This window comes from Garra rufa, chromosome 7 (genome assembly GCF_049309525.1).
Source record: "Garra rufa chromosome 7, GarRuf1.0, whole genome shotgun sequence".
Classification (NCBI taxonomy): domain Eukaryota; kingdom Metazoa; phylum Chordata; class Actinopteri; order Cypriniformes; family Cyprinidae; genus Garra; species Garra rufa.
The window spans coordinates 51,419,295-51,481,210 of record NC_133367.1 but is presented as its reverse complement, the minus strand read 5'-3'; the positions used below and the strand labels follow the sequence as shown (position 1 = coordinate 51,481,210).

Here is a 61,916-nt window from a genome sequence, read left to right as displayed (position 1 = left end):
TGGAAAACAGACAAAACAGAAAAGGTAAAAGGCATTATTTGAGACAAGAGCATATTAATATAATACAGGTCCTTTTAAAAAAATTAACATATTGTGATAAAGTTCATTATTTTCTGTAATGTACTGATAAACATTAGACTTTAATATATTTTAGATTCATTACAACATAACTGAAGTAGTTCTAGCCTTTTATAGTTTTAATATTGATGATTTTGGCATACAGCTCATGAAAACCCCAAATCTAAAAAAATTAGCATATTTCATCCGACCAATAAAAGAACAGTGTTTTTAATACAAAAAAAGTCAACCTTCAAATAATTATTTTCAGTTTAGCACTCAATACTTGGTCGGGAATCCTTTTGCAGAAATGACCGCTTCAATGCGGCGTGGCATGGAGGCAATCATCTGTGGCACTGCTGAGGTGTTATGGAGGCCCAGGATGCTTCGATAGCGGCCTTAAGCTCATCCAGAGTGTTGGGTCTTGCGTGTCTCAACTTTCTCTTCACAATATCCCACAGATTCTCCATGGGGTTCAGGTCAGGAGAGTTGAGCACAGTAATACCATGGTCAGTAAACCATTTACCAGTGGTTTTGTCACTGTGAGCAGGTGCCAGGTCGAGCTGAAAAATGAAATCTTCATCTCCATAAAGCTTTTCAGCAGATGGAAGCATGAAGTGCTCCAAAATCTCCTGATAGCTAGCTGCATTGACCCTGCCCTTGATAAAACATAAAATTTTATTTTATTGGTCGGATGAAATATGCTAATTTTTTGAGATAGGAATTTGGGGTTTTCATGAGCTGTATGCCAAAATCATCAATATTTAAACAATAAAAGGCTTGAACTACTTTCAAATGTGTGTAATGAATCTAAAATATATGAAAGTGTAATGTTCATTAGTACATTACAGAAAATAATGAACTTTATCACAATATGCTAATTTTTTGGAAAGGACCTGCACTGTAAAAAGCATTCAAGGGTGTTGTTCATAGGAATTTATTTTAAAAAGTATATTTCTCCCAATAAATTGATTTCTTTTTGAATTCATTTAAGTTTTACAAAAGTAAAAAGTGTGATTGTTTTTGTAACTTATTCCCTATCAAAAAATAGTTTTTTACTGACCTTCACAATAAAATGCTTCTACAAAACTCTATTTAAGTGTTATTATCTAAAGTATAACGTCACGACCGGCCCACATGCAGAACACCAACATCGTTGCTCGTTGTCACCTGAACCGGACCAGTTTCGGATTTCTGTGGAGTTTTTGAGAGCTTTATACAACGTGCAACACATGTAAGTAACTATTTACATTGCATAAAGTTAGGTTGTAGCCGAATGAGCATGCATTTATTGCACTAACATGTAAAAGCGTCGGCAGGTTGCAGATAGTAACGGTAAGTTTGTCAGTTTTGCAGGCGCCATGCGGGTTTACCGAAGGTCTTGAAATTAACATTAATCTTAACAACTATTGCTAACGTTAACGTAGTATAGGTATATATGAGATGCATTGCCAAATTATGTTTCTACTTAGTTTGGTTACTTAAAAAATCATCGTCATTTTGTTTATTTATGGAGTCTAATAATGTTAGCATCGGTATTATGTCTCAAATCATTTGTCTTAAATGTTCTGCCTCTTTCCGAATTAGCTAGCAAAACAGTAACATGGTCTCTCATCCTCGTTGTGTCAGTTAAAAGTTACGTTAGCTGCTAGGTTTGTTGTAACAGTTGTTCCCTGCATGATTGAAAAAGATGGGGACATTTTTTGGCGCCTCTTTCTGCAATGCATCACACAAATTCTTAAACTTAATCTTTTTATATATTTGTTTGAAATATTTTACATTGTCTTAAACCATTTGTTCAATTAAAAAGATTAAATATGTATTTTGCATTGCAATAACTTGATCCTTATATTTTCCTAAACTCTTCTTTCATTTAAGTTGCTTTTTTAGGAGACCATCAGATCTACTGGAAGGAGCAGTTCATGGAGTAGGTAAGCTCTTTAGAAGGTGCAATTGAGGTAAATGTTTCAAAGGTTTGTCCATTTAGAGGAATTAAGGTACCCAAAAGTCAGTTATTGAGAGTTGGAAAAAAGGGGAAAAAAACTAAATTTGCATCCCTTTCTATTTTTAATGACAGATGGGATGGCCTTGTAAATTATACAGCGCTGTTGTACCAGGAAAGAATGATAATCTAAAACATTATAGACTGCATCATGGGACCTTTGGACACAGCCATGCCTTGCCTTGTACTCATATAGATTGTATAGTATACTACAGTATAGTATAGCACTGGTTCTCAGTCCTGGTCCTGGGGGCCCCCTGCTCTGCATATTTTGCATGTCTCTCTTATATAACAAACCTGATTGAGATCATCAGCTCATTAGGAGAGAGACCCATGAACTGAACTGACGAGGTGATGATCTCAGTCAGGTGTGTTAAATAAGGGAGACGTGCATAATGTGCAGAGCAGGGGTCCCCCAGGACCAGGATTGAGAACCACTGATGTATAGTAAAGAATACAGTGTGGTTCTGTATAGTACAGATTACAGAACCACACTGATAATGACATTGTATGTTTGTAGTTATATTGCCTGCAATATTCAGTTTTCCTTTATTCACTACCAACTATAGGATCCAAGTACCTCGTGAAGAAGAGACACGTGACTCTGAGATGCCTCATTCAATACATGGGAAACAGTGGGCAAGAATCATCTCTGACTACTATGTAAGTATTGTTTAAAAAGCATAGTTTGACTCTTTTGGGAAAAGCACTTATTCCTCAGATATCAATCTTATGTCTGTCTGAGTTATAGTCCGGCGCTGGAGTTGGGGATTGGTTAGCTTGTCTTAGACAAATACTGTAATTGGTTGGCAATGGCTAGTCTGGCTCTGTCAAAAGTTCAAAAACACACCTACAAACACCCAAATGTATGTGTAGGAACCAGGGTCCCATTTTTGTCTTTCAGTTGCTTGTGGACATGATTTAAAAAAAATAAAAAAATAATTTTTTTTTTTTTTTTTTTACTGCAGTTTCACAAAAGTAAAATCCTTGTTTTACATTAATGCAGGAGTCGTAATCATCTGATGATAAACTGTAAGAGTGGCATTTTCAGAACTTTTACTAAACCACACCTTTTGAAGATTGTTCTCTGTTGCAACTTATTGTTCTGTTTATTCTCATACAGGGACAAACGGAGAGCAGCGTCCATGAGGATTTGAACATGTGCAGATATATGTCTGTCGTGAACCAGTGGGCATCATCATTGAGGGAAACCCAGTGCTTACTGATCTTGGAAATTTGGCCAGGGCATGTTGCCTGCTTCCGGGAATGACATTTGCTCCGAACCTGCAGTTTCCACCACAACTCTGCAAAACATTTGAGGTTTTCCAAAGACTTTTTGTGGGATTTGACACACTGCGCCCAAAGCCTTCCTCCCGTTTACGTCATTTGTAACGATTATGTAATTTTTAATGTTAAAATGTCTACAACATTAACATTAAAATTGCTAACAGAAACTTAGTGCACCCAATTGTATGTACATGGCAGCTGTTAATAAACGTTGGAAACGAATACCTCTCTTTCCTTATTAAAGTTATGGCAATACTAACTAATTATTTCAAGTGGATTAAATAAATAATTTGTCTAAATTAAGAGTAATAGAGTAAATTAATTATTTAAAATCAAAAAGTTAAATTTTTTATTTTAAATGTTACTAATTTGGTCCCATTTTATATTAAGTGTCCCTAATACCTGTGAACTTACATGTGTAACTAGATGTGTACGTAGCATGTAACTACAGTGTATGTACACATTGGTATATTGTATCTGTAGCTCTAATACTGGTATAATTACACACATGTAACAACTCACTGAATAGCATTTGTAAGTACAAATGTGTAACAGGACATTGGTAACAACAATTTTTTCACTTCTGGAAGTACACATGTAACAAGAAATATGTAACTACATTTTGTAACAACATTATGTACTCACAAAAGTTTTAAATATATGATCTATAGAGTTCTCCATGGTCACATACTTTGATATGTCAGCTCAATAAAACAGGCAATGTGCCAAAGATGGGGGTAGCTGTGAGTGAATAAATTAATATTTAGGCTATGAGAAAATAATAAATTGTATTTCTCACGCAGGTTGTCGAATTTATGCCTACAGAAGTAAGCCCTGTCTATAGGCTCTGCCCAGTACGGGCTATTATTTGTTATTCTGGTAAACATGTCTCAAAATAAATATCTATTTTTATTTTCCACAGAAGAAAGTCGTACTGTTTTGAAATGACTTAAAGAGAAGTAAAGTGACAACAGAATTTTCTTTTTTTGGCTGTATTTTCACACAGTTTTTGTGTTCAATAATATAATAACACTCACCATAGTGTCTCCAGTTTACAGTGTGGATCCTCCAGTAGAGCAGACAACAGCTTCACTCCTGAGTCTCCTGGTTTATTATAGCTCAGATCCAGTAGTCTCAGGTGTGAGGGGTTTGATCTCAGAGCTGAAATCAGAGCAGCACAGCCTTCCTCTCCAATACTGCAGCTATTCAGCCTGCAGAGAGTGAAGAACATGAATGATCTCTGAGATTGTGTTTAATCTTTAGGGTGAGAGTGTGTTTGTGTGAGCACTACTTTTTCTGTACACCAGGATCAGTGCTAGAGAGATTTTGACTTGCCATCAGCTAAAACATCAATTTAAATGCACTCTACCCACATGATTCCTGATTGTGATGCTCAACTTGTTGATACTATATAGGTATAAACAATATAGGTGTTCTCCAACAACTGTCTGTCATGTGCTTTGATTTAGGACTAGAGCAGCTTGCTTTCACAGTGTTTGTGATGAATATAACATGCTGCACTTTGGTAGTTTACAACAAAAAAAAAATCATCTAGTTAATAAATATCTCTAGTTTTAATAATTTAAACAGGTATTTTAAGTTTGGCCAATAACTCGCCGCAGTGATGTGTTTTCATGTAGTTGATTCTGTGCAAACTCATATTTGATTTTTTTTTTATGTTGTAGATTTAAGAAGCAAATGAGAATCACTAAAATTATTGAATATATTTTGAGACAAAGGTCGTCTTAATGATTCCTATTTTGGTTTAAGATAATTAAAGCAACAGTTTTTCAATAACGAAAGAATATGTAAAAGTATGGTGTTTGGGGTAAAAATCGCCCTGCTGTTGGGGCTAAAGGCACAATAATTAACAAAATAATGAATAGATGACTGACTTTTCCATTTGTTGACATGACTCAGATGGTAAATATCATATATTATGTTGGATGTGTATCTTAGAGATCATCACCATGTTTATAATGAAACAATCATATTTAAAACATATTAAACATATAAAACATATCATTTGTTGTTACTACTGTAAATCCATATTAAATTATTATGGGATCTACTTCAATGCTTTCAGAATCTTCTCTTTTTAAAATGATTTTGTCTCTGTTTTAAATGTTTTATTTAACATATTTTAATGACAGTAGCCTATATTTATTCATTGGTTATTTTATTTAACAAAATAAGCAGAAAATAGTATAACTTAGCTAAAGTGATAGTTTTGAACAAGTATTAAAGTATTAAATAATAATAATAAAAAAACATTAGCTAAAGTATTTATGTGCATTTGCCCCATGCTGGTTAGCCTTATAGCATGTGATTGTGAAACACGAAACTTACTTAAATAATTTTATGGTGAAATTGTTATTTTTCATGTTAATCAGGTCAATTCTGATCAAGAACAATGCACTGTGGCTTTAATCCAGCGTAAGCAGCGCAGAAGAAAATGAGACAGGGGTAACTGCAGCCTGGAGCAATAGGAGCCGAAAGGTTTCTGATTGGTGAAAGGAGTTTTACTGTATTGGCCAATCAGAGTAAACTTTTGTTCCACACTCCAGTCCAGCAGGTGGCGGTAAAACACTCATCAGTTGATTTGCAAACCACCAAACAAACTTTAAGAAGAAGAAGGCCAATTCGCCTTATTCACCTGGTGGCCATTTTGAAACTCGAACACCGCTGAGGGGAACACAAACCCGGAAGTTTGACTGACACATACAATCTTCAGAAACTGTGTGTCTTTTTTGTCTGCCCGAATTAACGATACAAAATGTGGAGCATTATTTAACACTTAACATGTATTTAATCGACAGACACTTCTTTGTCTGATAACAAAGTGCTTTACGAGATAAAACACTTATTAAATATATTAAAATCTTCACACACCCAAGTGTTATATGATTATTATAATAATAATAATAATAATAGTACAATTTATTTTTAAAGTGCCTTTCATGACACCCAAGGTTGCTAATAATCATACTTTCCATGTCGTTACAAGCCAGTAGAAACTGAGGTAATTTAGCGTCCATTCATACCTTCAATGTCGTGGATAAAACCTTCGATCCAGTTACTATTTCCCTTAATTAATACTGGCCCACTGCTCCACATTTTGTATTGTTAATTCGGGCAGACAGGAAAGATTGGTGGTCCACACTGTAGTTTCCATTGCAGCTGAATCTCTGAAGATTGTATGTGTCAGTCAAACTTCCGGGTTTGTGTACCCCTCAACGGCGTTCGAGTTTCAAAATGGCCACCAGGTGAGTAAGGCGAATAAGCATTAAACATATTTAATAATAATTAGTAATTTCCTTTTAGGCAAGAGAAGATGGCGGTGGTAAGATCAGTGTTGGGTAAGTTACTTTAAAAAAGTAATTAATTACTAATTACTAATTACTTCATCAATGTTGTATTTAAAATACTTATCTAATTACTGTGTCTAAAAAGTAACTTAAATACTCAATAAGTAATTTAACTAAATACTTCTTAAAATCCCTATAAACCTTGAGTGGACAAAAAATAGAAATTAAATAAAACATGAGTCAAACATTAAATAGTTTAGCATTTTAGCTTTTTTAATAATCTATATTACATTCTATGAAAACATTCTATAATAATAAACTTTTTTGTAAGAAATGTAACCTTCTTTCGGTAAGAAACACAATTCCAGAATAACAAAAAATATATATAATTCTTAAGAAACTTAAGAAAAGTTAAACATGACATGTATCAACCTGTAAACGTGAAACTTAATTTAAAACAATGAGTTCAATAAATGTTTTACTTTATTTAAACAAATCTAAAATGTTATTTAGAATTTCAAGGAGCTTTTATAATACTATCCAATATTTTAATATTTAAAAAATTTTAATGACCATTTTTGTAATCATGTCATGTGTTTCCACAAAGTGAACTGTAACCTTGCTCATTCAGACACTTTTCTGCGCTACCGAAGTAAAATCAAGTTTTGCCTGTTTAGCAGGAGTTGCCGCAGTTTTATCCGTCGAATATGAAGGATCACACAGAAGTGTTCGTCTATGCTGCCGTGTCAGGTGCTTGAGTACTCGTGCTATTGACAGCGCAGCGGCCGATAGTTTTTTTCTCCCCAGGACATAGCTTACATATTACTGTAATGTTCTTGTCTGCTTGTTTCAGAAAACTGAAGTAATGGGCATATTTCCATTTCGCAAAACAGCCACTCACTTCAGCCGAGTCCAACATCCCCTTTAAGAATACCATAGGAGTATGCAGCAAACTTGCGCGAAATCACGTGCACCTGCACTTCAACGATTCTAAAGCGGCAGAGTTTACTTTCACATTTAGAAGATTAATTAATCAAATTAAATAATGATATTCAGCGAGTTTAATTATTTTACAGTGTAACGCAAGTACATTAAACGTAACTGTAATTAAAATACTTAAAAATGAACAGTAATCAGTTACTCTACTTTTACTTAGTAATGCGTTACACCCAACACTGGGTAAGATATGGAGTAACTTATATATGTTTACCTATGATTTATATAACATAATTATGAATATTACAATAGATTATTCTAAAGCAAATTACTTTGTGTTATATCTTGCAGCATTTAGTAATCAGTTTAACGTTACTGTTGTTGACAGACACATGTTACAGTGAGAAAAACTGGCTGGGCAGTATATATTTACCTATTTTATTAACTAAACAAGGTTTTTAAAAATAAATAAAAAGTTTATTGCATTAATTCAGAATTTTTATTTATTTATTTATTTACTTGTGTAGGTATCGTTGACTGTAAATCTGTCAGTCCAGAAGTGAGGGAAGAATACAGAGGAGTTTGAGCTCAAGGTGCTCTTGCTGTGGATACATCTACAAAAACACATTTTTTTGTGAATAAAGCTGTGTCTGTTTGTTAAATTGTTTGTCATTTAGCAGAAAGTTACTAAACACTTGTCTAATTTTTCAATTCTGTGGTGTTTTATTAACTAGTTTTCTCTATCAAGCAAAACTTTGTTTTCAGGGTAACATACTACAATCGGTTTTGTTTGTTAAAATTAATGTATGAACTAACATTAACTGTGAACAATACATTTGTTACAGTATTTTTTAAAGCTTTGTTAATATTAGTTAATAAAAATACAGCTGTTCATCGTTGTTTGTTCACTTCACAGTGCTTTAATGTTAACAAATACAACTTTTAATTTACTTTAACCTAAGAACAGCTAGTGACTGTGTTAAGAGGCTTTTGCTTCCTAAATATAGTTGTAGTTTGTTTTTGATTACTATATTTACTGTATATTATAGGTTTTGTAAACTTTTTTTATTATTGTAAAAGACTACAATATGTAAAAATGAGAATATACAATAAAATGTTGAAACAAAATAATAGTAATAAGAGACAGAAAAAAAGAGAAAGGAAAAAATATATATACATATATAGTAGTTGTAGTATGTATTTCTATAAGAGACTGTCGATTTTTTACTATTAGACCTATATGTTTTTTTTTAATTATTAAATATGTATGTCATCTTTAATGTTCAATTGTAATGTAAAATTCAGTTATTTTAGATAAATATGACACTATAGGCGGGTTAATAAATCAGTATCAGCCAAAGTCATCTTTGCACAGGTGTATTTATGGGTTAATGTTGATCAGAAGGCAGTAAATGCATTTACACACCACAGTTGTAGAACATAATGTGATTAATGTTTTAAACATAACATTTTGACTAGAGAAATTTGAAATGAATTACAGAATGAAATGATTCTTGGAATATAAAAGGATTATCGCTAGAAGGTGGCAGTAAATCATTGAGTTTATGAAGAAGACATCCAACAGATTCGTTCAAAACTCTGATTCATTCTGGTAGTGTTGTCAAAAATATCGATATTTCGATAAATATCGATACTGAAATATCTGAAGGATACCAATACTAATTTCCCGAAGTATCGATACTAGCCGAGATGTCACTTTCACTTCTACAGCACACGTGACCGCAGTATCTGTCTCGTCTCATTCAAGAGAAGCGAACAGAAAGGCGAGTGCGGCACCCTGCGACCGACTTTGTTTGATAAAGAACACAGCAGGAGTGCTATCTGGAAATATTTCAGACATGAAACAAATGAACATGGAAAGCCGAAGCCAATATGCAAGAGTTGTTACAGAGCAGTGCTATCAAAAGGCGCTAACACCACTAACTTCGCAAAATGTATTTATTTTTTAAATCACACTATTCCACATTCTGAATGCTATGAAAACACAGTGCTTAACAATTTACAACAATTCACCTTTCGTAATAAAGAGAAAAGACAAATATCTGAAGAAAAACACACTAACAAGCATAAAATCCACTGTTTCTGCTATTTATTCTGCCGTGGAGGTGTTTAGTGTCCCGCCAACAGCAGCAGCAGCATCAGCGAGCGCAAGTCTCTTCAGCAGAGGTCCACGTTCAGATGCACGCAGTAAAGGCTAAACTGGTGAGCAAAGCCACAGCTAAAGTAATTACCATGAATGTGGCACGGAAAAAGTAAGGAGATATTAAAATGATTTATTAATAAACTAGTATTTTCTGAGTCAGTGTGGCAAAGATGAAATTGCCGATCCTAACTCACCCTCTGCTCACTGGACGCGCTTTTAAAGCCTAAATGTATCTTTATGGATTAGGCCTATAGCTAATAAAAGAGTTTTGTTTTAGATTTGAATTATTTCGTTTTACAGTAGTGAAGTAATAATTTAAAGTAAATTTATTACTCTTACATTTATGAGCAAAAATGAAGTTTCACATGGCGCTTGCTAGCGGTGCAACAGATCGCAGATGATCACTCCACGGTTCGGTACGCATGTGGTTCGCGGATTAACTGTTAAATTTAACCATCATAGAGTAAAAGTGTATAATTTGCACATGTTTTGTCTTGCCAATTTACCCATTCAAACTAGTTAAACTGCTGCAGCAAAAGAGAACACGCGCGCTCTTTCTTTTTTTTTTTTTTTTTACCGCTGCAGCTCATAGGCTACCTGAAGCGAGCACACGCACAGAGAGAGAGAGACAGAGAGAGACAGAGAGAGACGCGCGGTTCAGACTGCGTGATTCACAGATTGATTCCTCTTTAAAACTTATCTTAACATGCATACATACAAAGTTATGTTTAATACCCTTTTTGGTATTCTGGTAAACACAGTCGGTTATGTCTTCAGTGAACCAAAACAGCTGAGAACGATGCGTGCCAGTATTAGAGACATGCATTAGGCCAGGGCTGCTCAACCCTGTTCCTGGAGATCTACTATCCTACAGAGTTCAGCTCCAACCCTAAACAAATACACCTGAACCCGCTAATTAACCTCTTAAGTAGCACTTGATAATTACAGACAGCTGTGTTGGAGCAGGGCTGGAACAAAAGTCTGCAGGTAGGTAGATCTCCAGGAGCAGGGTTGAGCAGCCCTGCATTAGGCCTTAAAGAGACAGCGTCCTATAAATACCTGCAGTGAGAAGCACTAGTTATTTTACCATTAAATATTACATTTCTGCACCTGAATACTAGTGTTATTGATTTAATTAGTAACTTTATGTTGTATTCATCTACACTTGTCATTTTAGTAATTGACTTTAATAGTTCAGCTAGTAGTTTTTGCTGTGGATTAGAAGTACTTAAAGTTAGCATTTAGTAATAATAATAAAAAAAGAACTTTTTTTGTTTTGTTTGTTTTTGCTGATCCGAAAAATTATCCGATCCGTGACTCCAAATCCGTGATATGATCCGAACCGTGAGTTTTGTGATCCGTTGCACCACTAGCGCTTGCACCTCCATGTCCTGCAAAGCTTTGACTCTCCGCACAAACGATTGGATATGCGCCTATTTGTACACATTTATCTAAGTTAAACGATTAAACTAATATTGTGATATGCTTTCAGTTTTTTTTTTTATATATATATCTAAGGATTTTAATTTAAATCGTGATGATTTGAGAAGGCTAAATTGATCTGTCTGCCGCTGGCCGCTTCTTCGTTATTTAAAAAAACAAAAACTTGAATTTCAAAAATAAAACGTGTTCCAAATATATTTCTAAATTAACTTTATAAACTAAAGAAATGAAAATAAATGTAATTAATGTTTGTTTAATAGCCCATTTAACTCTTATTTAGGCTTCTTTCTTATTTAAATGTATTATTTTGTTGATTTATTTTAGCGTTATGTAGGCTGCTTGTTCACCGACGGAACTGTTAACCACGCACGTTGGTGAATAATGTTTGAGCCTAATTTTTTTTAATATATAAACACCGCACCACCGCTGTAGTAAAAATCTGCCACCGTCACAGCCATACAGATCCTACCCTTCATAAATACGTGCACTACATGTTGTATTTAAATCTAAATTTAACAATCAAAGACTGACATGAATGTTTTTGCGCTGACTGAGTATTTATTGTCTACCTGTATGTGTTCTTGTCTGACGCTCATTCAGTAAAGATTTTAACTGAACACAGACCGCCAGAATGGACTTCTAGGCATAAATGGAAATGCTCGTGTGAATTTGTGACATTTACAGATAAGGATAGCGCCTCACAGGGCAAGTCATTACGCTATCAGCTTCAAAATAGAGATAGTTAAAAATAAGTAATCCTCATGTTTTGGGCAGCTTGGATCAGTAACTCTCCTGCAGCATCTCAGTCTGTTTCCTCCACTATTCTCAGATGCATTGTGTCTATAAATAAATCATTCAGTGCTGTAATTTGAAGCTGTAAATGCACTGTGGGCGGACCCCATTAATCCATAATGAGAATTGTTGTCGACGGATTTCATTATCGATAATAATCGATTTTATCGACTGGTTGTTGCAGCCCTAGTTTAAATGAACTTTAACTACTAACTTTAACTAAGATTAATAAATATTTTGGAAGTATTTTTCATTGTTTATTCATGTTAACTAATGTTAACAAATATCTTTTACCATTAACTTAAGTTCTAAGATTAGTTAGATAGTTAAGTTTTTTTTTTTTTTTAAAGTGTGGTCTAAAAAAAAAAAAAAAAAATTTACGACCTACAATACCAGTTGTATTTAAACAGCAAATAAAGTATGAAGCTAAAACACAAATGAAGTTAAGAAGCTGAACAGAGCTGTAGCAGTGTACATATGCATATACCTCATTTTCATGTTCTAGACTGTATTTATTTAAAAAAAAAAAAATCCTCAATATTGTGGTAGTTTTTATCTCTGTGGTATCGAAAATCATATCGAATATCGATATTTTTCAAGGTATCGTATCGAAGTTAGAAATTCCAGTATCGTGACAACACTACATTCTGGAATAAGAATCAAAAGTCTTTCTCTACTATTGGGTCATTATAAATCACTCACTCAACAGATGCATTCAAAGAGTCATATTCATTCAGGAACGAAGCACCATTCTGTGCGTTATGCTGGAGTCAGTTGCAAAGCGGTTCTGTGTCTTTACTTAAAATGTTTATTTGGCAGAAAAATAAAACACCATTTTGTGAGACATCAGTTAATACTGAATATTAATGAAATAAAATAATCATATTGTTTAAAACAAAAGGTATGACTGTTGCTTATTTACACCTAATGGATAGTGGTCTGCAAAATGCAGTGTCCAGTGTGCCGCATGCACTGATCTATAGAGTTCTCCATGGTCACATACTTTGATATGTCAGCTCAATAAAACAGGCAATGTGCCAAAGATGGGGGTAGCTGTGAGTGAATAAATTAATATTTAGGCTATAAGATAATAATTAATTGTATTTCTCACACAGGTTGTCGAATTTATGCCTACAGAAGTAAGCCCTGTCTATAGGCTCTGCCCAGTACGGGCTATTATTTGTTATTCTGGTAAACATGTCTCAAAATAAATATCTATTTTTATTTTCCACAGAAGAAAGTCGTACTGTTTTGAAATGACTAAAAGATAAGTAAAGTGACAACAGAATTTTCATTTTTTTGGCAGTATTTTCACAGTTTTTGTGTTCAATAATATAATAACACTCACCATAGTTTCTCCAGTTTACAGTGTGGATCCTCCAGTAGAGCAGACAACAGCTTCACTCCTGAGTCTCCTGGTTTATTATAGCTCAGATCCAGTTCTCTCAGGTGTGAGGGGTTTGATCTCAGAGCTGAAATCAGAGCAGCACAGCCTTCCTCTCCAATACTGCAGTCAAACAGCCTGTAGAGAGTGAAGAACATGAATGATCTCTGAGATTGTGTTTAATCTTTAGGGTGAGAGTGTGTTTGTTTGTGTGTTTGTATGAGCACTACTTTTTCTATACACCAGGATTGGCACTATGGAGATTTCAACTTGCCAGAACAAGCACAAGCTAAGAAACTAATTGAAATGCACTTTACCACATGATTCCTGATACTAGTTCATCATTTTTGTTCTTCAAACCATTTGTAGTGTTATGTAGACAATAATATTAAAATATTAAGAGTAACATTATAGCAGAGATATTCACAAGTCTTTAACCTGAAGTCCGAGTCGTATCTTAAGTCTTTGGTCACGAGTCAGAATCGAGTCTCGAGTCATTTAATGGCTTGCTAAAAAAATCCATTCAAAATCCTCATGTATTGAAATCTTCCTATTTATGAAGCTGTTAGACAAAATTTATAGACAAAATGTATGATCTGGGATCTGCTTATTTTAATTTTGATCTTGCTTTTTTTAAGAGGTGTTGAGTTGTAAGGTTAATGTACATCCAGCCTGTTACTTATGTTTTAATCCATTACTATGTTCAAAACAGTTTTTCTGTTATCAAATTCTATAAGAGTCCTATCGATCATGACACATAAGGAAATATTTGACACAGGCCTCTATATTTTCTTCCAAGCAGAGGTCCAGACAAAAAAACAAAAATTTTGACATGTACACTGTAACACAATTCTGTAGTTTTCACAGCATTATTACTGTAAAATGAACAAATCCATACTGTAGATTATGAAAGATCATAAAATACTTTTTTCTTTGTGTTTATTTGATTCCTGTTCAAGACACTTCGATAAGAATGGCTGTATATTATTAATATAGGCTACAGAATTACATTTTTTTACAGTTTCGATTGTTGGTGTGCCTTGTGATTTTTCTTCAATTAAAAATGTACCTTGGCTCAAAAAAGGTTGAAAAACAATACTGTAGATTATGTATACAGTATGTTGCTGTAAATCTGCAAAGCATCATGGGTAAAACTACAACAGTGGGAAATTTTACAGTAAAATTGTATTTTCCTGTGAATCATAGTACAGTATAGTTTTGAGCTGCATTTTCTCTCAGCTGTATTAACCGACGTAATGGACGTATTTTTTTTTGCAATTTAACCTCAGAAAGGTAAAGTTACTCATTATTTCAACATTTTTGTTATTATTGTTATATTTACAGTTTTCACTCGTGAAGTTATGTGTCTTTAACTTTCAGAGAGCGTGAGAGAGAAAGTTGACCATGAGAGCGTGAGAGGAAGAGGTGGAAGCGGGCGGACATCCACATTAACCGGTAAGTGTTCGCGTATTATTCCAAAAAGAGCATGACATTTTTATATATTTTGATACATGGCAACATTTTATTGCTAACGTCATTATTTCAGTAAAGGACTGACACGACTGTATCAAATTTAATCTGGAATTGCGTCTGTGTGTGTTTGTGGATTAGCCGTTTGAAGCTACGTATGTTTGTCTCTTGCTAGATACCGCGTGATGGATATTGCTTTAAAACGAAAAGAAAATGCAGCAACAGGTAAGACTTTAAAACTGCACAACATTTTTCATAGGACTATGTGTTTTGTACTTGAGCGTCAGTCGTCGGATATCAGTTAAAATAGCATCGCGCCACAGACTAAACGCCATCAATTCTCAGCAAAACTGCGTCACTCAAGGCTAAAGGAGAAACTGTGTCCGACCAAAAGACATAAGATCTCGCAAGCCTCCGTCAGTCAAATGATTAATGTTTGTTATTTAATGCTTACATGTTAGTAACATATCCGTTGTCACAATGCATCAATTGTCTTTCGGTTATTATAATACAATACAATACAGTTTTTAAATATACTTTAAAACGTGGTGCATTTCTGCTATACATTACTGCGTCTTAAATAATACTTCTATCACTGATGGAAATTATTTTGTATTACATTAAAATAAAGACAAAGTTAATCAGCATATTCTCCTTATGTTTGTATGTGAAGTCGAAATCAACCCCAACTTTGCTTTAAAATGCATCGCAAAAGCTCCTAACTGAAGATCACATGATCACTAACCAAAATCACTTCCGTGAAGAGACCATGAACTGTTCCCTTCGCCCACAGACTTCTGGAAGGGCCTTTCGTGAAGAGATTAAGCTCACTTTCATTTGGAACATCCCTACAAATGGCGCCCCCTTTCCAAAAAAAGCCGTTTGTAATCGGCCCTAATGCTATCAGAATAGCCTGTCCTTGTATGTTTGGTGTGGCATCATAAGGGTGTCCCTTGTTTTGTCTGTTAAATTTTTTGTGACCTATTTTTAATTTGTTGAATGTGCTGTATTTTCTCACATATTGCATGTTTGTACTTTTATTATTTGTGTTAATTTATTTCTAAACTGCTCTTAGCTGTAAAAATACTCTGCTCTGCACATTTTGTATGTAAGTCTTATCTGACACAGTCTGGCCAATCCAACTTGTACTGTATATTGTCATCAAGCTGTCAGTTTTGCTTGTTAACTTTTACATTAATAACAATTTTTTTTATTTACAGCAGAGAAGAAGACTCCAGCCCAGCAAGATGATGCCAGCTCATGTCCATCTCAGGAAAGAAAAAAAGGATTCATGCTGAACGTCACACGCAGAAACCAGAATTAATGCATCCCGTTTAGGTCTTCTGTATGCACTCGTTACATATAGAGCTGTTTTACATAAAATTATTTGAAGAAAAGACACCAAAAGATAAGCTAAATTGATGTTTGTAATATATGAAGATTGATATATATATATATTGGTGGCCAAAATTACTTGAACATTAGTATTTTTACCAGCTAAAATGGTTTTAGGTCAGTTATTTCTATCTTTCGCTGTAGTGTGTAAGCAGAGGTGGGTAGAGTACCCAAAATCTGTACTCAAGTAAAAGTACAAGTACTTATGGAAATATTTACTCAAGTATGAGTAAAAGTAACAATCTTAATAGTTACTTGAGTAAGAGTAAAAAGTATCCGATGGAAAAAGTACTCAAGTAGCCAGTTACTAGTTACTTCTGATCTGATTGATATGAAGCGAAGACCCTGAATTTCAAACTGTTTCCATAGTAACAGCTGTATACACAGCAGTATTAACGCAGTTTTATCAGACATGAAATGAAAATTCCAACGACACGTTTCTGAGGACAGTAACGGAGGAATGCCATCAAATGTAGCGAAGTAAAAGTAAAGTTTTTTCACTATAAATGTACTTGAGTACGAGTAAAAGTACCTATCTTTACATATACTCTAAAAGTACTAGTTACCCCAAAAATCTACTCAAGTAAATGTAACGGAGTAAATGTAATTCGTTACTACCCACCTCTGTGTGTAAGTAGGAAATATCAGTTTACATTTCCTAACATTCATTTTGCCATTAATTGAAATAATCCAGTGAGATTTCTGTGAGATTTCAGCTGGTGAAAATACTAGTGTTCGAATCATTTTGGCCACCACTGTATAAATGTTCATTATTTTTATTCTCACTGATATTAAAAATGATATTGAAAACACTTTTCTAAGTTAGCTTTTAACTCAAAATAAAATCAATAGATATCAGTGTTATTTTATAATGCTGTTAACACTTTCTCTGACAAGCAGCAGTCATGAAAACTGGTTTGTCATGTAATGTTTGACATATACCCTGTACTGGAACTAAAGATTTTATAGTTAAAATCTACACATTTTTAGGTTTATGCAAAATAAAAAATGTTTACAGACTGAAAAATACAAAATTGAAATGTATTGTATGATATTTTTAAATGTATTTTCACATTTTAAAGTCAATAAATGTTATTTTTGTGAAAAACAAACAAACAGTGCCTTCATTTAAGACTACACACAATTTTTGAAATTGGGGTGGATTTCCCTTTTACGTGACTCTGGGAGGGAGGATTTTTTTTATTATTATTTAAGCGGTTGAGGGGGGCTTTTTTTCAAAATGTTATTAAATGTTTGATCATGCTGTGTACTTTAGTTTTTACAATAGGGCAATTATTGAGTGAGCATGAGCACACCGTCTCTGGAGAGCGCAGAAGTGCTGAATGGTTTAAATACTGGCCAAACTTGAAAAGAAATGCAAATTATAAACTTTAGTGACGATGTAAACTGTGACAATTCCTGTTTCAACCGTGCAGTGTGCAGCTCGCTTATAGTGCAGACGCGATGTGGTCATTTAAAGACAGAGAGCTTGCGGAGATTCACTCGTGCTGTTTGTAAAATAACTCCTCACAGAAAGATTTCTAATTATTTTGTAAGTTATTTAATAAAGAAATATGAATTGTACCTCAACGCAATTGAACACCCTACTGTGAATATCAGAATTTAAGGATAAAAGACTCGAGTTGCTTTTAACATATTCACAAGTCCTTCTCCTGGAGTCGGGTCAAAAGTAATCGTCAAGTCAAGTCTGAAGACTATAAAAATGCAACTCAAGTGCGACTGAGGCCAGAGTTAATTTATCTCTCCCGGGAGTTTATTTGAGTTTACTCTCAAGAGTGTAAATTAACACTGAAGCAGAGTTTATGACATTAAAGTTAATGAGATAATTAGTGATTAATTAAGTGATGATTGATCATTATTGAAGACACCTGATGTTAACAAGCAGAATCACCAAAGGAGAAAATCACATTTTGTAAGCAACCTTTAAAGTGGTCAATGTTTGCATTAGTTGATCTCTTGACCCTTACATTTTTAACTATTTAATTTGACATATTACTCTGCTGTTTTTAAGATTGTGAAGTGGTTTAGAGGGCAGGGAAATTTAGAAAATGAACATCACTGTATTTTTTTTCTCACACTGAATTAGAGAAAGTAGTATTTATGAATGATGTTCTCTCTTATATAAATACTCTTCAAACTGATTAAAATATTCAAGTCTTGGTGCCACTGAGTATTTGCAAATCTGTTATTCATGAACAGGAAAAAGATTTGTCAATTTGTATTTTTGTAATTATTTACCTGTATTGGCTGTATTTTATTGTCAATGAACAGACTGCGTTGTCCAGTTAGTAGCCTAATGCTTAACTGCCAGAGGCGCCGACAGCATCACTTGATTTATTCCTCCCTTATAAATGTGGAAACAACTTTACTCAACAATAGGCTACTCCTTCTGTGGTATTTTAAGAGTAAGACATTTTTCAAAACTATTCTAAATATTTATTATATTTGTGTAGGCTATATTCACAATAAAAACAACACTTTTTTTTAATGACGGAAACAAACAGGATGCCACTGTGAGCGCATCACAAAAATGAAACTAAATTCTGCATATAGGCTGCTACTTGTTGCACAGTTTATTTCAAAATTTTTCATTCATCCAATTAAAAAAAAATGTAGGGTAATGGTTCACATCTATATCTTGAAAAATAAAAAATGAAAAATAAAAAACTTAAAATAACAATATTTCTATAAAAACTGTTCTATAAACCTGGCACAGAGTATAGTTTTCTTGTTGAAGAAAGTCAATTAAATTCTAGTTTTGATCTGAAGATATAAATTTAATCAAAACAAAAATTCTCATTTAAGAAATATAAAAAATTATTTATAATTACTACAACTGACTTTCAGTCACAGCCTTAGATGAAATCAACTGAAATAAAACATTAAATCTCTGAAGATCTCAGCAGAGGAGGATTAAACAACTCCACAAACAGCAGCACCAGCTTCACGCATTACTAACCGCTTTGACTTCATTTCTGTCATATGTCTAACAAAAAAGTTATTATTGAGAACAGAGGTTTAGATGTTGAATGGTTTGTTTAAAGTCAACATTAATGTGGTCAGTGTTTCCTTTAGTTGGCCTCAAAAAAGCCAAAAGAAAACATGATCAGGTGGTGTTGGCTGGTTATTAACAATGACATAATTGTCGTGTAATGGCCTGATACACTGATCTCATCCAGAGTCTAAATGTGTGATTGCTAAATTAATTTTATATTGTTGTTAAAGTTATGTTTTAATCTGGTAATATGATGCTTCCCAAAACACTTTGCACATATGACCTGTTCACACACATTCATTAAGAATCAGCAAATGAACCTCAATAATGGTGACAGTAAACAAAATAAGCAAAATGCTTTATGCTGCAGTGCATTCTGGGAGCACCAATCAAAAGTCATCCATGCCTCCCAAAATGCACTGCAATATGAATAAATGAATTGTCTTAGTATTTTCTTTTATACTAACTATTTGCTTTAGTTTTTGCTATTTGTGTTGTGATTTTTTAGTAGCTTGTTTCGTGATGTTCAAAGATCTGTATATCTGAATTTTTCTTTGTTATGATAATGTGCTTTAAAAAACAATGTTATAAAGACAATGACCTAGTGACCAACTAAAGCAAACACTATTCAAAAAATGGTAACCTTCAAATGAAATTCACTAAAACTATGAAAATAAACCTCTGTTAATTCTCAGTGTGAACTTCTGTGTGACAAATAAAGTCAAACTGGGGTGCGTTTCCCAAAAGCATCATTAGCCAACTATGGTCACAACTTCTGTTGAACTCTGTTGGTAACGACTGAACTTGTGACCAAAGTTGGTTTTGGGAAACGCAGCCCTGGTTAGTAATGTGTGAAGCTGGTAATGCTGTGTGTGGAGCTGTTTAATCCTCCTCTGCTTTTATTTCAGTTGATTTCATCTGAGGCTGTGACTGGAAGTCAGTTGTAGTAATTATAACTCATTTGTAATATTATTTCTTAAATGGGAATTCTTGCTTTGATTAAATCTATATCTTTTTGTTTAGATCAAAACTAAAATTTAAATTCATTGACTTTCTTCAACAAGAAAAATATACTTTCGTGCCAGATTTTATAAAATAGTTTTCATAGAAATATTGTTTAGTGCAAGTCATTTATTTTTCTTTGGCTCAAGTTATAAAATATCGATGTGAACCATTAAATGTGAACCTGGACAAATCTGTTTTACATTCAGCACTTGTTTTTTCACAGTCTTGACTGCAAATGTTTGTGATTTGTTTGCATATTATTTTATTTGTTATGTACTATAGATTCTGACAATTCAAACAAAAATCAGGCTCCTGTATTCATGAAATCAATTACTGTCTTTGGTCAAAAATGCAAGTAAATTAAAATGTTATTTGTGTGCTATACTTTTCATATTTTTAGTAGCTATATACAGCAAAACTACAGCGCTTCCATTAGACTATTTTTTATGAAGCTGTCAACACTGTAAACTCTGACGACATGCAATCAGTTGATGAACACCCATTCATATGTAGACTATTGTTATTAAATTATATATATATAACATTTTTATTTAATTTACAAGTTTTGTGTTTTTCCTGTTTTATTCGTTCAATATTAAGAAATAGGTTTTCAAAAATTGTTTTTCAAGAAAGAATTCAACGCCCCAAAATGTAGTTTGTCTATGTAACAATATGAGGTAACTGTCGCTGTGATATTAAAGACAAACACTAAAGTGCTGGTGTTGAAAAAAAGGCTCCAGCAAAGTATTGCAATTAATAAGAAGCAAATTAAATGATTATTTATTAATTTTTACATGTATTTTAAAATGGTTTGAACTGAGGGCGAGAGGGCAGCGAACAAAACCACTTCTACAAAAAACTTTTTTTTTTTTTTTACTTTTTACTCCAAACCTTGTAGTTACTGATATGTGATGAGACTCACCATAGTGTCTCCAGTTTACAGTGTGGATCCTCCAGTAGAGCAGACAACAGCTTCACTCCTGAGTCTCCTGGTTTATTATAGCTCAGACTCAGTTGTCTCAGGTGTGAGGGGTTTGATCTCAGAGCTGAAATCAGAGCAGCACAGCCTTCCTCTCCAATACTGCAGTTAATCAGCCTGTAGAGAGTGAAGAACATGAATGATCTCTGAGATTGTGTTTAATCTTTAGGGTGAGAGTGTGTTTGTTTGTGTGTTTGTATGAGCACTACTTTTCCTATACACCAGGATTGGCACTATGGAGATTTCAACTTGACAGAACAAGCACAAGCTAAGAAACTAATTGAAATGCACTTTACCACATGATTCCTGACACTGAACTAGTTCATCATTTTCGTTCATCAAACCATTTGTAGTACTATATAGACAATAATATTAAAATATGAATAGTAACATTATAGTATAACATATTACTCTGGTGTTTTTGAGATTGTGAGGTGGTTGAGAGGGCAGGGAAATTTGTAAAATAGACATCACTCTATTAAAGTAGCATTTATGAATGCTGTTTCCTCTTAAATAAGTACTCTTCAAACAGATTAAAATATTCAAGTCTTGGTGCCACTGAGTATTTGTAGATCTGTTATTCATGAAATTGATAAATATTTGTCAATTTGTATTTTTGTAATTATTTATCTATACGTTTTATTTTGGATTATGTTATATCATATTATATTTGGACTCGTGTGGTAGTTTACAATGGGGCTAAAGATGCACAGACACATTTAAAATTATTACAGACTTATGTAGCAAATGAGAATCATTAAAATTACAGGCTTATATTTTGAAACAAAGGTCTTGTTTATGTTTTCAGCTTTAACTGGAGCGTTTAAAAAAGATGGTATTTGGTGTTAAAAAAAAGAAATAATCACCATATTTTTAATGCAACATCATATTTAGAAATATGATATCACTCACAAGATCTATATTTCTATATTTTCCCTTTGGAAGTTGCATTTAATATTCATTTGTCTGATAACTCTGAGGAGACACGTGTCTTTGGCCCGATTGTACTCTAATACTGGTGTGCAGTAATGAAAGAAGCACTTCTAGATTCTAGCAGTCACTGTAGCTGTGATATTAAAGACAAACACTAAAGGCTTCATCAAAATATTGCAATTAATAAGATGTCAATTTAATTACTTTTATTTATTAATTATTTATACATTTATTTTAAAAGGGTTTGAACTGAGGGTGAAAGGGCAGCAAACAAAACCACTGCTACAGAAAACACATCTGAGTTTTTACTTTTTACTCCAAACCTTATAGTTACTGAGATGTGATGAGACTCACAGTAGCTTAACCGGAATTTTGGATTTGTTATAATTGCACATCAACAAAAATGTAATACCTCCAACAAAGGAAAATGCTTGCTGTGGAAAGATATACCAAACTGAATTTTGATTTTTCAAATACTGATTTAGCCAATTTATTTTAAAAGCATAATTTAAAGAATTGAAATCTATAAAATTTAGGCCACCTTTGTTATAGCCTATGGATTTAGTATAACAGACTTTTTCAATAAGACTTTTTTTTGTTTTTTTAATAAACAAATTGAGAAATTGCATTGCAATTAAAAACAAATAAGGAGATACAGGGCATCCCTGCCTAACCCCACAGTTTAAAAAAAAACCTTGGAGAGGTACCACAGCTTTATTTAATTGAGCTATTTGCATTTTTATACGGCATTTTAACCATATTACAAAATATATCACCAAAACCAATTTCTTTAAGGGCCTGAAATAAAAAACCATGTTCTAAAGTGTCAAAGGCTTTATAATAATCCAAGAAAAAGATGAAACTGTCTTCATTAATTATGTCAGAATAATCCAAAATGTCTAATGTTAATCTTATATTATTCGATATGTGTCTATTTTGCATAAAGCCCGATTGCGTTTCATCAATGACAGAATGTAATATACCTTTTAATCTTTTAGCTAATACTATAGCAATTATTTTGTAATCATTGTTTAACAACGTTATAGGACGGTAATTATCTAATAAATTTGGATTTTTATTTGGCTCGGGAATTAAAGTAATCAAACCTTGGCATAAAGTGGGTGGAAGAAAAGATTTATTTACACTTTCCTTTTAAACATTTAACAAGAAGGGAGCTATTTTTTTTATTAAACATATGATAAAATTCTGATGTGAGGCCATCTGTGCCGGGTGATTTGTTTAATTTTAATGATTTAATTGTTCCTCCACTTCTTTTAAAGTAATTGGAGCCTCACAAAAGGCTTGATCCGCATTACTCAATTTATTTATGTCTGATAAAGATTCAAAAAAATCGAGAGCATGTTGTTTGTGAAAATTAGATGTATACAAATCATTATAAAATTTGGCACAAAAATTAGCGATAACTTTCTGGTCTTCACAGAGTGTTTCATCAATTATAAGCTTTTCAATCAATTGTTGCTTTTCCAATCTAAAAAAATAAGAATTTTGTTCACCTTCTTCCAACCGTTTTTTCCGTGATCTAACAAAAGCTCCCTCAGCTATTTGTTTATAATACTCATCTAACATATTTTGATAATGGGTAAGTTCAACCTTTTCAGCATCAGATAAAACAGACTTAGACAAAAGATCTGAAACTTTATAAATTATAAAATTTTCATCATTTCTTTTCTTTTTCGCCAATTTACTACTAAATGTTCGTAAAAATTTACCAATTTCATATTTTGCTAACTCCCAATTACTACCAAAATTATTTTCTTTATTTGCTTTTTCCCAATAACTGCAAATTATAACATTGTTTTTTTCCTTTACTTCTTTATAACTAAGCAATGTAACATTTAATTTCCAATAGGAAGTAGTTCTTTGCAAATTAGCAGCATTTGAAAAGGGAATAAATAAAGAGATGCATTTGTGATCAGAAAGTGGTGATGGAATAATGTCAGATCTAGTATTATTTAAATCTCTAGAGATAAGCCACAAATCGATTCGAGACTGTTTTGAAAGAGAATTATTGCACCATGTAAAACATTTTTGAGAAGGATGAGTCTCTCTCCAACTGTCAACTAAAGAAAATCGTTCCATGAACGTCTTTAAATAAAGATTTGAATTATCTGCTGCTTTTGGAGGACATCTGTCTAAGATTCCATCCAAAGCAACATTAAAGTCGCCTCCAAAAATTAAAAATGAATTTGGGTATTTGGTTAGTAAATTCAAAACGTGTTCTTCCACTTGATCAATAAGTTTTTCGTTGTCTTTGTGTTGATTAAACCCATAAATATGAACAATAATACACATTACATTTGAAGTTTCTATTACAAGGCAAGTATAACGGCCATTTGGGTCACAATTAGAATGTATAATCTTTCCATTAAACTGATTCTTAAGGATATAAAACCCTAGCTGAATTACTTGTTCCATGAGCCATCCATAAATCTAAACCCCATTGAGATCTCCAAAAATTACAATCCTCTTTGGTGGAATGACATTCTTGCAAAAAACAAAAGTCAGTTTTAAATGTTTTAAGATATAAAAATATTGCTTCCCTTTTTGTAAGGTTTCTTAACCCTCTTGTATTAAAAGAAATTAAAGATAGTGACATGAAAGAGAAATCTCTAATATAAAGGCAGATAAAACAGATATTTGCAATAGGTTTAGCAAAAATATACTCAGAATGATGAGAACAGCAAACTCTAAACCAACATAAATGAAGTAGTGCAAATCAAAGTGCACATCTCTACGTTACAGAACAGCAATTCCTCAGAACACAATCAACTTTTCTATAATGCAAGTTCAATTAACAAAGTAATAGCATTATCCAACTGACCTTCAATCCTCCATAGGCAACAATATTACCAAAGAAACAACTTTTTTTTTTTCCTTAAAGCAACAGGCATTACAAAAATAAAATGTTTCAAGTATCAAAATGTCAAAAAAGGTCTAAATAAAAATATGGTGGCATTCATTTGTATTTAGTTTACCTCATAATACCCGTTAAATTCCTTAAGATTAAATTTAGAAACAGAATGAAACTTACAAAAAATAATTTAATTCAAATTTCAATATCCCAAAACACCACCGGCCTCTTAATTAAACAGACTCTTGTTAACCTCCTGTCTCAGTACAAAAAAAAAAAAAAAAACTCTAATTGCTTATCTGGAGTATAATGTTTCATGCTGGAGGGAATATTTCGATTCCTTCAACAAAGGCCCTACCTCCAATAAAGTAGGCACGTTTGTTATCTTTTCTTGCTTTTTCCACTGCTGGCCATAGTTTATTTCTTCTTTCTTTATCCGCAAGAGACAAGTCCTCTGACATTTTCATGTTATTTTCCAGCAGAAATGTAGACTCCTTTGCTGCACGCCACACAGCATCACGGTAGAAACGGGAAACAAACTGCAGAATAATTCCTCTGGTCTTATTCGGCTGTTTGCGACCTAGCCGGTGTACTGTGTCAATGGCATTGGAAAGTTTGTCCTTGTCTTCTGGTAAGAGATGTTGACAAACCTCAATTACCTTTCCACGCACATCCTCTCTTTCTCTTTCTGGAATAGCATACAGTCGTAGATTCCACCGTCGTGAGTAACTTTCCAGCTGTGACAGCCTTCTGTCTTGCTCCATGGTATTCTGCTCCATTTTGCCCAGCGTAGATTTCACCACTCCGTACTTGGCCTTCAGACTGGTAACTTCAGCACTCATAAATCCGACAGCTTCCTTCACATTTGTAATTTGTCTGGTATTTTCAGTGATTATCTCCTTCATGGAAGTAATCGCTCTTATATTTTCACCGATCATATTTTCCAAAGTATCTGACCGAGTGTTTATTAGTTGCGAAAGAGCTCCGATTTGAGAGAGAATGTCAGCAACATCCGAACATTGCGTTTTACGCTGTTGAGACTTGCATGGAGTGTCGGGACGTGCAGGGAATTCCTCCTCACATAACATAAATTCGTCAGAGTCCATGTCTATTTTGGCATAATCATGTAAATTTTCAGTCACTAAACTTGAAGACTCAGAAACTTGCGGCATTGCAGTATTTGCTTCACTAGCCGGATTAGCTTTCACCTGAGACGCACTCCTGTTCTTCCTTTTTTCGGATTTGCCCATTGTGTCACGTTCACTTCAAGGGCAGTTATTGTCTAAATACTCTTCTAGGTTAAACAAAGTAAAAAAGCCGGTTTCAAAACGCACCACAAGCTATTTTTAACTATTCAAGTTTGCGGAGCTCACCCATTCACTTGTTGCAAGAGCGCCATCTTGAACCCCCTCAACGTTACTGTTGTTGATCATTATAGAGTCTGGGAACGTGACGTCAGCAACGCAATGCATGTTGGGAATTTAGGTAACGGAGCTGCGGTAGACACTATTTGTTAATTGCCACAATCGCACTCACGACCGGCATGTACGCCGACTGTCAAATGTTCGATTTTTCAGCTTTCAAGCTTGGACAAATCAACTTGGATCCCAAGTGTCCACAAAACGGCGTCGCATGGCGTGGGTAGCAGATTAATATATGCCCCAGCGTTGTTATGAAACCATAAAGTAAGAAATTAATGCTGTCAAATCAGTTGCTCTCAAGGAATGTCATCCAACGTAAACTTTTCCGTGTAAATATGTTCATGTATTGTGTGTATTTATAAGTATATATTATGTATGTAAACATAATGTAAAACATAAAATCATGTCTTAGGACAACTTTTACTTTTTTGATCCACTTTAAATGTTGACTACTAATATATACATACACTGTAGATATAGATATAACGCGTGTAAAATATACACATGTATATACACATATACTCAATGCTTTACAGCCTTCAGTTATGCCGTGTTTCAGGCAACCCGTTACTCGTGTTTTTCAACCTTCTACCCGTGAAAGTGCACTTGAGCGACAGTCAAACCGTGACTTCCCATCTGTGAACTTGTACTAGATCGATGTAAGTTACTCCCAGTTCAGAGCTCTGATATCACATGCGGTGCGGTGTTTATGCAAGTTGTACACGGTGGAAAAATAGACTTTAGGACAATATAACGTTGCATTCAAATTAATAATAATAATAATAATAAATGCGCTCAGACAGTTTGGTACGACTTGCCTGGAACGCCTGACTCCTGGTTTGATGTCTGATTTACGGGCAGGGGCGCCGCTAAGGGGGGGTAAGTTAGGATAATTCTAAGGGCCCACGCCTTTTAGGGTCCCCCAGAGATCTGCTTTTGTGTGGTAGGGGGGGCCCAACCTCATATTTTGTCATAGGGCCCAAAACTGCGAACGGCGCCCGTTTACGGGCATTAAAATCTGCCTGGAACGCAGCATTAAACATGCATTATCTGTTTTGCATATTGCATACCACGTTGCAGCAATAAACTGAAAAAACACGAACATTTCTGTATCCCTTTATTTGTGTATAACACACTGAGGTATATGTGTACAGTTCACAGTCACATAAGAATCGACAAAATGTAAAAGTTCAGTTCCACTACTATATAGTGCAAATGTAACCCGTTCCTTGGATTTACATGAAAAGGAGGAAAAATATCTACCGGGTCTGAGCTCACCAAATACGTGTAATTAATAATAATTAAAATAACTTGGAGGCTCGGGTTCGGGATCTTCACATTAAACACAAAAAAAAAATATACAAAATAAATTGTGTTCATAAAATGTGTCTGCACTTGATTCAATTTAGATATGATCACTAACTGCTTGAATAAGACACAAACAGAAATTAGTTTAACAGAAAACTTGTATTCAATGTGTTTCTCCTTCTTGCTTTCTCTTTCCTTTTTCAATGCAATGTGCTTGAAAACCTTTTCACATATTCAAAACAAAACAGATCTATATATCTTCAGCTGATTTCAATTCAACCCTTAAACAGTAATGTTGTCAGTCAACAATTAATATTGAAGACAAAGAAAACAAAATTATAATAAAATAAAAGAAATAGTCCAAACAATCAAAACAAATGCAGATGAATACTGAATCCTGAATGAAGTTGGAATGTGTTTGACTCAGTTCAGTCAGTATGCGTGTATGAATGCCTACAGATTCCTCGTTGGAACGAATGATGAAGAAACTTTTCCGTCCTTTAAACGAACGAGCCTTCTGATTGCGCAATCCCTCCTTAACGAAATCCAACGCTCCGCCCCTCCTGGCACGAATCCAAAACGATCACGATGAGTTGAAACAGAGTCCAAAACGATCACGATGAGTTGAAACAGAGTCCAAAACGATCACGATGCGTTGAAACAGTCCGATCTCATCAAGCACGCACACTCTCCTCCGATCACTAATGCAATAAAACAGTTCAGGTATACATTTAAAGTGGGAATTATCGAGGATGGAAAAGATTATGCACAGCCAAAACTCCGCTTGCATTTCTCACCACGAGCTGGCGCAAAAGTGACGTCAGTCAATTACTTCCATTAACTTCAATTTTACAACAGAACAAACAAAAATACATTTGTACATTTGTTTTACATACCTGAACATGCTATGCATTAAGTAAAAACAAAAAATAAAATACATAAAAAATGTGAATAAAGGAATGATTATTCTCAGTTTTATACATTGACAGAAATCTTCCATCAATCCATTAGTGCAATTATTTGAGTGGGTTACATCCTCCCCTGCTCAAAACTCTGATGTCCTCATCAGATACTTAATTAATTGTCTGACCCTTAAGGCTAAACAACAGTTCACTCTGAGTTTAGATACTTAGTTTGATACATGACCCATAAGGCTAAACAATAGTTCACCTTGAGTTTGTTGCACTCTCATTTGTTGCTGCATCATTTCAAGTACTTGACTGAAGTAGTTGGGTTGGGATTCTACATTTACACTTTGTTGCACACATTGGGCTTTCCAACCAACATAATCTTTCAATTTACTTGGGGGTCTCTTTTCTCTTTGGGACCTTCTCAGCCCAACAAAAGAATCACATCTTTCTTCCGCACTTAACTCATCATGCTGTACGGACACATTAACATCTTCCTCCACTAAAGATGAAGCATCTTGCTGAACTTCTGTCTCGTAACACTCTTCAATTTCTCTCTCGTCAGGTTCATCCCTTTGCGAGTCACCTGGGTTCATTTCAACTTCTGGATCATTTGACACATTGAGAATAAAGGAGGAATCAGGGACGTCTTGTGATGCGGTCCCCAACTGAAACTCTGGGGCATAAGGATTTAGAGACACTTGTGGACTCTCAGCTTCCTGAATTTCACCACGACGTTCTTCTTCTTCCGAATTACTTTTACGCACTCTGCGTGGACGTGTCACTGTAGCTGCGGGAACTTCATCATCCTCAGAAGGACTTGCTGGAAGAAACCCACATGGGAGTAAAAGGTCTCTGTGCAGGATACGCTCAGGGCCATCAGCATTCTCAGGCCGGACAACATAAACAGGAATCTCTGCATTTGGCTGCTTGGTTACCACATATACTGTAGATTCCCAGCGATCTGCAATCTTGTGTTTTCTTCGAATGTTGACGTTCTTTACTAAGACACGATCACCGACGTCAACTGAAGCCGCTGTAACTTTCTTGTCCCATCTGTTCTTATTCATCAATTGTCTCTTTTCAGCATTTTGAACGGCCAGTTGATAGGCATACCTCAATCTTCGCTTTAGTTCACTGACGTAATGAGTATGAGTTCTGGAATTGTATCCCTTCGGGTTAATCCCAAAGCAAAGGTCAATTGGAAGACGAGGTTGGCGTCCAAACATTAAAAGAAAAGGAGATTCACCAGTCGCATCATTTCTAGTACAATTGTACGCGTGCACTAGGGGACGGACATATTTTCTCCAATGTTCCTTTTTCTTATCACTCAGGGTCCCCAGTAGATCAAGAAGGGTTCGGTTAAACCTTTCTACCGGGTTTCCCCGTGGGTGATAAGGTGTAGTGCGGGATTTTACCCCAGCTATTGTACACAACTCCCTCACAAGCTCAGACTCAAAGTTAGCTCCCTGATCACTATGTATTCTTTTTGGGAAACCAAAATGACAAATCAAGTTCTCCCACAACACAGAAGCTACAGTCTTGGCTGTTTGGTCCTTGGTAGGAAATGCCCATGAGTACTTTGTGAAAAAGTCTGTGATTACTAAGATGTTACGGGTGTCGCTTGAGTCTGGCTCTAACGAAAGGTAATCGATACACACTAACTCCAAGGGAGCATAAGCTTTGATGTTCACTAGCTCTGCAGCCCTTTGAGCACGGGATTTCCTCTTGATACATCGCTCGCAAGTTCTACACTTTCGCTCAACACATTCTGCCATTTTAGGCCAATAAAATCTAGCTCGCGCAAGCTCCAAAGTTCTTTCGTAACCCATATGCCCAGTTTCGTCATGAACTCCTTCAAGGGCTCTATCTCTGAAACTAGGGGGAACAACCAACTGACCGTATTTTTGTCCATACTGATCAGATACCATACGGTACAGCACACCATCTACTAAACTTAATTTGGGCCTTTCCCTCAGCATTAGAATCACTTCTTTTGAATCATTGAGCCTTTCTGCATGAGTTAAAGTTTCCCCAGATTCCACAAGACTAATTACTCTTCTGATGGCTGCATCCTCTCTTTGTAGCTTGTACCAATCAGCTGGAGTCATACTAGGTAAAGCAGTCTGTCCAGGCAAGTCTTCAGGATCTATTAAATCATCAGGAACTACATTTTCATCACAGAGTAACATCTCCACAGCTGGAGTTGGAATAACTCTGCCTTCCAGCGAGTCTCCCCCATCACACTGCTGTGGAGTATGCATCTCACAAGATACTGACTGTCTCAAACACACAGCTTTAATCTCTTCCTGACCAAACTTCTCAAACTCGATAGCTGCACATTCTGCTTTACTCAACAAACTTGCAATTCGTTCATCTATCTGGATGGTCTCTGCATCATCAATCAGTGTTTCTTGAGGACGTCGAGATAGCCCGTCCGCGTCAACATTAGTTTTTCCCACTCTGTACTTGATATCAAAATCGTACATGGACAGAGCTGCGAGCCACCTATGGCCAGCCGCATCCAATTTAGCCGTCGTAAGCACATACACTAACGGGTTGTTATCGGTTAGCACGGTAAACTTTGTGCCATACAGAAAATCATGAAATTTTTCACACACAGCCCATTTAAGTGCTAAGTATTCTAACTTGTGTACAGGGTAGTTTTTCTCACTCTTCGACAGGCCGCGGCTGGCATAGGCGATCACTCTCGTCTTACCATCTTGAACCTGATATAAAGCGGCGCCTAGGCCATTGACACTGGCGTCAGTGTGAAGAATATAAGGTAATTTCCAATCTGCAAAACCCAAAACGGGCGCAGTTGTAAGCTTCTGAATGATTGTGTCAAATGCAACTTGACACTCCTCGTCCCATTTCCCAGCTAGAGACTGAGATTTACTCTTGACGCGACAAGATGATGATAACTGTCTAGTGGAAAATTCACCTTGTAATAACCCATTAAGAGGCTTAACTATCCGGGAATAGCCCTCAACAAAGCGTCTGTAGTATCCGGCAAAACCTAGGAATCCCCTCAGATCCCTGACAGTCTTTGGAATGGGCCATTCCTTTATGGCCGAAATCTTGTCTGGATCGGGGTGGATACCTAGAGCCGAAATAACATGTCCTAGATATTTGACGGAACTTTGAAAAAATCTGCACTTAGAAGGTGCCAACTTTAGTCCAAAGGCGGAAATCCGTTTGAGAACCTTCATGAGCCTTTCCTCATGCTGTTCAAGCGAGTCAGAAAAAATGATTAAGTCGTCTAGAAAAGCTATGACTTCCTGCAAATTCAAACCTGCCATGACTTTCTCCATGGTTCTTTGAAATGTTGCTGGCGAATTTGTCAGGCCTTGAGGTAAACGCCTAAATTGCCAGTTTCCAAACGGAGTAGTAAATGCTGTTTTGGGACGGTCACTTTCTTCTACCTCCAACTGATAGTATCCACTTTTTAAATCTAGGACCGAAAACCACTTAGAGCCTGACAACAAAGTAAAGGTCTCCTCGATCCTTGGGAGAGGATATGCATCTCTCTTTGTCAGTTTATTAAGTTTACGATAATCAACTACCATTCTCAAATCTCCATTTTTCTTCCTCACCAGTACAACTGGGGAAGCGTACGGACTGCTAGATTCTTCAATAATCTCACTAGCGAGTAAATCTATGAGATGTTTCCTCAAATCTTCAAAATCTGCAGGCGAGACCCGACGGGTACGCTCTTTGAAAGGAATGTGGTCAACCAGCTCTATTCTATGTGCTACACCTGACACATGTCCTACATCAAGATCATGTTTAGCGAATGCACTTGACGCTTCCCTGTTTATTCTTTCAATGATGTGAGCTTTGAATTCCTCAGAAATAGGAGAGTCACTAAAGTCCAGAGTCACAGGATCCTCTGTTCTAACCGAAAGATTCGCCATCAGGGATGTGGTGGCTTGTGAAGTGGCAGTATCATCAAAAAGCGGCACAGACTTAATCCAGTCCACCACTGAACACTCAGCAAGCACTCCCTTTGGCTGTAAAGTCACACTGTGATCTGAAACATTACGGATGACTACCTTGACTTTATTCCGAGCACAGATCTCTGCTTGTATCAATTTACACTCCACAACTAAACCACCGGGAATGTGGTGCATCAAGGGCTCATCAATAATCATCGTCTTGTTCATACCACAATCTTTCACTCGATACACGCCGGTCACCTCACACTTTTCCCCTTTGCTGATCGTTACAGACTTCTTGCCCGACAGTCTAACGGGGGTAGTGTGCTGTGCCCTTTTACAGGGTGTCACCGTACTGTCACACATGCGATATGCAGCTATCCAATTAGCACTGATAGGCATCTGCCGTAGATACTCATTTCCCTGCACTAACCTACAATCCTGGACAAGATGGCGAAGTATATTTGTACCCACTAGCAAAGGCAACCGAGCATTGTAGGCCTGATCAGGGCAGACCAACGCTAATGCAGTGACGACCGCATCCGTTCCGCAAGCAGGCTTGGGAAACTGTACATCTATTTCAATGTACCCAATGTAGGGAACTATTTGCCCTGCAGCTCCCTCAACCCGAAGTAAGTCTCTCATAGGAGTAATACCCCTATGCTGCAAGTACTGCTTGTAGAAAGATTCGGCTACACAAGTTACCTGAGATCCCGTATCAATTAAACAGTGACACTCGATTCCATCTAACCAAGCTTTACTTTCCCAAGGTTCCCCAATTAGACCATTAGGAACCTGGTTACTTTTTTCTATGGAACTTTTCGCAAATCCAGCTTCTGTTCGTTCCACAACAGAAGCTACTCCAAGTTTAAATGCGCAGTGGGTGGGGTCACTTTTGTGGGAGAACTCTTTTGCTCATGTCTCTGAACTAACTTTTGCTGCACCAATGCTGCATTCACAGGGTTAGTGCAATGCTGCAAATAATGAGAATCCTCACCACAGCGGTAGCAAAACACACCAATAGCGGGTGACTTTGGTTGAGTTTGAGGCACAGGGCATGCTAGCTTTCCCTCTTTGCCTCTTTTCTTCTTAGATCCACTGGCCTGGAATTGATCATACACATGTTTATTCACTGAGGCTGGCTTCTGCGCTTTAGCTTTAACTACCTCAGCTTCAAGCTCTTTTATGCGTCTGGTCAACGCCATACTGTCTTGCACCTCCTCAGGGGTTGCTGTGCATCCCTGATCAACGGTAACATGCACTTGGCTTTGCGCTCTCGCCGGAGGCGTACACAAATGAAGATTCATACGTTTCTCTTTAAGCTGTTTTTCATGTTCGTAAGACCTCAGTTTGAAAAGCAAGCTAGAATAACTCAATTCAGATTGTGACGAGTCTGTTAGAAAGTCTTTAAGGTGCAACTGCGTTATCAGAACTTCATCCCAGCACCCTCTGACGAACTGTTTGAGAAGTAGAGTGTCAGAACGCTTACTAACCACTCCCTTCTTTTCAACAACTTCCTGCATCAAAGAATGAAGTCGTCTCAAATAATCGGAAGGTTTCTCGCCCCTGTTCTGGTGCGTCTCTATAAACTGAATGTACAGCTCGTCTCCACCAGTAACACTACCATAAGCTTTTTCAAGCTCCATCATGTACACCTCTGGTGGTGCATTTGTACCTGCACCAAGGGCAACATTAAGAGCAGGGGGGAGGAGGCTATCCAAAACATGCCTTCTTTTATGCCTCTCTGTCAAAGAAGTGTCTGAGAGTAATTGCCTCACATACAACTGCCACGTAGTGAAATTGACTTCCCCATTAGGCTTAGGGCAATGTCCAGAAAACATTCTCAACTTTGGGGGTGAGGGGACATGTCCGTGATATTCTGGGTCATGCTTCACCACGTGTTCCACCACCAAACGCTGCACTTCTTGTGGTATAGTAAGAGTGACTGGAGTTTCATGAATCATCGTCCTTTCCATAGGGGGTACATCTTCACGGATTTTAAACGACACTTTTGATGCTGAATTTGCAGCTGCAGTCTGCTTCTCTTGAGGCTTTGCATCACGAACTGTTCGTGTAGCAGGGGTTGAAGTGAAAGGGCCCCTGTCAACGTCGTCAGCCTTGTGTGCAAGTTTCGTCACCACCTGCTGGCTTAGATCATTTACATTTACACAGTGTAGTTGGGCCAAACTTTCGATTTGCGCCAACAGCTGATCAGCCATATCATCCAAGGTTTGAACTGAATCTCTCTTTCTTGGTGTTGGAGTGCTAGAGTGATGTTGCGCATCTTTCATCTGTATACCATCTACTGGTATAACACCCCATACATTTTGGCCAACAGCATTCAAATAGTCTTCTTCAGCAATTAATGGGGTGGTAACTTCCTGAAATTCACAAAGAAGCTCCCCTGAGGATTTGTCACCTAACCACTCTACTTTCGTGACCTCATCAAGATAGTCAAAGAATCTCTTCACTTCTGTGAGAGTAGTGTTTGGATCAACCTTTGTAAGTATTATGGACCTTTCAGGATCAAAATTAAGTTTCTTGCACAGATCCATTGAAAAAATAAAATAAAATAAAAAATGTGTTTACTAATAAAAAAAAATTATTCAAAGCAGTTAGGATCGAAATTTATCACAAGTGCAGCCCCACGTTGGGCGCCAAATTTTTCTCTCTCTATTCTGTAACCCGTTCCTTGGATTTACATGAAAAGGAGGAAAAATATCTACCGGGTCTGAGCTCACCAAATACGTGTAATTAATAATAATTAAAATAACTTGGAGGCTCGGGTTCGGGATCTTCACATTAAACACAAAAAAAAAATATACAAAATAAATTGTGTTCATAAAATGTGTCTGCACTTGATTCAATTTAGATATGATCACTAACTGCTTGAATAAGACACAAACAGAAATTAGTTTAACAGAAAACTTGTATTCAATGTGTTTCTCCTTCTTGCTTTCTCTTTCCTTTTTCAATGCAATGTGCTTGAAAACCTTTTCACATATTCAAAACAAAACAGATCTATATATCTTCAGCTGATTTCAATTCAACCCTTAAACAGTAATGTTGTCAGTCAACAATTAATATTGAAGACAAAGAAAACAAAATTATAATAAAATAAAAGAAATAGTCCAAACAATCAAAACAAATGCAGATGAATACTGAATCCTGAATGAAGTTGGAATGTGTTTGACTCAGTTCAGTCAGTATGCGTGTATGAATGCCTACAGATTCCTCGTTGGAACGAATGATGAAGAAACTTTTCCGTCCTTTAAACGAACGAGCCTTCTGATTGCGCAATCCCTCCTTAACGAAATCCAACGCTCCGCCCCTCCTGGCACGAATCCAAAACGATCACGATGAGTTGAAACAGAGTCCAAAACGATCACGATGAGTTGAAACAGAGTCCAAAACGATCACGATGCGTTGAAACAGTCCGATCTCATCAAGCACGCACACTCTCCTCCGATCACTAATGCAATAAAACAGTTCAGGTATACATTTAAAGTGGGAATTATCGAGGATGGAAAAGATTATGCACAGCCAAAACTCCGCTTGCATTTCTCACCACGAGCTGGCGCAAAAGTGACGTCAGTCAATTACTTCCATTAACTTCAATTTTACAACAGAACAAACAAAAATACATTTGTACATTTGTTTTACATACCTGAACATGCTATGCATTAAGTAAAAACAAAAAATAAAATACATAAAAAATGTGAATAAAGGAATGATTATTCTCAGTTTTATACATTGACAGAAATCTTCCATCAATCCATTAGTGCAATTATTTGAGTGGGTTACACAAACACAACTGGTGTAAGATTTAACAGTGCTGTACACTTCAAGTATCAAGAACAGAGGTAACAATGCAGTAGGTAAAAAGGCAAATAACACCACAAACAAGGAAGGAAAACACCATCTGGGAATGTTAAGTGCAGGATCTCATTTTGATCGTCCACCACTCTTTATGCTTGTACAGATCGAGCCGTTGATTATTTTTAGTTTTCCTAATACCTCAGCTTTGACACTTCATTAAGCTTTTGTCGGTATAGAAGATTTTGCTTTTCCTTGGATCGGTGCATTGTTTTTTCTTTTTAATATTACTATCTTGTAATACTGACGGCTGACGACGTTACCTAAAACATGGCGGCGACTACCCATAATTCAATGCACAGTGACGTAGTTTGCCAAGCTCTATAAGGTTGAAGACTACAACCAAAGAACTTATACAAGCACAGTAGGTTAACATAATCTTTAATATAAAACAATGTAAAAAAAATGTGGTCATATATATTTTTATTCTGAAAGTCATCTTAAAATGTCACAGGTGTAAAATTTATTTATTATGGAAATATTGCCGATATGTGTACATTTTATTTTTGTTTAAATTTTGGCTGTTAATGCACATCTAAATATGCTGGCCTAAATTTGTCATTTTTTTTTACTTATAAATATTACTAATTGTTATTTTAAATATTACATAGATAAAAAAAAAAAAAATATATATATATATATATATATATATATATATATTTTTTTTTTTTTTTTACTTGTGTAGGTCTTGTTAACTGTAAATCTGTCAGTCCAGAAGTGAGGGAAGAATACAGAGTGGAGTTTGAGCTCAAGGTGCTCTTGCTGTGGATACATCTTCAAAAACACCTTTGGATACAGAGACAATGGAAAGAAGGGGATCTTCACAGCATTCTATTCAGACAAAGAGATGCTGGCTTCTGTTCAATGGACTGCTGCTACAAAACGAATAAATGTTTTTGTTTACTTGAATTTAAAACAAAACAAAATTTTTTTGTGTGTGTGTTAATTCTGTGGTGTTTTATTAACTAGTTTTCTGGATCGAGCAAAACATTGTTTTCAGGGTAATATATTACAACAGGTTTTTGTTTGTTTAAATTAGTGTATTAACTAATGTTAACTATGATATGATATAGTAGACACAATTTTCTATGAAATACATAGACCTACACTTTATTGGCTGAATAATATTTACCTTTTGAATGTTGAGCGTTATTAACTGTTGAATAATTGCTGAAGCGGGACAAAATGCCAGATTTCCAACACGTTGAACTGAGCAATGCCACTGTACCATTTTAATAGGCTACTTTTAACCGCGTATAGCTCAGTAATTTCAGTTTTATGTATTTTCTGAGAGGGGGAGAGATTTTTGTTGGGAAAGTCGGAGGAGAGACGCACACTTCGATTAGAAACACATGCAGCATCTTAATTGTTAAGAAAAAGGTATTCTAATAAATGTCTCGAATATTTTATGTTCAATGCTTCTCTTTCTTTTTGGAATTATTAGACATTTCTTTCAAACGCCTAGGTCTGTTTAATTTCCTTAATTAAAAAAAAAATTCTAGCACTATTTTTAAACGTTTTTTCAAGCAATAATATATAAATGATCTCATGTAAATGCTTGTTTAAAACCAGGGATTAAAAACTAATTCCAAGTAAAAACGGTATTTTTCTTTACATTCCCAGAGAGCGAAACAAACGAAATTAAACATTACTTAATAAATTCAAGGCACTATAATTTCTTTATTCATTTGATGCAACTATTATAGCTATACAATTAATAGGGGCTATATATAAAATAATTACACTGTAGATCAAATAATTCTCATATAAAGGAAAGACAAAATAAAACAAACTGTATTCAATCTGTATTTTTCTTGTAATCAAGAACATCTCTTTTGACAAAATGACCTGATTAATGCCGAATGATGTTTGACAGTGAACACATCTCCACCGCAGCCGCGTCAGTCCAAATATTAAACATGCGGGTCAGGAAGCGGGTCGGGTACAATATTTTCTCTCTTTTTTTGCGGTCCGAGTTGCGGGCGGGTTAGTTGAAAACGTCGGTCAGGTTCGGGTTGTTTATACATTGACTCGCACATCACTAATAGTCATTAAAGAAGGAACTCTTACCCCTCAAAATATCATTAAATGCATTTTTTTTTGACATCTGACAAGATTTGTACTGGTATTTCAAGTATTTTACATATTGTATTGTAACTTTAGGATTAAAATGACATAGAGACATATTTTTTAAATGACACATAAAATGATATTTTTGCTTCCACTTAGCAATAAATATGACCTGAATAAAATGGCTTCATTTTAATATGTTGTATATACACTCACTGAAAATAATACTTAAAGATATTATGCTTTTAATCCATTAAATTTGTTAAAACGCTCTAAAGTTATGCAATTTAAAACTTTAACTTTTAACACTGCTCAGTGTCTATATGTGTCCACTCAGAGTGTTAAATTAACACTGGGGATTTTGCTGTGTACGTATTGGACCTGATTCATCTTCGTCATCGCGCTGCAGCCTGCAGGACCTCTTGATCTTTTCCTGAAACAGTCAGAAGAAAACCTCAGTGCTTCATGAGGCTTCATTTCTCTATCCATATAAAGCATATTACATCTACATACATACCCGAGAACTGCTTATATGTATATATTTGTATGTCTGACCTGTTTTCTGTTGTTTGTGTAATTGTGTAATTGTTGAGTCAGAGGAGGAGGTGAAGTTGAGCGCTACTGTGGGCGACTCTTATTGTGAAGTTTGTCTCTCAGTAGACCAGACAAGTGAGTGTGCAGCAGTAGTGCCATGAACGAGTCAAAACCCTTTATCAAACGTCTATATTGTGGATACCTGTATATTTTGTTTGTTTATTTTCGTACAGTCTTTTTTTTTTTCACTTTGTAAATACTACACACCTGTGGATCACCTGAACCTCACTGTAAATAAACATCATCTTGCACCAGAGTGCACTTTACAGTCAAGACATCCTCTACATTTCTGTGAGTGCAGTTAGATATAATAGAAGTCCCACTGTGAAATCACTGTGTAAGTAATGCAATTATTAGCTTGAAATATACTGTAATTTCACACTAAAAATGTTATGGTACAGTTAGTATGTCCAATATACTTAAATATACAAAAAATGTTCATGTGAGACTGAAAAAAAAAAAATCTAGGCTGAATGAAAATAAAGAACAAAACTCCTTCAGATATGAGTCTTGTTCAGGACGTGTTGTTTTGATTCACTTGTTCGGAGCTTGTAGAGTTTCCACTGTCAAATACTGTACAATAAAGAGAAAGATTAAATACACTAAGATCTGCTTTAATAGAAGATAATTAATGAAAGCATTGACTCAATAACTTACAGTAGTTTCTTCAGTTTACAGTGTGGGTCCTTCTGTAGAGCAGAGCGCAGTTTCTGTCCTGTCTCTACTGGTATATTCAATCTCAGATCCAGTAGTCTCAGGTGTGAGGAGTTTGATCTCAGAGCTGAAATCAGAGCAGCACAGCCTTCCTCTCCAATACTGCATTTCCACAGCCTGCAGAGAGTGAAGAACATGAATGATCTCTGAGATTGTGTTTAATCTTTAGGGTGAGAGTGTGTTTGTGTGTTTGTATGAGCACTACTTTTTCTATACACCAGGATTGGCACTATGGAGATTTCAACTTGCCAGAACAAGCACAAGCTAAGAAACTAATTGAAATGCACTTTACCACATGATTCCTGATACTAGTTCATCATTTTTGTTCTTCAAACCATTTGAAGCAGGGCTTGACATTAAGCTTTGACATGTGCTTGTAAATTAGACATTCACTTGTCCGAATGAAAAATGTACTTGTCCGGGGCAAAAAAAAAAAAAAAAAAAAAAAAAAGGCTTTTTTTGCAGTAAATTAATCCATTCTAAAGCAATAGTCTCATCACTACTCTATAGGCTTTCTTTAATCTGAATATTTGTGATATTTACTTTAAACTGATTTCTAGGACACTTTTTAAATTTATTTTCGTAACCTTACTGACTGTATGTGTCACCATTCACATCAAATTCTTAAATTTTATCAGTACATCAAATTAGAATAATTAAGACTCTGTATGGTTACACAAATTAAATTAGTATCAACAAACTCCATCTTTCCATAGCACAGGAAAGACGAGCATGCAATGAAATAGACATTTAACTGTATTTACTTAGACTGTTTCATGAAGGTAAGAGGTTCCAAAAAAATGCATTTACACAGTAAAATTGCAAATACATAAATAATGTAATAAGATTAATGTTATACTTTTTTTAAAACATAAATCTAAAATATTGGAAAAATGCAATACCTTTAAATATAAAACCGAACCACCAATAGGTGGCAGTAGTCACTGTCTTAATGAGCGAGTCACGGATTCAACCATAGATGGATTCAACCAGTTCGTTCACTGACTCACTCGATGAGTAGTATGAAACTGCAGACTCGGAGCCTGCTGCATCTACAGTCCCGCACCCAGAGTCCCGCATTCTCAGACCCCTCGTTTTTCGAGACAGCACCACCTTTCAAATTGGATCGGATAAACACATGGATAAACACGTGAAGAACCGAAACACGGTGAGTATCGTCAATTTTATTCAATGATTTCTTTTTTAATCCAACTACTTTATAGCTCATCGATACACCAACATATGAACAGTCTATTTAATATTTGTAATGATAGTTTGTAACAAAATTTGAGCCGTTAATGTATGTTTTTTCGCCTTTTTTCCCCGAAAATATTTTGATAGCTAACGTTAGCCTTTAACCTTGGACTTTTTGTAGACAAGCCATTGTAAAAAAATTGATTAAAATTAGTTGACATTAAAGTAGACCAATTAAATACATTAAGTGTGTTAATATCAAAGAATGTCATCGTTAATTATTTTTTACCTTTTTTTAATTATCGGAACTTTTCTCCTAAAACTATAAATTGAATTAATTAATGCCAGAGTAATTATTTTACTTTATATAATTTATATAGACTACTTAAATTAGTTCTTAAAACGTAAGTATTAAAATGGATCAATATTAATTTTACTGTTTTCTTTTTCCTGAGGTAGGCCGGCACATGTTTGTCAATTGGATTGTTTCTATTATTGCCATATATGAAATGTTTTATACATTAATTAATGTATTTATTTATATGGACAGGCCATCATTCATGGCCTATGTGAGCTGCAGGCATTATCCTGGCAGGAGGCTGAGGAGGTGTTCCTTCGTGGCCCTACTTATCACCCTAGGTATGCTTGTAATTTGCATTTGCAAAAAAAAAAATTATTATTACACAATATTTTTGACAATGGCATTCATCTTTTCTTTTAGTGAAGTTGAGGAATTTGACCGGGTGATTGCAAAAAGAATGAGAAAAGAAGCAACATTTGCCTCCCAGAAAGTAATTATTTTACCTTATGCATTTACATTACATTTTATATTTATTCATTTAGCAGACGTTTTTATCCAAAGCAACTTATAAATGAGGAGTTTTTTTTTTTTTTTTTTAATGCAATTGAAGACGAAAATAAAGTCACTAACACGATTCTTTCTTCCTTTTTTCTTTGCTTTGTCCTGTTTACAGCAAGATGACAGTGATTAAGGTGATCGTTAAATAAAATACAGAATTGTTCATTATTGGTGTTTTGTCTATTATTTGATTTTTGGTTCACATTCAAAATATCAAAAAACAGGTTTTGTAATGTTAGCATGGTATAATGTTAATTAGACCATTATATGTTGAGCTGAAAGAAAAAAAATGGAATTTGAAACATTGTACAAAAACAAAATAAAACATTGTAGCAATATAATGTCACATAATAATTTTCAGATGATAGTTCAATTTGTATTTGTATCGGTTGCATCAGTAATTTCCTTTCAATTACACCCACGCTCAAAAAATAAATACTGGGTAATTAGTTAGTTTGAGAACACAATGATTTTTTTTTTTTTTTTTGGCACATGCATTAAGCAGGGAACGCAAATATATATTTGGATAACTTTAAATAAAAAGAGACCGTAATATTGCATTCTAATGTTTTCAATGGCATTTGGATAAGGGTGTTATACGATCTTCCGAACAGCAGGAGGCGCTGTCTCGAAAAACGAGGGGTCTGAGAATGCGGGACTCTGGGTGCGGGACTGTCGATGCAGCAGGCTCCGAGTCTGCAGCTTGATAATGTTGCACTCGATTCATTAAATGCTAAATCATTCAGTTCTGAAACACCGCTGTGTTGCTCGGAGATTCATGGAGGTTCTGCTGTTACTTTGCTTAGAACTATTTTCGTTAGCAAAAACAGTTAATGATGTGTCTAAAATGTAAGTCAGTTAATATTAACTACTAGTTTATTGAACCACTGTTGTATAAAATCAATGTCACGTTTGCAATCGCAATGGTGCTTTTCTACCGCAGTAGGTTTGTTCATGCTTGTTTCTTTGTGTATGCTGTTGCGCCTATTAGTTTTGATTTTCCGTGAGTCAGATAGCCTGCACGAGCTTGATACTTGATACTGCTCGTTTTCAGTCATCTAAAGTAATAAAATCTGAATTATGCTCACCAAAGTTTTGTTGCTGCGCTAGTTACTGTTTGTAATTGATGTTTAAATTGGGTTACTTGTCCGGTCGTGCAAGTAAAATCCTCTTTCACTTGCCCTTTCACAAAATCCACTTGTCCCGGACAAGCCTTAATGTCGAGCCCTGTGAAGTATTATATAGACAATAATATTAAAATATTAAGAGTAACATTATAGCAGAGATGTTCACAAGTCTTTAACCTGAAGTCTGAGTCGTATCTTAAGTCTTTGGTCACGAGTCAGAGTCGAGTCTCGAGTCATTTAATGGCTTGCTAAAAAAATCCATTTAAAATCCTCATGTATTGAAATCTTCCTATTTATGAAGCTGTTAGACAAAATTTATAGACCTTTTTCCTGAGTAAACGATGAGCGCCGCCATTACGAATTCTAACGTCAGATTGAATGCTTTTTTGTTCCGGTTTCCATAGGAACCCATTCAAATAGCGTCCATCTGTTTTTAATGTAGCTAACGTCCGCTGCTTCGTGTCACCTACACACTCATGAAAGTGAGGCACTGACAAATGACGGTCATTGAGACATTGCCAAGTGATGGCGCTATGGAGCCATGTGCTTTTTAAAAACATTTTAATAGGTTTAACATTAGTTTATTAGCTCGGAATATACCCTAATTTGACTAGAAACAATGCAGACCGGAAATGCAAACCATTCTTTCAGTTAAGAGTCTGACTTACTTCCGTGTTCAGGAAAAAGGTCTATAGACAAAATGTGTGATCTGTGATCTGCTTCTTTTAATTTTGATCTTGCTTTTTTTAAGAGGTGTTGAGTTGTAAGGTTAATGTACATCCAGCCTGTTACTTATATGTTTTAATCCATTACTATGTTCAAAACAGTTTTTCTGTAATCAAATTCCAAAAAGAGCATAACATTTTTATATATTTTCATACCGCGTGATGGATATTGCTTTAAAATGAAAAGAAAATGCAGCAACAGGTAAGACTTTAAAACTGCACAACATTTTTCATAGGACTATGAGTTTTGTACTTGAGCGTCAGTCCTCGGATATCAGTTAAAATAGCATCGCGCCACAGACTTAATGCCATCAATTCTAAGCAAAACTGCGTCACTCAAATTTTTGAATTAATCTAGATTAAAATGGCTAATTTGAATTCTGCTGAAGGCATTCAGAATATGTGTGCTCCCCAAATAATGACTAAAAGTAAGTCTTCGAGAACGGGCCAGGTGGCGCATTAGATCAGGCGCTCATCTTCTGTTTCCAAAATGCATCACAAACTGCTTGACAATTACATTTACAACATAAGTACCTATACAAACTTGTGTAACCAAGTACTTCTGCGCAAAAGGCTGCACGACGTGCACCAGTAAAAAGGGTCTAGCAACGCACGCACCTGCCCTGAAGCGGCTTCATAGCTGCATCCATGTTTGCTCGTCTCATTTGATGTGGTCATTTCACAGAAGTTGAAGACTCGTTCTCGCCCCCTACAGTGCAATTCGACCAGGTATACGTCATCCACGCTAAAATATCAAGGTGAAAGTCATCATATCTTACGTAGTTTAGACCCAGCTCCCAACCCAACTTTGAGAACAGATTAACGGCGATATTTTTTTTAACGGCCGATAAGAGTCTCACGTTAACGCAGCACGTTAACACCGATAACGGCCCACCACTAAATACAATACAATACAGTTTTTAAATATACTTCAAAACGTGGTGCATTTCTGCTATACATTACTGCGTCTTAAATAATACTTCTATCACTGATGGAAATTATTTTGTATTACATTAAAATAAAGACAAAGTTAATCAGCATATTCTGCTTACGTTTGTATGTGAAGTTGAAATCAACCCCAACTTTGCTTTAAAATGCATCGCAAAAGCTCCTAACTGAAGATCACATGATCACTAACCAAAATCACTTCCGTGAAGAGACCCTGAAATATTCCCTTCGCCCACAGACTTCTGGAAGGGCCTTTCGTGAAGGGATTAAGCTATGTTTATGTTTGGTGTGACATCATAAGGGTGTCCCTTGTTTTGCCTGTTTAATTTTTTGTGACCTATTTTTAATTTGTTGAATGTGCTGTATTTTCTCACATATTGCATGTTTGTACTTTTATTATTTGTGTTAATTTATTTCTAAACTGCTCTTAGCTGTAAAAATACTCTGCTCTGCACATTTTGTATGTAAGTCTTATCTGACACAGTCTGGCCAATCCAACTTGTACTGTATGTATATTGTCATCAAGCTGTCAGTTTTGCTTGTTAACTTTTACATTAATAACAATTTTTTATTTACTGCAGGGAAGAAGACTCCAGCCCAGCAAGATGATGCCAGCTCATGTCCATCTCAGGAAAGAAAAAAAAAGGATTCATGCTGAACGTCACACGCAGAAACCAGAATTAATGCATCCCGTTTAGGTCTTCTGTATGCACTCGATACATATAGAGCTGTTTTACATAAAATTATTTAAAGAAAAGACACCAAAAGATCAGCTAAATTGATGTTTGTAATATATGAAGATTGATATATATATATTGGTGGCCAAAATTACTTGAACATTAGTATTTTTACCGGCTAAGCTGTTTAATCCTCCTCTGCTTTTATTTCAGTTGATTTCATCTGAGGCTGTGACTGGAAGTCAGTTGTAGTAATTATAAATCATTTGTAATATTATTTCTTAAATGGGAATTCTTGCTTTGATTAAATCTATATCTTTTTGTTTAGATCAAAACTAGAATTTAAATTCATTGACTTTCTTCAACAAGAAAAATATACTTTCGTGCAAGATTTTATAAAATAGTTTTCATAGAAATATTGTTTAGTGCAAGTTATAAAATATCGATGTGAACCATTAAATGTGAACCTGGACAAATCTGTTTTACATTCAGCACTTGTTTTTTCACAGTCTTGACTGCAAATGTTTGTGATTTGTTTTTATATTATTTTATTTGTTATGTACTATAGACTCTGACAATTCAAACAAAAATCAGGCTCCTGTATTCATGAAATCAATTACTATCTTTGGTCAAAAATGCAAGTAAATTAAAATGTTATTTGTGTGCTATACTTTTATATTTTTAGTAGCTATATACAGCAAAACTACAGCGCTTCCATTAGACTATTTTTTATGAAGCTGTCAACACTGTAAACTCTGACGACATGCAATCAGTTGATGAACACCCATTCATATGTAGACTATTGTTATTAAATTATATATATAACGTTTTTATTTTATTAACAAGTTGTGTTTTTCCTGTTTTATTCGTTCAATATTAAGAAATAGGTTTTCAAAAATTGTTTTTCAAGAAAGAATTCAACGCCCCAAAATGTAGTTTGTCTATGTAACAATATGAGGTAACTGTCGCTGTGATATTAAAGACAAACACTAAAGTGCTGGTGTTGAAAAAAAGGATCCAGCAAAGTATTGCAATTAATAAGAAGCCAATTAAATGATTATTTATTAATTTTTACATGTATTTTAAAATGGTTTGAACTGAGGGCGAGAGGCCAGCGAACAAAACCACTTCAACAGAAAACTGTTTTTTTGTTTTTTTTTACTTTTACTTTTTACTCCAAACCTTGTAGTTGCTGATATGTGATGAGACTCACCATAGTGTCTCCAGTTTACAGTGTGGATCCTCCAGTAGAGCAGACAACAGCTTCACTCCTGAGTCTCCTGGTTTATTATAGTTCAGATTCAGTTCTCTCAGGTGTGAGGGGTTTGATCTCAGAGCTGAAATCAGAGCAGCACAGCCTTCCTCTCCAATACTGCAGTTAATCAGCCTGTAGAGAGTGAAGAACATGAATGATCTCTGAGATTGTGTTTAATCTTTAGGGTGAGAGTGTGTTTGTTTGTGTGTTTGTATGAGCACTACTTTTTCTATACACCAGGATTGGCACTATGGAGATTTCAACTTGCCAGAACAAGCACAAGCTAAGAAACTAATTGAAATGCACTTTACCACATGATTCCTGATACTGAACTAGTTCATTATTTTCGTTCATCAAACCATGTGTAGTACTATATAGACAATAATATTAAAATATGAATAGTAACATTATAGTATAACATATTACTCTGGTGTTTTTGAGATTGTGAGGTGGTTGAGAGGGCAGGGAAATTTGGAAAATAGACATCACTCTATTAAAGTAGCATTTATGAATGCTGTTTCCTCTTAAATAAGTACTCTTCAAACAGATTAAAATATTCAAGTCTTGGTGCCACTGAGTATTTGTAGATCTGTTATTCATGAAATTGATAAATATTTGTCAATTTGTATTTTTGTAATTATTTATCTATATGTTTTATTTTGGATTATGTTATATCATATTATATTTGGACTCGTGTGGTAGTTTACAATGGGGCTAAAGATGCACAGACTCATTTAAAATTATTACAGACTTATGTAGCAAATGAGAATCATTAAAATTACAGGCTTATATTTTGAAACAAAGGTCTTGTTTATGTTTTCAGCTTTAACTGGAGCATTTAAAAAAAGATGGTATTTGGTGTTAAAAAAAATAAATAATCACCATATTTTTAATGCAACATCATATTTAGTAATATGATATCACTCACAAGATATAAACAATCTTTTAATTAAGATAGTATAAAGCCATTTTAAGTTATGGGATCTTCAAGCAGTGTAAGAATCTATCACAATCTTTTTATTTTTCTTTAGATGGAAAAATTCCTGTTTGTTTGTTTGTTTGTTTTTTAACCTCTTCAGCTCTGCATCCCCCCTCATCAGAGTTATTGAACAGAATTAATAAATTGTGAAGAAGTGAACTAGACATATATGCCATTTGAAAGCTTATAACCTCAACTTTCTTGTCCATCCCATCACTTTTCCATTTATTTTACATAACATAACATAACATAACATAACATAACATAACATAACAGGTCTGAATTTGCCCCATAAACAATGCCCCCTTTGTGAAGATGACGAAGTAATATTTATATTCATATTCATATCGCTCAAACTGACCAAACATAGATGAGTTATTTATCAAATGAAGCTTGCCTTAACACGTTTATGTTGACTGGTGCTTACGTCATCACGTATTGTGTCATATGTCTGAAAAGCTCCCAATCAGATCTGTCCAAAGAGACACAGATCAAACTCCTAGACCAATCCGATCTCGATTTATGTCTTTCCAAACACGAGGGAGGAGGACACACTGCTCATGAACTGGACACCGGCCCCTAGCGCTCACCGCGATCTTGATCAGAGTTAGGACACTATGGTTTATCAACAAATACTATAATAACTATGAATTATTCCACCCATGTTTTAAAATTTAAGGGGTTTTGTGTAAAATGAGACCATTTTTATCCATTTAGTCCAATGAATGTGGGAATAGGACACTTTTTAATTCAGGGATGCCTTATCTTGCAGAATAGAGACCCCTAGAGGACAAACTGCCCCCCTTCAATTAAATCTCAGTAAAAAAAATAAAAAATACTAATAATAATAATAATAATAATAATAAGATAAATAAAAAATAAGATTTTTTTTGTTTCTGTTTACTGGCAGAAAGTAGAATTAAAAGAAACTTTACAAGCTTTCCTAGACCAAATAGATCTTAAATAATAGCCTTTCAAATAAAAACTTAATTTAAAAAAATAATAAAAAAATTGATCTTTTATCTGTGTTTAATCAAAAAAATTTGGAAAAAAATGCAATCAAAAATAGTAATTATTGCAACCATGTGTTAAAAGAATATGTTAAAAAAATTACTGAATTAATACAAAATATGCCGCAGAGCTGAAGGAGTTAATAAATCCATTTTACAGTTTACTCAGTTAATAAAAGTGAATTATTTGATCAAAGCAGAATATGGTACAATCATTGCTGAAGGGGTTGTTTTAGACAATAATTAACTTAGATATAATGTAAAACATATTACTTTAGTTGAAATATTTATATCAATATTGTAGAACTATTGCCCCATACTGGTGAGTCTTTTACCTCGAGTGTGACATAAAAAGCTGTTCTTTCCACCTCATATATTTCTATATTTTCCCTTTGGAAGTTGCATTCAATATTCATTTGTCTGATAACTCTGAGGAGACACGTGTCTTTGGCCCGATTGTACTCTAATACTGGTGTGCAGTAATGAAAGAAGCACTTCTAGATTCTAGCAGTCACTGTAGCTGTGATATTAAAGACAAACACTAAAGGCTTCATCAAAATATTGCAATTAATAAGATGCCAATTTAATTATTTTTATTTATTAATTATTTATACATTTATTAAAAAGGGTTTGAACTGAGGGTGAAAGGGCAGCAAACAAAACCACTGCTACAGAAAACACATCTGAGTTTTTACTTTTTACTCCAAACCTTATAGTTACTGAGATGTGATGAGACTCACCATAGTTTCTCCAGTTTACAGTGTGGATCCTCCAGTAGAGCAGAAATCAGAGCAGCACCTTTCTGTGTAATAGGACATCGGGAAAGACTGCAGAGAATAAACAGAACAACTAAAGATGAGTTATTAGTGCTGGACTCATGTGTCTAATGTAATTGCTGAAAAACACAGATGTAATACATATCATAGATATCAATTATTAAACCAGGAACTGAGAGTGACTCAGAGTTAAGTCCCATTTTAATAGACTTCAGACTCAAAATTAAATTAATTCACATTTGACTCAAAAAATAGGACCCAAATATTCCCATAAATATTCCCCAAAATGACTTGAGTCTTAACCCTGAACTATATTTTAATTTGTATTCAGCCCGTTTATTGTGCAGCAGTACATTTACATTTAGTCATTTAGCAGACGTTTTCATCCAAAGCGACTTACAAATGAGGAAAATGAAAGCAATCAGAATCAACAAAAGAGCAATGATATGCAAGTAATATTACAAATCTCACTAATTCCAAAACGTCAGTTTAGAACTAGTAACGAAGGAAAGTTGAGTTGCTTCATTAAAAGCCTATGATTACTGTATTAAAACCTCACTGTATCATGTTTGAGTATTATGAGAGAGAGAGATGGACTGAGCAAGTGATTAACGAACCTGCATCTGATTCATTATTCATATTCACGATCATATGACATTAGTTTAAAAGTTTACTGAAGAAAATATTAACATCCACTCTTCTGTTGAAGGTGATTTTGCTGCTCAGTCCATTTATTCGCTGTGGCAAACTGTTGTTGAAGCTAAACATAACTTCCGCTTAAATTTTCAGTTTAAAAGTCCCAAAGTCACTTTTAACTGTTCACTCATAAAACAGTCTCTTGTCGCCATCTAAAGGCGGAACAATGTAACGTTAACTAAAATCACCATCACGAACACAGGCACGCTTCTTAATACTAAACAATTATCATTAAATACATTATTTAAAATATAGTTTACATTTTTATTTATTGAGTAATAATAGTTAATAAACAACAACAACAAAAACAGCTATCAAAAAGTTGCTAGAAAAGAGTAAAGGCAGCTTTCTGATATACAGCATTGAATTTACATAAACATGCTACATAAACTATCTTCTTCTCTGGAACAAATAATAGATAAATGAGACCAAAGACTGCCCCTTAGATTTACTCACAACGAATTACATGTCATGTGTAACCCAGGGCTGCCAACTTTTGAGTTCAGCTTGGAGTGAGTATTCCCACAGTGTCTTTAGGGGGGTCCGGGAGCATGCTCCCCCGTAAGAAAATTTTGTACATTTTACAGTTAAATTCATCTATCTGGTGCACTTTGAGAGTTCACAATTCAGAGCTCCAATACTTTTGTTGTAATTTCTACACTTACAAGCAGGGCCTAAAACTTTTTGCCATATCTGCCATTTTATTCATGATACAAACAACATTTTTTGGTGATTTGAGAGAATTTACCAGCCATAAATATATATATTTTTTTTTCTGGCAATGAAACTGTTTTTGCAATTAAAAAATAATAATAAATTGAAAATTAGAACTAAACACTGCATTTTAAATCATGATACAAAAAAGGTGCTACACACATGTTCGCATGAGCAGTTTTTTTTAATTAAAATTTGATCTGACTTCAGCATTGTGAAATTATTTGTTATTTTTTTTTATATATTCATAAAAATGTCATACTGTGTTTTTATCATAAAATAACGTAAAATAACTGCTGCAGTGCTGCAAAACTATTTACTTTTCTTGTTGTGGTAAAAAGTTATGTGCAGTAAAAGAATTCCTAGATTTAGTCATTATAAATAATTGCAACTGCATTTAAAACAATATATATTTTGACACGAAAATTCAAATATTCTTCTGTAGTCTGCTGTTCTGAGGAATTATATTTTTCTCATATTCGAAAATTAATCCTTCATTCATGAGGGATTTATCACTCCCGAAATTCTGCTTCTTGTACCGGATATACAGCTGTTAGCAGAACGAAAAACATAACTTTTATTCAAATTCTAAACGGATTGTACGTAGCCTTGGTGTGCGCAATAGCCCTTCCTTGATAATCACTAAAACGTGTCGCTGCAGTTAATCGCAAAAGTCCTTTTATTATCAATGAACCGCTTATTTACAGTGAGAGTCCACACAAGTGCAATCTGGCATTTAGAGGTGAGCGAATTCAGAACACAATGGCCAATCACAGGCGTTCTAGATCAATATAAATGTCTGTGATTGGCTACATTGCTCAGCGCTACGAAAACACTGTCTTTTGGCGATTTCAAGAGCACAAACACAAATACGCCCTGGAGCGAAAAGTGAAAAGTGTCAATTGCGTGAGTCTCACACTGAATACGTGAGAGGTGGCAGCCCTGTGTAACCACTACAGAGACATCGGTAAATTCCAGAAAATCTGGCCATGGTGAGAGCGCTCTCGAGCGGATTGATGAGTGCAGAACGCCCCCTGACGATATGGCTCTCACACGTCCGAAAACGATAAAGCACATTTTCAAATAGACGTTATCTTTATTAACAAACTGCATACCAAACAGTAACCATATTTTTCTGGAGAAAAAAAAAAGTAAAATGTCACATGACTACATGCTTGCATCTATTGTCCCTTGAGTGGCATTGACTAAAAATCTTTCACTTTTTCCCCAGTTTCACCAAAAAGCATTTTGTCTAGTAACCAGAGGTGGAAAGTAACGAATTACATTTACTCGCATTACTGTTATTGAGTAGGTTTTTTGTGTACTTCTACTTTTTAAAGTAACTTTTAAATTTTGTAATTTTACTTTTACTTATATGTTTTCATTTACGTATTGTACTTAACTACATTTTAAATATCATCCGTTACTGAGTAAAAATAAATAAATAAAAAAAAAATAATACAAAAAAATGTATTTAAAAATATTGCGTGGAGGGAAGGAGGGGATCGCGCACCGGAAACTACTGATTGCTTGGTGAGCGGGAGAACAAACACAGCGCGCTAACTCAAGAAAGATGGAGACGGACAGATTTGCAGAGTTACATCTCTCGGCTGCATGTATGAAGTAAACCGTCGCGCTAATGTCAAGGTAATAAACTTGCGCGTGCCTAATGTATAACACTCGTGTATATCAGAGTCGTACATTCTGCACGCATAAGTCCGCTATTGATTCACAAACTATGCGCGTTCTCTGGGCTCTGATCCCTATCGTATTTTTGCGTCAAAACATTTGCCTAGTTGTCCAAATTATTGTCCTGTGAGTGTTTTATAATGAATGCTCACCCATAGAAGAGGAGTGAGGCTCTGTGTTTATGAGCATCAGGCGCGCACTGACAGTTCAATGATTGTGTCTGTGTCGAACCTTCACATCGATGCGTTTCAACAGATTTAGAATGTATTTGCTGTAGTTTGAGTTCGTGTGTTAATTTTTTAATGGAAACAGTAGATATTCAGTCAGTCAAGTTCAAAGGGATAGGTTTAGTGGTCTTTTGGCATCTCCCTGTCCTGTTTGGTAAGGCAGGTTCACTTATTTAAGAAAAAGTACTCTGAAGTTGTAAAGAATGTCTTCAGTAAGGAATTCAGGTGCTTTAAATCTGTATATATAATTTTAAAAAGTTAGAATTTAGCAGAGGTTTTCTTTAAAGGTTATAAGGTATATTTAAAGTTTTATTTTAAAGTTTGTTTGAATTTTAAGTTTTTTATAACATGCAGTAGAAGAATAGTAAGGCAAAACAAATGTTTTGGTTAATAAAAAAAGACTTAAAAATAAATACTTTTCTCTTTACTGCAGAAGTAAATAAATAAATAAATAAGATAATAATAAATAAGAGGACATGTCTGGCATAGGGGGGCCTTGCAAAATTGAACGGAGAAGGAGGGGGGCCCCGCAGTAAAAAAGGTTGGGAGCCCCTGCTCTACTGAATTCACAGTTTATGCAACATTCAGTGGTTGTGATGTTTAAAGTTTTATGGGATTATTTGCCTAAAAAATTCCCTAAATGTTTTATATGGTTATTTTTTTATTGTATCTTATTTATTTGTTTTTATTGCACTTTAATTTGTAAAGTTGTTTCCTCAAATAAAAACAACCAGGTTGAGAATTATATCCCCTTGTTCTTTTTTTTTTTTTTTGAATAACACTAGAATCCCCCACCCACTGCTGTTCAAAAAAAAAAAATACTGACTAAATTTAACTCAGAGTAAAATTTTATGAGTTACTTTTTTCTTTTACTTGAGTAGATTTTTTGACCAGTACTTTTACTTGTACTTAAGTAAAATTTCATTGAAGTAACAGTACTTTTACTTGAGTAGCATATTTTATTACTCTTTCCACCTCTGCTAATAACTTATGAATTATTAGATTGAATTTAAGTTTTTTTTTTTTTTTTTCAAAAAATCTGAATGTAACTTTTAAGTGATTGGTAATGATCCCAATTCCAATATTTATAATATCAGAGAGTCACAACCCTGTTCCTAAAGACATATTGACTTTGCACAGATTAGACAAATCTCTCTAATCAAACACTTGATTCAACTCATCAGGTCATTAGTAGAGCGCTTTATGATGATAGCTGAGTGTCAAATAAGAAAGACCTTAAAATATACAGTAACACAGAGAAACACAAACCTATACCGTATAAAACAATGTCAATAAAACAAAGACAATGTAAAATACTCACTCAGCCTTTCTAGATGCTTTGATCACTGGCAGCAGCCTCAGGAGACATTCTTCTGATCGATCATATTTACTCAGTTTAAACTCATCCAGCTCTTCTTCTGAGTTCAACAACACAAACACCAGAGCCGACCACTGAGCAGCAGACAGAGACACTCCAGAGAGACAATTGGCTCCTAAGACATCTTGTCTATCTTTTCTGCTCAAGTATTTCTGGACTTCCTGCTCTAGTGAGCGATCATTCAGTTCATTCAGACAGTGGAACAGATTGATGGATTTCTCTGGAGAGGGATTCTCTCTGATCTTCTGTTTAATGTATTCAGCTGTTTCCTGATTGATATCAGAGCTGCTTACTGTCTTTCTCAGGAGGCCTTGTAAGAGAGTCTGATTAGACTCTAGTGAGAGACCTAGAAGGAACCGGAGGAAAAGGTCCCAGTGTCCGTTCTCACTCTGTAAGGCCTTGTCCACTTCTCTCTTCAGTAAACTGGTCATTGGTGACCTGAACTCATTCCTCAGTCCTGTGTTTTGTTCAGAAAAGGACAGCAGCTTGAATAAAGCAGCAAGAAACTCCTGAATACTCAGATGAACAAAGCTGTACACCTTCCCCAGCTGCAGTCCAAACTCCTCTCTGAAGATCTGGGTACAAACTCCTGAGTACACTGACACTTCTCTGACATCAATGCCGCTCTCTTTCAGGTCCTCCTCATAGAAGATCAGGTTCCCTTTTTCCAGCTGTTCAAAAGCCAGTTTTCCTAGAGACAGAATAGTCTTTCTAGCCTGATCAGGATTGATTTCATATTTCCCATCATACTTCTGTGTCTTCAGTTTGGTCTGAAAGATCAGGAAGTGTGTGAACATTTGTGTGAGAGTCTTGGGAATCTCTGCTCTCTCTGCTTTACCCATCATCCTCTCTAGAACAGCGGCTGAAATCCAGCAGAAGACTGGTATGTGACACATGATGAACAGACTTCTTGATGATCGGATGTGTGTGACGACTCTATCAGCCAGACTCTGATCATTTATTCTCTTCCTGAAATATTCCTCCTTCTGAGGGTCGTTGAATCCTCGTACCTCTGTGACCTGGTGGACACACTCAGGAGGGATCTGATTGGCTGCTGCTGGTCGAGAGGTGATCCAGAGGAGAGCAGAAGGAAGTAGATTCCCCTTGATGAGGTTGGTCAGCAGCACATCCACTGAGGCTGATTCTGTTACATCAGACAAGCTCCGATTGTTTTGGAAATCTAGACGTAGTCGACACTCATCCAGACCATCAAATATGAACATGACTTTGTAGTCTTCATAATCTGACGACTTAAATTCTTTGGTTTCTGTGTGAAGGTGGTTTAGAAGATCCACAAGACTGAGATTTTTCTGTATCAGATTCAGCTCCCTGAAAGGAAGTGGAAATATGAAATGAACATCCTGATTGGTTTTTCCTTCAGCCCAGTCCAGAATGAACTTCTGCACAGAGACTGTTTTTCCAATTCCAGCGACTCCTTTAGTCAGCACAGTCCTGATGGGTTTGTCTTGTCCAGGTGAGGGTTTAAAGATGTCATTGCAGTTGATTGGTGTTTCCTGTGTCTCTGGTCTCCTGGACACTGTCTCAATCTGTCTCACCTCATGTTCATTATTGACCTCTCCACTGCCTCCCTCTGTGATGTAGAGCTCTGTGTAGATCTCATTCAGACGTGTTGAGTCTCCATGATTGGACATTCCTTCACTGATTCTCTGATATTTGTCCTGGAGTCTGGATTTGAGTTTTTGTTGATACACAGGCATCAGTTCTGAGCAAAGGAAATAACTGTTGTTATCGGCAGAGCAATATTTTAGAAATGTATTTTTAGGTTTGATATGTTAGATGTGTCGTGACATTCAGGAACATTAGTGACTGAAGACAGAAGGTTGATAATAAAAACACAGGCTATAATCTGCTGATCCAGAGCTCTTACTGGTCTGTAGTGTGTTAGCGAGGTCTGTCTGGTTCATCTTCCTCAGGATGAGCAGTGTGATCTTCAGAAGCCCCTCTCTGACTCTGTTATGACCCTCATCATCATAATGGTCTCTTTCAGAGCATTCTGGGTAATCTGGACTCAGTAGTCTCTTAAAGCTTTTTAACTCAGAGACGATTCTGTGCTCAATCTCCTGAAATCATAGTAAATATTCAAACAATAAACATCCATTCAGTCAGAAGTTGAACCAAAGGATCTATACACTAAGTCAAGATTTATTTCATTTATTTTTTTATTTTTTTATTCAAAGGCATACAACTTCCACTGTATGCTCAAACATCAGCGTCTACAGATACTGAGGTTAAAAGAGGGAGTTTGACTGGATTGTCTGTTTGCTAGATTGATGTTCATCTTTGTGCAGCAGTCAGGTTACATATGGATTCAGCTTCTCTACTTTAGTGTTCATTGATGTGCTCCACTATTGCCTACAAATTATATTACATGTGTTGGAAAGTTAATGTGACTATTGTAGAGAGGATTTCACAGATTTTTCTTAATACTTGTACCCAGAGGATTATTGTTTTGGGACGGACACACACAAAACCAACCTTGAAAATAGAGTCTAAGTTCTTCTTTGCTGTTTGTGTTTCTGGTCTTTCATGTTTTTGTCTGTAGTCAAAAAAATATTGAATATTTTTGTAAATATGTATTAATATATTTAATACACAAAAGTAAATTATTTATTTATTTATTTTTACATTATAAACTAAATAACACCTCAGATCAGCAGATGATTCTCCCAAACTGAATTTAATTTCTTTATCCATTGACGCGTCACTCTTCATGGACACACAGCTGGGTTCAGGAGATTGATTCTGCCACAGACTGAAATATAACAGCAATACAAACTGTTTCTGAAAATCTCACACTGCTCTGACAGAAACACATTTACTGTTACTGTAACTCCCTTTAATGTTCATCTTGCACTTGAGGAGTCAGTTGTGACTTGAAAGTTTAAATATTAAAATATTGTTTTCAGATAAATAAAAATTATCTGCCCCATGCACTCTTTTCATTCATGCATTATAAAACAAAACAGACCAATACACACATATAGATACAGACAAACAGAAACATCCAGCAGCAATAGGGACACCTGATGACAATGTCTATAATACACTACACCTACAGTATATTTGACACTCATAATATCTCACCTGGACTCAACAGAAGAGTCTTCCTCTCTGCAGAGATCTGAAAGATTCGTTGGTTGGTTTTTCCTCACAGACACATCGATGTGTTCAGATAAATCTGATTCAAAACGCTGAATCAGACTATAAATGAAAATGCTATTGTAGTATTAATTTTTTTGTAGACATTCAAAATGCAAAACATTTAAAGTTCTCTCACCCCTTGACTGTCTTTATCTTTCTTTCATGTTCATCAGAGAGATTCATTCTGGAGGCCATGGTTTCATCTAAAAGCAGATCCAGAGTAAGTTATGAATCATCTTAATTAATTTCCTCAAATCCAGCTCTGTCTCAACAGTCAGTTCACAGTAATGACCTGCACTCATGAGAAAAATTACCTCCTGACATTATCTACACAGAATCATTTTTTTTTATAAACAGCACAACAAATTCAGACAAGCACTGTGTTAAAATGAAAGTAAAGGTGCAATCTGACGATTTACAGACTCTGTGTTTCTCTTCTAATGTCATTTAAACTACTTTCAAAATGTTTGATATACTGCTTAATGTTTAACTTCACTTAAAACTAGTGAGGATTGATTTTGTCTATCAAAGATGATTGTGAAATTGCGATACTCACTGTGTTTTTCTCTCTTAATGTAGTTTACTTCCTCATATGATAAAACAGGTTCTGTCACTTGTGTCACCTGACAAGGAGGAGTATGAGTCTATAAATAATACCTTTTTTCTACAAGCTCTTTGTTACGAAATGTGGCAGTCAATGAAAGCGCACAACAAAGGAGAGTTAAACGAAAACAGTTTTAATAATAAACACTATATGGCAGTTATAGGCGACATCGGTCCTGGAGATTAAAGAAGAAAAATATGCTAATGAACAGTTAATAATCCCTGCGATATCTGTGCACGTGTATCAGTCCTGGAGATGGCAGCAAACATTCAGGCCCGGTTTCGCAGACAAGGCTTAAGCCTAGTCCTAGACTAAAATGTAAGTCTGAGTTGTTTCAACTGAAATAAAATTGCACTGATTGATTTTAAAATATATCAGTGCCTTTATTTTGTCTCAAGATGCACACCAGTAATGTTTTTTTCTTAGCATGTTCATAAAAATTACTTAAATGTCCTAATTGAACTATGGTCTAATCCTGGCTTAGTCTAAGCCCTGTCTGGGAAACCGGGCCTCAAAGTGTTACCTGCAATCCAACTGGTTTAACTTTAAACAGTGTTAATTTTAAAAACCAAAAAGTCCTGCGATGCAATGCGTTTAAAATAAATCACTAATGTAAGTTATTTTATTAATAAAAATAAATAAATGAATAAAAATTACCAAAATAAAGTAATTAACACTAATTATATTCTGATTTACATAAACACATTTTGTTATTTTATTCTGAGGGAAAAAAAAATTCATGAATTGTCCAGTAGATGGCTGCAGTGATCCACACATGCTGCTCATACAGACTAGTCACTAGTGGTTCACAGGGAATCCAGATGAATTCAAATAATTTCCATTATTTATTATTATTAAAATTTTATATGTGTGGGCGTGTTTGTTAATAAATGCTTAAAAAAAACAATAAGGAAGAATAAATATAGAAATAATTCCATTTTCTAATAAGTAGATGACTTGTAGATATTTAGAATTAATATAACCCCTGGCAAAAAATGATGGAATCACCACACTTAGATGTTTTTTCATAACAAATAAGCAAATCACTCATATGACAAAACAATTTTTGTTTAATAACCAAACACTCTGGTTTTGTGCAACATGCCTAAAACTAATTAAATTAAAATATTTAAATTCATAGAAAAATTGGTTTTTCAATCATCTTGTAATGTCCATTTCTGAAACAAATACTGACACATACCTAAAATGCTAATTCGTCAGCAGGTAAAGACCTTAACGAGCTGTTGGACTAATCCATAACAAGGCTCCATCTTTAAAAGTTGATCTGTCATCCACTATTCAATAAAGTTGGAACCAGCTCGATAAAGAATATTGCTTTCACCAGTAAAGCCCATCACTCGAAGAATCCAGACCATAATTAAAACCAGAGGAGGAGCAAGTCAAGTACCAATTTTTTTTTTTTTTTTTTTTTTTTTACAAAAGTGTGATCAGGTAACAAAAACATGGGTTAACATCTTCAAAGTGTGATGAAAACAGCTGATTGAAATGTTATCAGGGGACATAAAATAACCTAATAATGGGCCTACGAGCAGATAATAATCCCATCCTTTATATCCATTTAATACTTCAGCATAAAATATAGTAATTTTCATTGTAAATACAGGAACACGTATGGTGTCTACAATTACGTCAGTAGCGATCGAGGATTCGGTTTGAGTGACAACTCCATTCTACCAATAGCGTACAGACTCTGAATAGCATCGGTCCAATCAGGAGCAGGGGGCGTGAGCTAAGGATTAGTGACTAGTGAGAGATCTGGCTGCATTGAATCGGATACTGTTATCTTTATTATATTTCCAGAATAACGCACTAGTGTCGAAATGGTGTCGCATTCGCTGGCTTTACCGATGATCTGCTTCACCACGCTGTGGGGTTTGGTCGGGGTTGTCGCCCCGTTTTTTGTACCGAAAGGACCAAACAGAGGGTGAGGACTGATGCTAGAATAACAGGCCGAGCGATTCATCCATCTTTAAACGCATCCGTTATTACATCTGTGTTATTTAAATGTTATCGTAATGTTATTCCATATTGCATCCGCGTTGATTTTCGATGTAACTGTTTAATTACAGGGTAATCATAACCAGTTTGGTGCTGACCGCCGTTTGCTGCTATTTATTGTGAGTATAATAAAACAATTCGGGGAAATACTGCCACATAAGCATACATTGCAAAATACTCCATTTTGATATTCATAATAAAGTAAACTTGCACGCAAGGTAATGTATAATATCGCCTTTAAAAATTTGGTTTACAATGCATTTTTGCTGGGGGTTGTCTGTTGCCAATGTAACTTAAATGTATGAAATAGCATACAGTTTATTTTAAATATTCACTACTGTATTCATATCCATTGCAGCTGGTTAGTAGCAATACTGGCCCAAACAAATCCTCTATTTGGACCTCAGCTTAAAAACGAGACCATATGGTATCTGCGCTACTTCTGGGAGTAGATGGAGGTAAATTTGTGTTCATATCCGCTTAATTAATGAAAACTGCATATATACGGATACAATAATGATTGAGATGCTTATCATTCATTCTCATGTCTTGCAGGTGTCATCTGAAAAATTTGGAAGATCTATCTCATTATGTGTTTTTCTGTTACAATCAACAAAATCCCAAAATAGTGAAGGATCAACTCCAAGGGAACAATATTTGTGTTATGAAACAAGTTTGAACATTAAACAGTTTCTTGAGTTACAAAAGGAATGATTTTATGTTTGTTTAAACACAACACAATGCAACATAACGAATAGGAAACTTGGAAATAGTATACAGAATAGTATTCTACAAAATGTACAAAGAAACGTAATAGTGATATTCTTGTGATGTTTAGCCTAAAGGATTATAAGGAAATATATTGTGTGCTTTGAATGTCTGAGAGTTGAGTATATGAGTAAATGTTTTTGTTTTGTTTTGTTTTGTTTTGCATTAAGGCACATTTTTGTCTGTTTAATATTATGTTGCTCTCATTTGCATGTGACACTGGATCCATGTTTACCTGATTAAATTATTTTTATATTTATTATTGTTTTAATTTGTAAATGTGATTGACATTCTATTGATGTTCTATGTCATCCTATGGAGATTTTGAAGCTGTGTCGTACAAAATAAAACGAGTGAATCTACTGAAGTTCTGTGATGGCTGGCTTTAAGACCTACAACACATGTGCTCTGCATGTGTGTTTAGAGAGGCAATTCAGATAAATCTTTTATATAAAGTATTATTTTGAAAAAAGACACAAAAATGAATCTGAATCAGAATAATTAACACTAATTCATTTCTTTTGTAATTTTACACATTTTGTTTTTTTTATATGAAGTGACCAGTAGGTGGCTGCAGTGCTCCACACATTCTGCTCATACAGACCAGTCTTTCAATTGCAGAGAGAATGAAGATTAATTGAAGCCTTGTCATAAAGAATAAAGCAAGTGAATCTACTGAAATGCTGTACACAACATAAGAGTTAGCTTTGATTTATAAATGTTATGTGTCAAGTTTTTCATTTTTCACAGTTTATATCAGTGAAGAATCATACAATCCGATGCAAAAATGCATATTTAATGTCTTTGTTTTTTGGGTGTTAGTCCATAAAGTTGTCACTACCAAAACATTTGGTGAAGTTTCGGCAGGGGCGCCGCTCACAATTTTGGGCCCTATGACAAAATATGAGTTTGGGCCCCCCCTACCAAAGCAAAGTAGATCTCTGGGGGCCTCTAAAGGGCATGGGCCCTTAGAATCGTCCTAACTTACCCCCCCTTAGCGGCGCCCCTGAGTTTCGGTAATTGTAAATTGTCCCAACCGAAAAATTTGGTGAAGTTTCAGTAGTGACATCTTTGTTTTTGGATGTTACTCCATAAAATTGTCACGACCAAAGCATTTGGTGAAATTTCGGTGGAGACATCTTTGTTTTTGGACGTTATTCCATTAAATTGTCACAACCGAAAAATTTGGTGAAGTTTCGGTGGAGACATCTCTTTTTTTCTTGGGTGTTATTCCATT

The 61,916-nt window shown here is 35.2% G+C and overlaps 2 protein-coding genes across 2 annotated transcripts; one reads left to right on the top strand and one right to left on the bottom strand.

Annotated features, from left to right (window-relative positions):
* Window positions 1–1,179: 1,179 nt before the first annotated feature.
* On the bottom strand, window positions 1,180–57,505 carry LOC141338237 (NACHT, LRR and PYD domains-containing protein 3-like). The gene is made up of 13 exons (XM_073843781.1): window positions 57,425–57,505; window positions 57,232–57,348; window positions 56,792–56,899; window positions 56,623–56,683; window positions 56,015–56,207; window positions 54,070–55,849; window positions 46,616–46,789; window positions 39,816–39,989; window positions 21,182–21,355; window positions 13,338–13,511; window positions 4,384–4,557; window positions 3,181–3,343; window positions 1,180–1,251 (listed from the first exon to the last, which is right to left on the bottom strand). Exons 1-13 carry the CDS (start codon window positions 57,481–57,483, stop codon window positions 1,180–1,182), a joined length of 3,423 nt encoding a protein of 1,140 aa, XP_073699882.1. The 5' UTR covers window positions 57,484–57,505.
* Window positions 57,506–59,637: 2,132 nt separating this feature from the next.
* atpv0e2 (ATPase H+ transporting V0 subunit e2) lies at window positions 59,638–61,046 on the top strand. Its single transcript, XM_073844861.1, has 4 exons — window positions 59,638–59,837; window positions 59,983–60,030; window positions 60,270–60,369; window positions 60,467–61,046. Exons 1-3 carry the CDS (start codon window positions 59,734–59,736, stop codon window positions 60,361–60,363), a joined length of 246 nt encoding a protein of 81 aa, XP_073700962.1. The 5' UTR covers window positions 59,638–59,733; the 3' UTR covers window positions 60,364–60,369; window positions 60,467–61,046.
* Window positions 61,047–61,916: the final 870 nt, after the last annotated feature.

What these genes read in the sequence shown, in the direction of transcription:
- LOC141338237 (XM_073843781.1), bottom strand. Translation starts at nt 57,483, where the DNA reads ATGGCCTCCAGAATGAATCTCTCTGATGAACATGAAAGAAAGATAAAG. An exon ending in AAGATAAAGACAGTCAAGGG is followed by an intron (nt 57,349 to 57,424) that starts GTGAGAGAACTT and finishes TTTCATTTATAG; the next exon opens with TCTGATTCAGCGTTTTGAAT. An exon ending in CGCTAACACACTACAGACCA is followed by an intron (nt 55,850 to 56,014) that starts GTAAGAGCTCTG and finishes TCCTTTGCTCAG; the next exon opens with AACTGATGCCTGTGTATCAA.
- atpv0e2 (XM_073844861.1), top strand. Translation starts at nt 59,734, where the DNA reads ATGGTGTCGCATTCGCTGGCTTTACCGATGATCTGCTTCACCACGCTG. An exon ending in CCGAAAGGACCAAACAGAGG is followed by an intron (nt 59,838 to 59,982) that starts GTGAGGACTGAT and finishes GTTTAATTACAG; the next exon opens with GGTAATCATAACCAGTTTGG. An exon ending in GCCGTTTGCTGCTATTTATT is followed by an intron (nt 60,031 to 60,269) that starts GTGAGTATAATA and finishes TATCCATTGCAG; the next exon opens with CTGGTTAGTAGCAATACTGG.